Genomic DNA, 72,089 nt, shown 5'->3' on the forward strand with positions numbered 1-72,089 from the left:
CTTGAAACAGCTGATTTTTAATGGAATATTTACGTAGGCGTACAGAGGCCCATTATCAGCAACCATCATTCCTGTGTTAGCTAATCAAAGTTTAGTACCCGCAAAACACCAGTCTCAAAGGCAACAGTGAAGAGGCAACTCCGGGATGCTGGCCTTCTAGGCAGAGTTCCTCTGTCCAGTGTCTGTGTTCTTTGGCCCGTCTTAATCTTTTCTTTTTATTGGCCAGTCTGAGATATGGCTTTTTCTTTGCAAATCTGCCTAGAAGGCCAGTATCCCGGAGTCGCATTGTTGACGTTGAGATTGGTGTTTTGCGGGTACTATTTAATGAAGCTGCCAGTTGAGGACTTGTGAGGAGTCTGTTTCTCAAACTAGACACTCTAATGTACATTCCTCTTGCTCAGTTGTGCACAGGGGCCTCCCACTCCTCTTTCTATTCTGGTTAGAGCCAGTTTGCGCTGTTCTGTGAAGGGAATAGTGCACAGCGTTGTAAGAGATCTTCAGTTTCTTGGCAATTTCTCGCATGGAATAGCCTTCATTTCTCAGAACAAGAATAGACTGATGAGTTTCAGAAGAAAGTTATTTGTTTCTGGCCATTTTGAGCCTGTAATTGAACCCACAAATGCTGATGCTCCAGATACTCAACTAGTCTAAAGAAGGCCAGTTTTATTTCTTCTTTAATCAGGACAACAGTTTTCAGCTGTGCAAACATAATTGCAAAATGGTTTTCTAATGATCAATTAGCCTTTTAAAATGATCAACTCGGATTAGCTAACACAACGTGACATTGGAACACAGGAGTGATGGTTGCTGATAATGGGCCTCTGCCCGCCTATGTAGATAATCCATAAAAAATCTGCAGTTTCCAGCTACAATAGTCAATTACAACATTAAATACATACACTGTATTTCTGATCAATTTAATGTTATTTTAATGGACATAAAATGTGCTTTTCATTCAAAAACAAGGACATTTCTAAGTGACCCCAAACTTTTAAACGGTAGTGTACATACTCACACCCCTGAGTCAATACATGTTAGAATCACCTTTGGCAGCGATTACAGCTGTGAGTCTTTCCCGGGTAAGTCTCTAAGAGCTTTGCACACCTGGATTGTACAATATTTGCACATTATTACTTAAAAAACTCTTCAAGCTCTGTGAAGTTGGTTGTTGATCATTGCTACACAGCCATTTTCAAGTCTTGCCATAGATTTTCAAGACGATTTAAATCAAAACTGTAACTAGGCCACTCAGAAACTTTCAATGTCCTGTCTTGGTAAGCAGTGCGTATTTCACCTTGGGTTATAGGTTATTGTCCTGCTGAAAGGTGAATTTGTCTCCTGGTGTCTGTTGGAAAGCAGACTGAATCAGGTTCAGGATTTTGCCTGTGCTTAGCTCTATTCCATTTATTTTTATCCTAAAAAAAACTCTCTAGTCCTTGCCGATGACAAGTATACCCATAACATGATGCAGCCACCACCATGCCAGAAAATATGGAGAGTGGTACTCAGTGATGTGTTGGGTTGGATTTGCCCCAAACATAACGCTTTGTATTCAGGACATAAAGTTAATTTCCATGCCACATTTTTTTGCAGTTTTACTTTAGTGCCTTATTACAAACAGGATGCGTGTTTTGGAATATATTTATTGTGTACAGGCTTCCTTCTTTTCACTCTGTCATTTAGGTTAGCATTGTGGAGTAACTACAATGTTGTTGAGCCATCCTCAGTTTTCTCCTATCAAAGCCATTCAACTCTGTAACTGTTTTAAAATCACCATTGGCCTCATGGTGAAATCCCTGAGCGGTTTCCTTCCTCTCCGGCAACTGAGTTAGGAAGGACGCCTGTATCTGTGTAGTGACTGGGTGCATTGATACACCATGCAAAGTGTCATTAATAACTTCAACATGCTCAAAGGGATATTCAGTGTCTGTTTTTTTACCTATCTATCAATAGGTTCCCTTCTTTGCGAGGTATTGGAAAACCTCCCTGGTCTTTGTGGTTGAATCTGTGTTTGAAATTCACTGCTCGGCTGAGGGACCTTAACAGACAATTGTATGTGTGGGGTACAAAGATGAGGTAGTCATTCAAAAATCCTATTATTGCACACAATACTTGTCCTTTCAATTTATTATGTGACTTGTTAGGCAAATTTGTACTCCTGAACTTATTTAGGCTTGCCATAACAAAGGGGTTGAACACCTATTGACTCAAGACATTTCAGATTTTCATTTTTTATTCATGTGTACAAATTTTTAAAAACATAATTCCACTTTGCCATTATGGGGTATTGTGTGTAGGTCATTGACAAAAAAAATCTAAATTGAATCCATTTTAAATTCAAGCTGTAACACAACAAAATGTGGAAGAAGTATGTCATAAAATGGTTTAATCTGTTGTTGCTGGGGATATTCACAACAACATTTAAATAAAAATTGTATTTCTTCCACTTTATTTTTTCTTCCACTTTATTTTGCATTTATTGTTGCGGAGCCCCTGTAGTACCTCCGGTTGAATACCCTTGCATTAGGCAGGAAAGGGCATTCGGTGTCTTTTGATGGCTGTACATTGTGTCATATGGATGTTTGGAACTCTACTTCTCTCCATTTCCTTTGTTGCATTTGTCCTCTTTTCTCTATAAAAGTATTTTCCCCACCTCTGAATCACCAGTATTGTAGCAGTAATTTGTATGGTTTGAATTTAACTCCCATACCCTCCCTTCATGTCTCCTGCTCGCTGTGTACAGTATAACACAGGTAGAGCAGGTCCTTGCCCAGCTAACTAGCAGCCAAGTCAGATACGGTACCTGTAGTTCAGCTCAGGTGTGCAGGGCCCGTGTTACCATCAGAGAGTCCTTGCTCAGGTGTGCTATAGTGTGCTGAGAGGTTCAGTGGAAGAGCATGGTCAGACATGGTCTTTATGGATCTGTCCTCAGCTGGAGATGATTTCAATGAAGACGAGTCATTGACCCTAAAGATGGACGGGTCATGGCTCATGTATCCATGGCTCAGGTACAGTATCCATTATCCATGCTCAGGTGTGCACATCAGGTGTGCCGGGACTAAGGTCCAGTACAGGTCATAAGCCTTGCCTGACATGGTTATGGTGGACCTATTGGACTCTCAGCAGCAGATGATCTTATTGAAGGAGAGTCATTGCCTCTGATAATATGCAGTCAGGCTCAGGCCATGACTCATGCGTTTTATTCATACTCAGGTATGCCGGGCCCAAGGCCCAGTACAGTTTAGGTGCATGGCCTTTAGCCTGACATGGTCATGCTGGACCAACTCTGTTCTCAGCAGCTGAGGATCTTGATGAAGGCGCGTCTGAACTCAATATTGAAGGTGGTGTAGATGACGGGGTTAAGGGCGCTGTTGACGTAGCCCAGCCAGGTGAAGGCGCTGTAGAGCTCCGGGGGAATACGACACGTCCTGCAGTGGGTGTTCAGGATGTGGGTCACGAAGAACGGCAGCCAGCAGATCAGGAACACTCCTGGAAGATGGAGAGACAGAGAGAGGGATGAGAGAGAGAGGGAGGGAAGGGGAGGGAGAGATGGAGCGATGGAGAGAGAGAAAGGGAGAGAGAGAGAGAGAGAGAGAGAGAGAGAGAGAGAGAGAGAGAGAGAAGGGGGAGAGAGAGGGATGGAGAGAGAGAGAGAAGGGGGGAGGGAGAGAGAGAGGGAGGGACGGGGGAGGTAGAGATGGAAGGATGGAGAGAGAGAGAGGGAGGGAAGGAAGGAAGGGGGAGGGAGAGATGGAGCGATGGAGAGAAATCGATGGAGAGAGCAAGAGGGATGGAGAAAGAGGGGGAGGGATGAGGAGATATGGATGGGGAAGAGGGAGAGCATGATGGAGGGAGAGAGAGAGAGAGAGAGAAAGGGATGGAGAGAGAGGGGGGGACAGAATGAGAGATCGAGCGAGACAGCGAAAAGCGAGATAAAGAGGAGGGAGTGAAAAAGTAAAAGAGTGAGTCAGAATTATGACTTCAAACACCTTCATTCCTCATGAACCTGTACAGTGTGTGGTGTATACATTAGCCTTACGGATAGCTAATGCACACTACAGCAGCCACAGAGAGCAAGCCTGGTCTACAGGGTTAATGGGTTTAACTTATGCTCCTATACAAACATCCTCCAGCAAGTTAACACACAGCAACTTCAACACACTGACAGAATTCCAAGTAGACCCATACCCCCATAGACACTTTATGTACAGATGTAGGATCTTAATTTGACTGGTTTCGTTGAAGGAGTAAAATAATCCTGCAGCAGGAGGATTTGATTATTATCATAAAAGTGATCATTTCTAATGGGAAACTAGTTTTGATAGGCTACAGTAGGCTATGGTTTAGAGTCCGATTGCATTTCGGATACACTTGTACGTCATAGTGGAGAGACCAATATCTCTCTTGTGTCATTAAAGATGTGTTATAAAGGTTTCGTATCATTTCTGCCAGTAGTTTTGAAAGTAGCCCTCACGAGCCAAAACGTCTCCCCGAAAATTGTAAACAATTTCATATGATATACTGTATTAAATCCTGCAAAAAATATACAGTGCCTTCAGAAAGTGATCTTACCTGTGGACTTCTTCCATATTTTGATGTGTTACAGCCTGAATTCAAAACGGATAAAAAAAATAATAAAATACATCTCACCCATCTACACACAATACCCCATAGCGACAAAGTGAAAACATGTTTTTTACATTTTTGCTAATTTACGAAAATGAAATACAGAAATATCTCATTTACATAAGTAATCACACCCCTGTGTCAATACATGTTAGAATCACCTTTAGCAGCGATTACAGCTGTGAGTCTTTCTGGGTAAGTCTCTAAGAGCTTTGCACACCTGGATTGTACAATATTTGTACAATATTATTCCTTAAAATTCTTTAAGCTCTGTCAAGTTAGTTGTTAATCATTGCTAGACAGCCATTTTAAAATATTGCCATAGATCTTCAAGCCAATTTAAGTCAAAACTGGAAATAGACCACTAAGGAACATTCAATGTAGATTTGGCCTTGTGTTTCAGGTTATTGTCCTGCTGAAAGGTGAATTCATATCCCAGTGTCTGTTGGAAAGCAGACTGAACCAGGTTTTCCTTCAGGATTTTGCCTGTGCTTAGCTCTTTTCTGTTTATTTTTATCATAAACTGCCTAGTCCTTGCCGATGACAAGCACATCTATAACATGATGCAGCCACCACCATGCCTGAAAATATGAAGAGTGGTAATCAGTGATGTGTTGTATTGGATTTGGCCCAAACATAACGCTGTGTATTAAGGACATACATTTGCCACATTTTTTGCATTATTACTTTAGTGCCTTATTGCAAACAGAAAGCATGTTTTGGAATATTTTTATTCTGTACAAGCTTCCTTCTTTTCACTTTGTCATTTCGGTTAGTATTGTGGAGTAACTACAATGTTGTTGATCCATCCTCAGATTTCTCATATCACAGCCATTAGACTTTAACTGTTTTAAAGTCACCATTCGCCTTGTGGTGAAATCCTTGAGCGGTTTCCTTCCTCTCTGGCAACTGAGTTAGGAAGGACAACTGTATCTTTGTGGTGATTGGGTGTATTGATACACCATCCAAAGTATAATTAATAACTTCAACTTTAACTTCAGGAGGTTGGTGGCACCTTAATTGGAGAGGACAGGATTGTGGTAATGAATGGAGCAGAATAGGTGGAAAGGTATCAAATACATCAAACACATGGTTTCCATTTGTTTGATGCCATTTCATTTGCTCCTTTCCAGCCATTATTATGAGCCGTCCTGCCCTCAGCAGCCTCCACTGACTTCAACATGCTCATTGGATATTCAATGTCTGTGTTTGAAATTCGCTGCTCGAAAGAGAGACCTTACAGATAATTATTTGAGTGGGGTACAGTGATGAGGTAGTCATTTAAAAATCATGTTAAACACTATTATTGCACACAGAGTCCATGCAACTTATTATGTGCCTTGTTATGCACATTTCTACTCCTGAAATTATTTAGGTTTGCCATATCAAAGGGGTTGAATACTTATTGACTCAAGACATTTCAGCTTTTCATTTTTAATGAATTTGTAAAACTTTTGAAAAACACAATTCCACTTTGACATGATGGAGTATTGCGTGTAGCCCAGTGACGCAAAGTCTCAATTTAATAAATGTTAAATGCAGGCCGTAAGACAACAACATGTGGAAAAAGTCAAGAGGTGTGAACACTTTCTGAAGGCGCTGTATGTTATGAATTCCAATTCATACATTAACTTACGAATTTGTAAGTGCTTAAGATTTAGTTCAATTGCTATAAGCTATATAAAACAATGGTTGTTGATGTGTATGGCTGCATTTAAGATACTGTACATTTGAATGTCGCAGTAGTAGGACCTACAGTAGGACCTAGTAGTAGGAAATGTATTCTGTCTGGTGCTTTAGTGATTAAGCGAGCGATAGAGAAAGAGAACTGCAGAGTTTCAGTGAATTTATGTAAATCACGGGCTCATTTGACGAAGCAGAAAAATTCTCACCAACAACAGAGTGATCAAATTAAGATACCGCGGGCTAGGTGTCGATTTGGAATTCAGAAAGTGTCTCCCCCACAGTTCAAAGTCGTCCAAGTCATGTGACATGGCTGACCGATCCAATTCTCTCTAGGCCAGAGAAGCTAGGGAGTGTGTCAGGCTGAGGACATCTGCTCTCTGTGTGTGTGTGTGTGTGTGTGTGTGTGGTATGTGTGCGTACGTGACTCTTCTGTCTAATTAAGCAGACACCTCTGATTAGCTTCAGTCTTACTCAGTAGGGCTTGGACTCGCCAACATGCCAGCTCTCACAATGAACAGCCTGGACCAATGGCGGCTAACAAAATCCGCTAATCATTACAGTGTGTATGTTTGTGTGTGTATGTGTGTTCGGTGCATGCGTGTGTGCAGGTGTGTATACATGCGTCTGTGTGTGTGCGCTTGCGTGTGTGTGAAAGAAAAATAGAATGGTAAGGTGCTATTGCAGGTGTTTCACCTCATAGAGTGGATATCTATCTTTAGATCCACCCACCCCATTTACATATCTATCTTTAGATCCACCCACCCTATTTACATATCTATCTTTAGATCCACCCATCCAATTTACATTTCAGCTTTACCATGGTCTGTTCTGATTTAATAAAGTCTCACTAGAACTGCAGACAAACTAGTGCTAGGCACCCAGTAGTGAAGGTAATCAATTGTAACTGATATCCTACATAGGCAATACAAAGGTATTGTATGGCTCTGCAGACATTGTTCTATTATTCTGCAGAGTAAAATGGTGTTATAATGGCGGGAATAGATCTGGGAGGGAGAGTGATTCTGACCTCTGACCCCCATGTCCATAACCCCAGTATTCTACAACAGTATTCACAGTCTATCATCCCCAGCTTCTGATTGGCCCATTTGACTCCTTTGTCTCTCCTCTCCTTTCCACTCTTCCCCATGTGGTCCATATGTTCTCAATCAAATCACGTGGTAGAGTTCATAGAGATGAATGAATAATACACATGGTGATAGTCCTAATAGAGAGAGTACTACTTCTTACCAAGAACAATGGCCAGCATCTGCGTAGCCTTCTTCTCCCTGTTCTGCATGCTCCTGATTCCATGTTGTTGTTGTTGTTGGCCAGCCAGGGACTGGGAGCAGCGGGCGGGGCGGAGGGCCGTGTGAATGCGTCCATTGGACAACTCCTTGACCTCACAGCTCCTCCTCACGGGTCTACGCGCTCTCTCTTTGGCCAACTCCTCCTCTTCTTCGGCGTGGTCCTGCTCGTGCTCGGTGCGGCCACAGGAGGCGTGGCTGATGCTGCAGTAGTTCTGGATGTCCACTGGGGGCAGCAGAGTGTTCTCCACGGGGGCAGTCCGGGTACGCTTACGCCTCAGGCACACCGACAGGAGGCGAGTTTTAGGGGGCACTGCCGGTTCCACACTCTCCTGGAAGGAACACAGTCAGTCATATCTGAAGGTGCTGACCAATGACCCTACTGTTGATCTGGTCCAAAAACAACCCCTTGTCTGATTCCAGAGGGAGGGGATGGGGGTATGCAGATTAAGGTCTGCAATACTGTTTGCTTTCATATTTCCCCTCTAATCAGGGACATTTTCAGACCTGGGACACCAGGTGACAGGATTCCCTGACACTTACTCCTGATTCAACACGTGTCTGTCCCTGATCTCCACCCCTTACTTTCAGAGACCCCGGCCCTTCCTAGTTCCCTGCTCCTTCCTTCCTGTTTCTCATGTTTCCGCCTGTCAGTCTGAACACACGTCTAACAGCCGAGCCTCACAGACCTGTTCTCAGGAGGAAATTAAAGCTTGTCATTTTCTCCATCTTTGAAGTAATTTGTGGATTATGCGCCAGTTGGTGTGACAAATAAAGTGTGAAACTTTAAGATTGGGATCGGAGTTTAGAGGCAGTAGGCGAGGAGAGGAGCTTCATAATTCAGATTTTCAGCTCCCTCGCAGCCCTGGGGCTAAGACAAAGTAATGACACACACACACACACACACACACACACACACACACACACACACACACACACACACACACACACACACACACACACACACACAATGCTAAAAAGAGAACAGACACTCACTGCCAAGAATATCTGATTATGCCACCTGATTCATTGAGAGTCAGTGAGTTATTTAGATTCTGTTTAAACCAACAACAGTGCAGCTTGAATACCCATCCAAAAACTCAGGTTGTCTATCTATCTGCCTCGAAGCTGTCTATCTCACATACACTCTTATTATTAGTGGTGACTCAAGAAACCCTGGAGATCCTCAAGGAACCCATGGAGTTCCTAAAGGAGCCATTGCTAGTTGCTAGTCAATTGTTCATATTTGCACCTTCGGTTGGTCAAAAGGCCAATTAGTGAAAAAAATCAGAATTGGGCTGCCTGTGTAAACATACCCTCAGTTCTTCAAGAGTTTATTGAAATCCCAAAGTTGGAATAGTTAACACTTTATTACTATATATAATCAGCGATTTTAATATTATTAATATTATATTACAATACGTAATATGCATAAATATTCAAGGAAAATATGTACAAACTTAACATGATGAACAGGAATGACATTTACTCTAACATTTGGCCAAAAATAACTATTTGAAAGCCATGCCTTCTGATAGGCTGCCACCTCTACAAAATATTATTAAAAAGGTAAAAAATTGAACCCCTCCCATCACAAAAAGGTTCCAGTTTGAACCTTTACACAGGGATTCCTCTTTTCAGAGAGGTTCCCGAGGAACCTTTTTGAACTGGAAAGGTTCCCTGTGTGGCAATTTTTAGAACCCCAAAAGGTTCTTCCAGGCTCCTTTACTTCTAAAAGTGTACTTTACTCTCTCATACTTTCCAACATAAACAAAAACCTACATGCAGACCGCATAAAGACATACACGCATGGAATCAGATATACACACACACACGCACTCAGACACACACATATACACACACACATATCACATATACACACTACTCTTACCACTTTGATCCTGATGGGAGACAGGTCTCTCTTCTCCTTGGGGGTTTCCTCCTGCAGACACGTCTCCTGGGAGAGGTGGATGAAGGGAGAGAGAGAGGGATGAATGGAGCAAGAGAGGGATGAATGTAGCGAGAGAGGGATGAAGGAAGAGAGAGAGGGATGAAGGGAGAGAGAGAGGGATGAATGGAGCGAGAGAGAGATGAATGGAGCGAGAGAGGGATGAAGGGAGAGAGAGAGGGATGAAGGGAGAGAGAGGGATGAATGGAGCAAGAGAGGGATGAAGGGAGAGAGGGATGAAGGGAGAGAGAGGGATGAATGGAGCGAGAGAGGGATGAATGGAGAGAGAGAGGGATGAATGGCACGAGAGAGGGATGAAGGGAGAGAGAGAGGAATGAAGGGAGAGAGAGAGGGATGAAGGGAGAGAGAGAGGGATGAATGGAGCAAGAGAGGGATGAAGAGAGAGAGAGAGGGATGAAGGGAGAGAGAGAGGGATGAATGGAGCGAGAGAGGGATGAATGGAGTGAGAGAGGGATGAAGGGAGAGAGAGGGATGAAGGGAGAGAGAGAGGGATGAATGGAGCGAGAGAGGGATGAATGGAGTGAGAGAGGGATGAAGGGAGAGAGAGAGGGATGAAGGGAGAGAGAGAGGGATGAATGAAGCAAGAGAGAGATGAATGGAGCGAGAGAGGGATGAATGGAGCGAGAGAGGGATGAATGGCGAGAGAGAGGGATGAATGGCGCGAGAGAGGGATGAATGGAGCGAGAGAGGGATGAATGGAGCGAGAGAGGGATGAAGGGAGAGAGAGAGATGAATGGAGCAAGAGAGGGATGAAGGGAGAGAGGGATGAAGGGAGAGAGAGGGATGAAAAGAGAGAGGGGGATGAATGGAGTGAGAAAGGGATGAAGGGAGAGAGAGAGGGATGAAGGGAGAGAGAGGGATGAAGGGAGAGAGATAGGGATGAATGGAGCGAGAGAGGGATGAATGGAGAGAGAGAGGGATGAATGGCGCGAGAGAGGGATGAATGGCGCGAGAGAGGGATGAATGGAGCGAGAGAGGGATGAATGGAGAGAGAGAGGGATGAAGGGATAGAGAGAGGGATGAATGGAGCGAGAGAGGGATGAAGAGAGAGAGAGAGGGATGAAGGGAGAGAGAGGGATGAAGGGAGAGAGAGAGGGATGAATGGAGTGAGAGAGGGATGAAGGGAGAGAGAGAGGGATGAAGGGAGAGAGAGAGGGATGAATGGAGCGAGAGAGGGATGAATGGAGCGAGAGAGGGATGAATGGAGCGAGAGAGGGATGAATGGAGCGAGAGAGGGATGAAGGGAGAGAGAGAGGGATGAAGGGAGTGAGAGAGGGATGAAGGGAGCGAGAGAGGGAGTGATGAAGGGCGCGAGAGAGGGATGAATGGAGCGAGAGACGGAGGGATGAAGGGAGCGAGAGAGGGATGAATGGAGCGAGAGAGGGATGAATGGAGAGAGAGAGGGATGAATGGAGTGAGAGAGGGATGAATGGAGCGAGAGAGGGATGAATGGAGAGAGAGAGGGATGAAGGGAGCGAGAGAGGGATGAATGGAGCGAGAGAGGGATGAATGGAGCGAGAGAGGGATGAAGGGAGAGAGAGGGATGAATGGAGCGAGAGAGGGATGAATGGAGCGAGAGAGGGATGAATGGAGCGAGAGAGGGATGAATGCAGCGAGAGAGCGATGAAGGGAGAGAGAGAGGGATGAAGGGAGAGAGAGGGATGAATGGAGCGAGAGAGGGATGAATGGAGCGAGAGAGGGATGAATGGAGCGAGAGAGGGATGAAGGGAGAGAGAGGGATGAATGGAGCGAGAGAGGGACGAATGGAGCGAGAGAGGGATGAATAGAGCGAGAGAAAGATGAAGAGAAAGAGAGAGGGATGAAGGGAGAGAGAGAGGGATGAATGGAGCGAGAGAGGGATGAATGGAGCGAGAGAGGGATGAATGGAGCGAGAGAGGGATGAATGGAGCGAGAGAGGGATGAAGAGAGAGAGAGGGATGAAGGGAGAGAGAGAGGGATGAAGGGAGAGAGAGAGGGATGAATGGAGCGAGAGAGGGATGAATGGCGCGAGAGAGGGATGGAGAGAGGGATATACGTGATGACTGACTCAACTTCCAACATGTAAGGGACAGTTTGAAATTTAACCTCATAGAATTAACTCAAAAAAAATGTACGACCACAAATAATAATCCTAGCAACCCTGTGTTATCGTGGATATCGACTTTGCCACTTCAGCATGCTTTTGTGGCATAGTCGATGCCACGAAGGGATACGGGCCAGGAGGTTGAGGGTTCGCCCACCACCAAGGATGAGTTCAATCTCCCTGCCTGTTTCATTAGTCCTACACTACAATCAGAGCCAGACAATGATCAGCTAGGGGGACATCAGATTATCACAATTATGATGCCATATTTAGAATTATATAAACAACTCATTTTCCACCAACAGGTTTCTGTGCCAATGCACCACACAAGCAATAAACAAAGCATACCGACTTCAGCTGCTTCAATATCATGGTATGCGTTTTCAATACCACGATAGACTACGTCAATCTCGACAAACAGAAAATACATCCCTCCCTACCTTGTAGGCCTACCCAGTAACCGAGGTCTGTTTCCATTTATCAAATGCCCGCTGCACAGTTTGGATTGATTTTATTTGCCAGTTACAAAATATATACATACTGTATATATACTGAGAATTGGGAAAGTATTCAGACCCCTTAACTGAGCACTCTGGAGCAGGTTTTCATCAAGGATCTCTCTGTACTTTGCTCTGTTCCTCTTTCCCTCAATCCTGACTAGTCTCCCAGTCCCTGCCACTGAAAAACATCCCCACAGCATGATGCTGCCACCACCATGCTTCGCCGTAGGAATGGTGCCAGGTTTCCTCCAGACGTGACGCTTGGCATTCAGGCCAAAGAGTTCAATCTTGGTTTCATCAGACCAGAGAATCTTGTTTCTCATGGTCGGAGAGTCCTTTAGGTGCCTTTTGGCAAATTCCTAGTGGGCTTTCATGTGCCTTTTACTGAGGAGTGGTTTCCTTCTGGCTACTCTACCATAAAGGCCTGATTGGTGGAGTGCCGCATAGATGGTTGTCCTTCTGGAAGGTTCTCCCATCTCCACAGAGGAACTCTGGAGCTCTGTCAGAGTGTCCATCGGGTTCTTGGTCACCTCCCTGACCGAGGCCCTTCTCCCCTGATTGCTCAGTTTGACCGGGCGACCAACTTAAGGAAGAGTCTTGGTGGTTCCAAATTTCTTCCATTTAAGAATGATGGAGGACACTGCGTTCTTTGGGACCTTCAATGCTGCAAAAACGTTTTGGTACCCTTCCCCAGATCTCTGCCTCGACACAATCCTGTCTCGGAGCTCTACGGACAATTCCTTCAACCTCATGGCCTGGTTTTTGCTCTGACATGCACTGTCAACTGTGGGACCTTATATAGACAGGTGTGAGCCTTTCCAAATCATGTCCAATCAATTGAATTTAACACCGGTGGACACCAATCAAGTTGTAGAAACATCTCAAGGATGATCCATGGAAACAGGATGCACCTGAGCTCAAATTCGAGTCTCATAGCAAATGTTCTGAATACTTATGTAAATAAGGTATTTTCACTGCAGCCTAGAGTAGAATTTTGTACTCACTTAAAAACAATAATGCAATTATTAATTGGATTGTGGTGTTGTAGGCTAGTTTTGTTAGGAGAATTGTATTGTCCCTAAACAAGATCAATAGGGGAGCTTTTTCAGCTGTGTGTCTTATGTCTTCACTGTTCTTTCATGCGCAATGATGCAACTGGCCTCGCCACTGCCTATCAGCTATTCCTATTTGTTCTTGTGGATTCATACTGAAAATGTATGCAGCTTTGAATGCTTTTATCTGTGGTATGATTGCTAGTTAGCCTATTGCAGATCTGGACAAATGATCCACCAACTCCTATTGTCACTATGAATGGTGGATAGAGGGCAGGATAGACAGACTGCTAGACCATATTGACCTGTAGTATTGTAAAAGTTAGCACACAGAAAATCATAGTGCATAAAGGAAGTACCAAAACACCTTGATATAGTGGAGGTGCATGTAAGCAGATGAGGAAACTTGGCTATATGGAGAAATTATATACCGTAATTTCCGGACTATTAAGCGCACCTGAATATAAGCCGCACCCACTGAATTTATACAAAAATATTATTTTGAACATAAATAAGCCGCACATGTCTATAAGCCGCAGGTGCCTACCGGTACATTGAAACAAATGAACTTTACACAGGCTTTAACGAAACACGGCTTGTAACAAAAAATTATAATTAGCAGTAAGCTTTAGTTGTCTTTTTGCACTGAGTCAATTCCTCACGCTGCTGTTTCCAACGTCTTATCATCGACTCATTAAGACCAAGCTCCCGTGCAGCAGCTCTATTTCCTTTTCCAAAAGCCAGATCAATCGCCTTCAACTTGAAAGCTGCATCATATGCATTTCTCCGTGTCTTTGCCATGATGAGGGTGACAAAATGACTACCGTAATCAGAATTATGAAATTTGAGAGCGCTCGATTTAATCTAAACAGTAAACAAAAAAGTTGTTTGACCTTAACCCGTTCGGCAATTTCATTGGTCTAATGAAAGCTTCATGCCGCCAAAAAACTGAGCACGTCACAGAATGTGTTTTTTTGGCAAAAAAAATTGAAAGCGGGAAAAATCCATATATTAGCTGTTTAAGCCGCATGGTTCAAAGCCTGGGAAAAAAGTTGGGGCTTATAGACCGGAATTTACGGTAGTAAACCTGCAAAAGAGCGAATGTTAACAAGGGAAAAAAACGCACTACCATCCTCTATACCCAATGAAACAATACACAACCCTCACCAAAGTAAAACAAAAGTTAGTCAACCCTCCCCTATTTTGGACCCCACCCCCCCGCCCCAGTAAATTTCAAACTGTCCCTAAACACACGAGGCAAAACGGAGGGAGGGCGAGGAGGGAGAGAGGATTGGCAGTGTCAAGGTGTTGGGTGCGTACTGGTAGCGAAGTCAGGTGCAGGAGAGCAGAGAGTTGTGAACAGGCGCACACTTTATTGAGGCAGGAGAAAACAGCAGACAGACGCAACTGCGTCAAAACCTCCAGCCACAATAGCAAAAGTGCAGGGCGCAAAACACAGTCACAAAAGCTAATGATATCAAATAAACATACTACGTGCAATAACATGGATCATAAACACCAGCCTGGTGCATAACCTCAAACACGTAACACGAAACAATTTCACATAAAGACATGGAGGGGAACAGAGGAATAAATACATGCAGTGTGATTGGGAATGTAAACCAGGTGTGCAGGCAACAAGACAAAACAAATGGAACAATGAAAAATGGAGCGGTGATGGCTAGAAAGCTGGTGACGTCGACCGCCGAACGCCCCTCGAACAAGAAGAGGAGCCGACTTCGGCGGAAGTCGTGACAGTACCCCCCCCTTGACGCGCGGCTCCAGCGGTGCACCGACACCGGCCTCAGGGACGACCCGGAGGGCGAGGCGCAGGGCGATCCGGCCGGCGACGGTGGAACTCCCGCAGCAGTTCAGGGTCCAACACATCCGCCACCGGAACCCAGCACCACTCCTCCGGGCAGCACCCCTCCCACTCCACGAGGTACTGAAGGCCCCCCGCCCGACGCCTCGAATCCAGGATGGATCGAACGGAGTACGCCGGGGCCCCCTCAATGTCCAGCGGGGGCGAAGGAACCTCCCGTACCTCAGATTCCTGGAGTGGACCAACCACCACCGGCCTGAGGAGAGACACATGGAACGAGGGGTTAATGCGGTTATTGGGGGGAAGTTTAACCTGTAACACACCTCGTTCACTCTCCTCAGGACTTTGAATGGCCCCACAAACTGCGGGCCCAGCTTACGGCAGGGCAGGCGGTTTCGGGTCGAGAGCCAGACCCGGTCCCAAGGTGCGAACACCGGGGCCTCACTGTGGTGACGGGCGCAGCACGGCGCACTGAAGGTGGACATGGGTGGCGTCCCATGTTTCCTCCGTGCGCCGGAACCAGTCGTCCACCGCAGGAGCCTCGGTCTGACTCTGATGCCAAGGAGCCAGAACCGGCTGATACCCCAATACACACTGGAAGGTGTTGAGGTTAGTGGAGGAGTGGAGGAGCGAGTTCTGGGCCATCTCTGCCCAGGGCACGAACGCTGCCCACTCCCCCGGCCAGTCCTGGCAATAGGACCTCAGAAACCAACCCACATCCTGGTTTACTCTGGAACCCAGGGCCAACTGCACCAGCATATGGTCTCACAAGGGGTCTGAGGATCTCATCTCGGTACCTAATGGCAGTCAGGCTACCTCTGGCGAGCACATGGAGGGCTGTGCGGCCCCCCAAAGAAATGCCACCCCACACCATGACTGACCCACCGCCAAACCGGTCATGCTGGAGGATGGTGCAGGCAGCAGAACGTTCTCCACGGCGTCTCCAGACTCTGTCACGTCTGTCACATGTGCTCAGTGTGAACCTGCTTTCATCTGTGAAGAGCACAGTGCGCCAGTGGCGAATTTGCCAATCTTGGTGTTCTCTGGCAAATGCCAAACGTCCTGCACGGTGTTGGGCTGTAAGCACAACCCCCACCTGTGGACATCGGGCCCTCATACCACCCTCATGGAGTCTGTTTCTGACTGTTTGAGCAGACACATGCACATTTGTGGCCTGCTGGAGGTCATTTTTCAGGGCACTGGCAGTGCTCCTCCTGCTCCTCCTTGCACAAAGGCGGATGTAGCGGTCCTGCCGCTGGGTTGTTGCCCTCCTACAGCCTCCTCCATGTCTCCTGATGTACTGGCCTGTCTCCTGGTAGCGCCTCCATGCTCTGGACACTACGCTGACAGACACAGCAAACCTTCTTGCCACAGCTCGCATTGATGTGCCATCCTAGATGAGCTGCACTACCTGAGCCACTTGTGTGGGTTGTAGACTCCGTCTCATGCTACCACTAGAGTGAAAGCACCGCCAGCATTCAAAAGTGACCAAAACATCAGCCAGGAAGCATAGGAACTGAGAAGTGGTCTGTGGTCTCCACCTGCAGAACCACTCCTTTATTGCGGGTGTCTTGCTTATTGCCTATAATTTCCACCTGTTGTCTATTCCATTTGCACAACAGCATGTGAAATTTATTGTCAATCAGTGTTGCTTCCTAAGTGGACAGTTTGATTTCACAGAAGTGTGATTGACTTGGAGTTACATTGTGTTGTTTAAGTGTTCCCTTTATTTTTTTGAGCAGTATAGTAGCTGTTAACTAAACCACGTAGCACAGGGCCCTCGAACACCTTAAACCAGATTCCTCAAGTTTTTAACGTCTTTGCCTGCTGTGTTGCAGATAATCTTGCTCTAATCTCTGATTGACTCTACTGAAATTGGATGGGGAGAAAAAAATGCATTCCATTTATATCAAAATAAAAATAAATCAGGGCAGCATTGAAAGCTTTTCTCTCCATATCACATTTTTCTCCAGTTAGCTGGAACTAAATCCTGTTCCAACATTCCCAAACAGCACCGTTAGTTCCCTCATCCCAGATGTCTCCTGGGACGTGATCCGACTACACAAACATCTCGTAATGGTTGTGATCAAACCTGGGCTCAATGACTGGAAATGATGCCGCAACCCGCCACTCAAATGAAGGGACTGATCTTATAACCAGCCCCAATGTCACTGATTCAATTCTCTTTATTTGACTTCCCCTCCAGATGGTGTTGCTTGGTATTTACTAAGACATTATGTGGTAATAATTGGCACCCTTTGGAACTAAATACAACGTAATGCCTCCTATTTTAATGAATCCCAATTAAACAAAACAGTAATTAGTTTATAATTACCATGTAATTACCATTTATTTGACATTGTGATTTCTAAGTTGGTAAAGAGCGGACTATAACATAAACTATCCTTCCACCTGCTACTGTCACATTATGGGCATGACCTTACAGTCACCTCTAGTGTCATGGAAATGACCCTGAAACCTGCCTGAACGTGAATGTAATGATCAAAGGAACTCCAACAAGCCCACGGATCCTCAGATCCCACATTATTATATCATCATCCCTCCTCCTGCAACCACGGCAAGCCTAATAGCTGGATGACCTCCTCTCTACATCAGATCTCTCCAACATCTCTGTTTTCGTGCACGCTCTGTATGATGGTGGTAGACATTTCATTGTGGTTGTGTCACATGACAGATGCCACTTGTGACATTGGCTATTCATGAGTGAAATGTTGATGTGAGCGTGTAGTGCTTTTTCATTCATTTATCTATGTGAGTCCCATTGAGATTGCCATCTCTTCTGTAAGGAAATCCTTACACACCTATGTGCAGATGTAATGAGAGTATGCACTCACTTCAATGTACATTTGCACTATCACTGTGGGACCATTTGGATGTGTTCTCACCACTGAGGGCAGGGCCGAACCTGGCTGAACTTTTCCACTTCTGGCCTGGCGGAAGGCGATCCTCTTCCTCCTTTTTCGTAGGAAGACGTAGATGCGGACGTACACCAGCAGGGTGACAGTGAAGGGCAGGTAGAAGGACACCACCGACGAGTAGATCACAAAGTCAGGGTTGGAGATGGAGCACACCGTCGGGTCGTCTGAGGAAGAAGAAAACAACCATTCTGAGAACACGACCATGGTCTAATTACTAAACACTTATAGTACGCCTCTACCTGATCTGAGCTGAACATCTAGTCCAGTGGTTCCCAAGCTGTGGGTCGGGACCCACCTGTGGGTCGCAGCAAGGTTTCATTTAAAAAACTCCAGAACATTCATTACGCACACTCGTCCCCTACTTCCCACTGATTAGTACTTGTATAAGTGTGCCCTTTGGTTTCCATTGGGCTGTACATTACTGTTACAATGTCTGTTGGTGCGTGTGAGTACCTGTGCTGTGTGTTTGGGCTTTCGTGCCCTTGTGGATTGCGCAGATGATTACGGATCTCGTACCGTGTGTTAATCATTGTGCGCGTGTGTTATTTATTCGAGGTACTCCTCGCTCTTTTGTTTTGGGTTTCTACCCTGTGTTTTCTTACGTGTTTGTTTGGTCTTCATCCCCGTGCCGTAATTTGAGTTTAATAAAAAAAAATATTACGCATTCTTGCGCCTGTCTCCCGAATCTCTTCATACCAGCGTGGCATAATAATGGACCATTGAGGAAGACAGCGGGAATGGTCCATCCGATATTGTTACAATGTCCGTTGGTGCGTGTGAGTACCTGTGCTGTGTGTTTTGGGCTTTCGTGCCCTTGTGGATTGCGCAGATGATTACGGATCTCGTACCGTATGTTAATCATTGTGCGCGTGTGTTATTTATTCGAGGTTCTCCTCGCTCTTTTGTTTGGGTTTCAACCCTTTGTTTTTGTATAGTGTTTGTTTCGTCTTCGTTCCCGTGCCTTTACACGGCACGCCGTAATTTGGGTACAATAAAAAACTCTATGACCCATTCCTGCGTCTGTCTCCCGAATCATTTATACCAGTGTTACAGGGATGGAAAAACGCTTTCAGTCTAAACTTAAACAATTTAAACCAAATAGAAAATATATAGAAAAGATAATGGACCTACAGTACCAATCAAAAGTTTAGAACACCTACTCATTTAAGGGTTTTCATTTATTTTTACTATTTTCTACATTGTAGAATAATAGTGAAGACATCAAAATTATAAAATAACACATATGGAATCATGTAGTAACCAGAAAACCATTAAACAGGTCAAAATATATTTTATATTTGAGATTCTTCAAAGTAGCACCCTTTGCCTTGATGACAGCTTTGCACACACTTGGCATTCTCTCAACCAGCTTCACCTGGAATGCTTTTCCAACAGTCTTGAAGGAGTTCCCACATATGCTGAGCACTTGTTGGCTGTTTTTCCTTCACTCTGCAGTCCAACTCATCCCAAATCATCTCAATTGGGTTGAGGTCAGGTGATTGTGCAGGCCAGGTCATCTGATGCAGCGCTCCATCACCCTCCATCTTGGTCAAATAGCCCTTACACAGCCTGGAGGTGTGTTGGGTCATTGTCCAGTTGAAAAACAAATGATAGTCCCAATAAGCGCAAACCAGATGGGATGGTGTATTGCTGCAGAATGCTGTGGTAGCCATGCTGGTTGTGTGCCTTGAATTCTAAATAAATCACAGTGCCACCAGCAAAGCACCCCCACACAATCATACCTCCTCCTCCAAGCTTCACGGTGCGAACCACACATGCAGAGATCATCCGTTCACCTACTCTGCGTCTCACAAAGACATGGCTGTTAGAACCAAAAATCGCAAATTTAGATTCATCAGAACGAAGGACAGATTTCCAGTGGTCTAAAGTCCATTGCTCATGTTTCTTGGCCCATGCAAGTCTCTTCTTATTATTGGTGTCCTTTAGTAGTGGTTTATTTGCAGCAATTCGATCATGAACGCCTGATTCATGCAGTCTCCTCTGAACAGTTGATGTTGAGATGTGTCTGTTACTTGAACTCTGTGAAGCATTTATTTGGGCTGCAATCTGAGGTGCAGTTAAGTAATGAATTTATCCTCTGCAGCAGAGGTAACTCTGGGTCTTCCTTTCCTGTGGCGGTCCTCATGAGAGACAGTTTCATCATAGCGCTTGATGGTTTTTACGACTGCACTTGAAGAAACGTTCAAAGTTCTTGACATTTTCCGAATTGACTGACCTTCTTGTCTTCAAGTAATGATGTATTGTCGTTTCTCTTTGCTTATTTGTGCTGTTCTTTCCATAATATGGACTTGATCTTTTACCAAATAGGGCTATCTTCTGTATACCACCCCTACCTTATCACAACACAACTGATTGGCTCAAACGCATTAAGAAGGAAAGAAATTACACAAATTAACTTTTAATAAGGCACACCTGTTAAATGAAATGCATTCCAGGTGACTACCTCATGAAAATTATTGAGAAAATGCCAAGAGTGTGCAAAGCTGGCATCAAGGGAAAGAGTGGCTATTTTGAAGAATCTCAAATATAAAATATATTTTGATTTGTTTAACACTTTTTTGGTTCCTACATGATTACATATGTGTTATTTCATAGTTCTGATGTCTTCAATATTATTCTACAATGTAGAAAATAGTAATATTAAAGAAAAACCCTTGAATGAGTAGGTGTGTCCAAACTTTTGAATGGTACTGTATATGAAGCAACTTTTTATAGAGGGGAGAGTTGCGATAGCATATGATTTTCCTTTCTATTTTGTATATATGGACATGAAGTTTATGCCAATCAATGCCAAGGGGATACGAAACCGGTTGAAGAAGAAAGCTTTATTTTTAAGGACTGCAACGCAGATCTTATATTCGTTCAAGAAACACATTCATGCAAAGAGGACTATAATTTTGGGAAAAATGTAATCAAATAAAATGTGTCACATGCGCCGAATACAACAAGTGTAGACCTTACAGTGAAATGCTTACTTACAAGCCCTTAACCAACAATGCAGTTTAATTATTTTTAAAAAAAATTGTACCTAAAAAAAAATACGAATAAGAAATATAGATCAATAAAAATCAGCGGGCAGTGACATTTTGTTGTCCACGGGACTAATCATGCAGCTGGGGTTGCAATTTTAGCACACAATTTCAAAGGGACATTTTTGTTTACTCAGATGGACACCAATGGACATTGGCTAGTAGCGGTCATCAACCACATGGACAGATTCTGTGTGTTGTGTAATGTGTATGGATCCTGTTCTAGTCCTCCAAATCACTTACTTCTTCTGAGAAAATATCCATCCAGTCAGATTATAGTTGGTGGGGATTTTAATATGGTTTATTATAATGAGACTGATAGATTACCCCATAGACCTAACATTGGTGTGAACAAATTGGTGAATTTCTGAAAAAGCCTGGACTTAATTGACATATGGAGAGAAACAACACACACTGAGTAATAGAGATCATTCACTACAATCAAGAACTGACTCACTGGCTAGGGAGGCAGTTTTCCAGGGGTATAGAGGCTCACTGGATAGTGGTTAATTTCAAACTCTGTAGGTGCGAGGGGGTGTGGGTGTGTCTCACCTGTACTCACGTGTCTCACCTGATGTGTTAAATCCGAACAGCAGGGGGCAGGATACAGCAAAGGCCAGGATCCACACAGTCGCGATCATGACCGAGACCCGCTTCCTGGAGCTGTGTGTGGTGTTGTAGAGGACAGGCATCACCACCGCTGTGTACCTGGAGATGGATCACACAGACAGACGGGTTATACCAACTAACCCTAACTGTATCCCTGGAAATGGATCAGTCACCACAAACAGACTGGTTATGCTAACTAACCCTAACCCTGGAAATTGATCAGTCAGGTTATACTGATCTGTGACAAGATCTCTCACTCTGAGAGAGAAAGTTTGTGTTTGAGAGAGAGAGAGAGAGAGAGAGAGAGAGAGAGAGAGAGAGAATTTATAAAAGGGAGAGGCCAATTAAGTTAGAAAAATTAGAAGTTAATTAACAGAAAGAGAAAGAAGCAAATGAAATTCCAATGAGCATGATATCAAGTTCCACAATGGAACAGCAAATGAAGCATTTCTATATTGAAATTGTTTCACAATTACTCAATTTGGCTATTCAGCAATAAGGCCAGGAAAGCTTGATAAAATTCATAAACCTTGTGTTGTATGCCAAGAATAAATAATGGCTGGTGGCATTGTCATGCTGGAGGGTCATGTCAGGATGAGCCTGCAGGAAGGGTACCACATGAGGGAGGAGAATGTCTTCCCTGTAACGCACAGCGTTGAGATTGCCTGCAATGACTTCAGAACACTTCAGATCACTTCAGAACACTTCAGATCACTTCAGATCACTTCAGAACACTTCAGAACACTTCAGATCACTTCAGATCACTTCAGAACACTTCAGAACACTTCAGATCACTTCAAAACACTTCAGAACACTTCAGATCACTTCAGAACACTTCAGAACACTTCAGAACACTTCAGATCACTTCAAAACACTTCAGAACACTTCAGATCACTTCAGATCACTTCAGAACACTTCAGAACACTTCAGAACACTTCAGATCACTTCAGAACACTTCAGAACACTTCAGAACACTTCAGATCACTTCAGAACACTTCAGATCACTTCAAAACACTTCAGAACACTTCAGATCACTTCAGAACACTTCAGATCACTTCAGATCACTTCAGAACACTTCAGAACACTTCAGAACACTTCAGATCACTTCAGATCACTTCAGAACACTTCAGATCACTTCAGAACACTTCAGAACACTTCAGATCACTTCAGAACACTTCAGGTCACTTCAGAACACTTCAGAACACTTCGGCGTTGAACTCAGAAAATGTGAAACGTAATGAAAAAAATTTGTGTTTCTCATGAGCCAAACCGTATGAGTCAGTCCAACCCCTGGACCTGCATCATCACATTATCAATCACTTTCTATCTATTTTTGATATATTTATCCTAATATATTGTATTACAATTTTTTGCGATTGCTTACACACTTGTTGCGGAATTTGGCTCATTGTGTCAAAACTCTACACACAAGCCAAATAAGACACAACACTTGGAGATAAACATCTCACTTCTATGTCAAAATGAAACTCTGCAATCAAAACCTAGCAATCCTTTTTCAAAATGGCATTTTTGCAACAAAATAATACACACATGCACCATTTAAATTACTCTTTCAAAGCAGCAACAACACATTGATGTACTCTATACAAAACACTTCTGTCTTTAGTACTTTGTATACCTTTTTAATTTTCTCATACAGGGTTCTGTGAAAGATTGTCCAGTACAGTACATCTACTCACATTTCAATGAACACAAAAATAGAAAGGCTTCAGAAAAAAATGTATACATCTTATTTTTTTGCCATTGCAGGTTATTACAAAAAAAAATTACAGTACAGTAATCAATACAATATGTTACTGTAAACTCACGGAAACAATAATTATTAGCGTAAAATTACAGTGCAATGGTAAACAAAAAATATTATTGTAAGGGATTGTAAGGGATGGGGTGGATGGCTTATGGATCCTGCCTTCTTTTAGGGTCTGGCCACATCACCTCATCCACATCACAAGCAATGTCAACCCTGGCTAGGCAACAGGGAAAATATCGCCTTGCCCCATATCCAACCTTGGACTGACCCCAACTCAATGTCTCTGCATGCCTCTTCCGTTGCTTGCAGAAGTGCAAGTGGTTGTGCATGTGGTTGGCGGTCATACACTTTCCAACTCCAAGCCAAAAATAATTCCTCAATCGGATTGAGAAATGGGGAGTAAGGGGGCAAGTATACAACTGTGAAGTTATTGTGGTTGGTGAACCAGTCCCTGACCAGAGCAGCCCGTTGGAAACCAACATTATCCCAGATGACCACAAACCTGGGCTGCTCTGGTCCCTCCTGTACAACTGCATTATGTAGTGCATCCAGAAATATGATTATGTTTGCAGTATTGTAGGGACCTAGGGTGGCATGGTGATGGAGAACTCCTTGCAGACTAATGGAGGCACACAAGGTGATATTTCCCCCCACGTTGCCCAGGGACATTCACAACGGCTCTTTGTCCTATAAAATTTCGGCCCCGACGCCTGGTTTAAGCTAGATTGAATCCAGCTTCATCAATGAAAATAAACTCATGAGGCTGTGCAGCTGCATCAAAGTCCAGGACTCTCTGTAACAGAACATGCATACACTGTCCCGTGAATATGGTGTAACTCAAAACACAGGACTACAATGTCTACATTTTCACACAAGGATGGGGGTGGGATGTGTCAGACACATTCAGTCAAAACTACAAGCTACAGGCAAGGCAGGTGCCTTGTTCACTGGGGAGCATAGACCTAACATTGTAGGACATACATTGTATTGTACTGTGATGCAGAATGATGTGCAACGATTACATACGTGCAGTCTAGTGTAGAAAGTTGAAGACATACCTGTTCTCCAGTCTAAATGTCCGTATTATGGATGCTACTGTGAAGTGATTCAGGTTGGGCTGGACTCTCTGCCCAGCCTCCCTCATCGTCAGGCCATGATTTATGACATGGTCCACCAAAGTGGCCCTAATGTCATCGGAAATATGTCTGCGTCTATTGCCTGGTCCCCTTCTTTGTTCTTGTCCTCCTACTCCTCTCTCTCTTTCTCTTCCTCTACCTCTTCCTCTTCCTCTCGCTTTCACTGCCTCCATGTTTGGAAAGTTCTCACAAAAGAGGTGATCTTACCTGAGGTCTATTTGTAGTGCTAAGGCTCAGACTAATTGGTGTTCAATTACTGTATAAATGTTTTTATGTGTGTGTGTGTGGGTGTTGCTAATTTCAGGTATGTTTTGCATTTTGAATAGAAGTGTTTTCCCAATGATTGCAAGAAATGTCATTCTTGATGGAAAGTGTCTAATGTAAGAAACAATGTGTAGTGTTTTGCAAGTGTTTTGCAGAATTGTAAACAAAGTGCAATCAAAGTGCAAAGTGTGTTGCAGAATTGCAAACAAAGTGGAAAGCAGAAAATGTGTTTGTACTTTTGGTGCCTTTGTTTACAGTTTTTTCCAACTGCTTACACACAAAATCTTTTCATGTCACACGATTTTTGAAACCTCTCACTCAAAGTGCAAAACTACACACCAAATATCCAAAGCCATAAGCTATTTCTCAGCCTTTGACTCAGTTGTCAATTGCATAAAACACTTTTTTCAAAACACTACACACAATTCTCTACCTAAAACACAAAAATCTAACAGGAAGTGACTTGCTTTCCTTTTCCAAACACAACCAACCAAAATGCTACACTTATTCACCAGGTCACACACACAAAAGGACAGAGGGCAATTACCAATGTCCCTGGACAGCATGGGGGTAATATAACTATGTGTGCTGCCGTCACTCAAAACGGGGTCCTCCATCACAATGCCACACTGGGTCTGTACAACACCGGCCATATGCTCACTTTTCTGGATGCAATTTACACAATGCTTGTCCCTGATCCAGATCAGGAGCCTGCTAGATTTGTGGTTTTATGGGACAATGTTAGTTTTCACCAGGCTGTTCTGGTCCAAAACTGGTTTGCCACCCATCAACAATTTGTAGTTTTGTACCTACCCCCATATTCACCTTTTCTAAATCCCATAGAGGAATTCTTCTCAGCCTGGCGCTGGAAAGTGTATGATTGCCAACCCTATGCCCGCATGCCGCTTCTCCAGGAAATGGAGGACGCATGTGGGGACATAGAGGTTGCCTCTGTCCAAGGTTGGATACGCCATGCTAGGAGATACTTCCCTCGATGTTTGACAAGAGAAAACGTATCTTGTGATGTGGACGAAGTATTGTGGCCAGACCCAGCCCGGAGAAGAGATGAAGCGTAGCTTAGCACTGGTGACTGCCCCCCCCCCCCCCCCCCCCCCCCCCACCAATTCCTGGACTGCCCCCCCGGGACCCCACACACACAATTGTGTTCTTTACTGTATTCTAAAGAATATACTTTTGGTTTACATATGTTTATGGTTTTGTTGTATGCTACTGTATACAACAGTAATGTTTGGCCTAATAAATATTTTCTGTTTCTACATTGCATTGGTGTTTACAGTGTACTTGTTACCCCTCTCAGCAGATTACTTTCACTGTAGAACATTGTATTGACATGTAGATATAAGCCTATGAAAGACCAAAGAGCTTTAGATTTAGAACAACAGTGTTTACATGGTATATCCAAAAATGTACTATTATGAAAGCAGTGTTTGCCAAGCAGTCAGGTCTTTAATATAACAATATAACAAGCCATACCGTGGGGAGCTGGGCCCAGTCAGGTCTTTAATACAACAATATAACAAGCCATACCGTGGGGTGCTGGGCCCAGTCAGGTCTCTGATACAACAATATAACAAGCCATACCGTGGGGTGCTGGGCCCAGTCAGGTCTTTAATACAACAATATAACAAGCCATACCGTGGGGTGCTGGGCCCAGTCAGGTCTTTAATACAACAATATAACAAGCCATACCGTGGGGAGCTGGGCCCAGTCAGGTCTTTAATACAACAATATAACAAGCCATACCGTGGGGTGCTGGGCCCAGTCAGGTCTTTAATACAACAATATAACAAGCCATACCGTGGGGTGCTGGGCCCAGTCAGGTCTTTAATACAACAATATAACAAGCCATACCGTGGGGTGCTGGGCCCAGTCAGGTCTTTAATACAACAATATAACAAGCCATACCGTGGGGAGCTGGGCCCAGTCAGGTCTTTAATACAACAATATAACAAGCCATACCGTGGGGTGCTGGGCCCAGTCAGGTCTCTGATACAACAATATAACAAGCCATACCGTGGGGTGCTGGGCCCAGTCAGGTCTCTGACACAACAATATAACAAGCCATACCGTGGGGTGCTGGACCCAGTCAGGTCTCTGATACAACAATATAACAAGCCATACCGTGGGGTGCTGGGCCCAGTCAGGTCTCTGACACAACAATATAACAAGCCATACCGTGGGGTGCTGGGCCCAGTCAGGTCTTTAATACAACAATATAACAAGCCATACCGTGGGGTGCTGGACCCAGTCAGGTCTCTGATACAACAATATAACAAGCCATACCGTGGGGTGCTGGGCCCAGTCAGGTCTTTAATACAACAATATAACAAGCCATACCGTGGGGAGCTGGGCCCAGTCAGGTCTTTAATACAACAATATAACAAGCCATACCGTGGGGTGCTGGGCCCAGTCAGGTCTTTAATACAACAATATAACAAGCCATACCGTGGGGTGCTGGGCCCAGTCAGGACTTTAATACAACAATATAACAAGCCATACCGTGGGGTGCTGGACCCAGTCAGGTCTTTAATACAACAATATAACAAGCCATACCGTGGGGTGCTGGACCCAGTCAGGTCTCTGATACAACAATATAACAAGCCATACCGTGGGGAGCTGGGCCCAGTCAGGTCTCTGATACAACAATATAATGGATCTTTCAGAGCGGATCTTTCAGAGCGACATTCATTAATGTCGTCATAGAATGGATGTTTCGTTGGTCTTCGCGTTCGATGATATTAATTATTAGTCTGCAGCTAAGTAAATTATATCAAAGACTTGTTCTTATTCTGTCGGTCTCGATAGTCTAAAAGTTAACCACGTGGTGTAGTTCACTTTCAGTATAGGAATTGGATGGTCAAACCTACTGGCCAACTCACTAATGGAGTGGAGGCCTGGTCTAAATAAATGTAAATCAGGGTATAGTTTTATAGTGAACATGTCACATGACTCCTGGTCCTGTCTGTGTCCCTGGGGGTGCGTGCCGATGACTGAGTTAAGCTTGGTACAGAAATACAGTTCTCTCACATTAACATCAGTACATAGCATCTCAATGTATTACAAATAGCTTTATCCTTATTAATACATTTTATACAACCATTATGATGCAAGTCTCATCGCTGAGGCTATTATATAAACAGTTTTATGGTAATATGGCTTTATTGTCTCTTCTGAGTATCACAAAATTGTACCAAGCGGACCAGTTCGTAGCTGGATTCTTCACCAATCTTTCATACCTTCTCCAGAACACAAATGTCGCTTGGCTCCCCAATTCTGTGAGTTGGAAGAATTTCCTGTGTCTCTCTATGGGCCATGTGGCAGGAGATTCTCCTCTTAGTTTTACAACCCTTTCACACAGAGCCTGGGTTGGGGGGAAGGTAGGTTGGGGGATGGTACAAAGGGGAGGGGGTCAACTGTCCTCCCTGTACTCAAAGAGGCCAACGTCATGACAATTGTAACAGGTTGTAACCAAGCCCTGGTCTTCAGCATGGAAACAGAAGAGGAATACCTGGTGTGGTAGTCTCAGTTACTGTAGGACTACTCTAAATCATCTTGGCTCTGACACACACACACACACACACACACACACACAAACACAAGCTTTGCAGGTCCATGAACCTATCTAAACACCTCTCACACCCCAGTAACCTGTGGATCATGAGAGAACCTTCATAAATCAGCAGAACATTTATAACCTATTGATTGAGACTTTATGCATTATCCTGTAATACTTTGTTTGAAGTGAGACACCTTCGGTCATTCATAACTAGGGCTGTTGTGGTGACCGTATTACCGCCACACCCGCGGTCATGAGTCATGAAGGCAGTTAAATTCCATGTGACCGTTCAGTCACGTAATTAGGCTTCTCCAAGCTCTGATGCTGCTGCTGGTCATTAGTAGCCTACCAAACTTGCTAACTGCCTGGTACTCAGCACTCTATTGTCCCTCTAATCACTCTGACATCAATGCAAATGTAATCGAAAATCTGATCAAGCACTTCATGAGGGCCCATGAGCTAATGTTGCGCAACATTTCTATAGGCTATGCAACAGCATGAGAAAACAGAGTGATGGCCTCTACTAAAAATAGGACGATCCCATCATATAGGCCTACTATATTTATTTCTCAACTTTCCTAATATTAAGCACATTGCTTATATTTACAACAGGAGTATAGCCTACCTGGCTGGCATGAAAATTAACCACGGGAAAAGCTTCTCCATTCGCTATTTAAGTGCATAGATGACATGTATTTTTGCCCACTGCCCCTATTTTGATACAGGTGCATGATAATAATGGTCCATATTAAATAAAATAAAAATTCACACATATTATTTAGTATATGTAAGGACTAAAGATTAAATCAAGAATAATCTGATGGGTGACAATATTAGCCTATCACCTGTGAATTATATATTATCACCTGTGAATGATGCCCAGCATAAGAAACAATTATTTTTTTCTTCGACTTTTTCTAATTATAGTCGCACGCCTCATTGTAGGCCTAGCCCATAGGCTATATGTTTTGACAAGGTTTTTATCACAACTAAGGTGGCCAAATAACTTCTTAAAATTAAGCACCTAACTGGCATACATAAGCAGCGCCTAAATTTCAGGTTTGGGGAAGACAATTTTCACCATACAAATGCACCTTTATAATAAAAATATTACATGCATAATTGCATTTGCAATCACTTTGGAATATTTTTTTCTCGCACAGAATAGAATAGGTTGACTTTTGTACTATGGAGGATAGTAGATTGACATAGGCTAGTGCTTTTGCTGTTCGTTAGGCCTACTCATCATGTTGGCTGATGAAATGTGGACAGTTTTTCCAATATCTTCAATATGCACCTCGGAATTGGATAAGGACAAGCGCAGATGCTTCCCCGATGTCTGTCTTCACTTGTAGCCTGTGAGAAACACCCGATCACTGATGGAGAGCCATGTGAGTGAGAGGTACATCGGAGCGCATGGAGAAGGGCACAATGGCCACTGGCCGCAAAAGGCATGTTTTTTTAGGGTGCATTACGGCCACACAAAGGGGATGCCGCCGTGAAATTCTAGATATTATCAAGTGCTTGTCAAATTGTGAATGAGTGAAGGATATAGTGTGTACTTTTTTCAAATCATCATTAGAGTCTCATCATGCAGCCTTACAATGTATTACACATCAAAACATATAGCCCAACATTTGTAGAACAACTAAAGTTATATTAACAACTCTAAATTAAGCATATAGGAGTACCTATTTCTTTGTTAACCACACAACACAGAATAGCCACGTGTTCGCAGTCCAAATTGTTTGGAGAAAATATCCTTTCTATTTTATTCAGCTTTGTTCAATTCTATTCTTCATATTATAAAATAATGCCCTGGAATTCTAAGCAAATCTTGTCTGCTAAATTAACTAGTGTAGCCAACAGCCATTTGGCATAGCAAGATCAGGACCTAACATAAGGACAACTCAGAGTATGCTATTCTGTTCTTCTGAAATAGACTACATTTTCTTTATATCATGCTTCTTTAGACCTGTCTAAAATAAATAATGGATTTATTGTGAAAGTGTAAGCTAAATTACATTGATTTATTATACTTTTTAAAATGTAGATGTTCAGTATTAGCTTGTAGTCTATGTGTGGAAGCCAGGAGATGCTAAATGGGTTTATGTTAATTAATAGTCAATTACTGTGAGACCGACAGTTATTTGCTTGACATTCACCGGCTGATGGAATTTTGTGACCGCCACAGCCCTATTCATAACACGTCTATAAAGACTCTACATCGCATGACGCTGTACTTGCTTTAAAGGCAGACCGCTTTGATAATTTATAACACATTCATAAATGCCTTATATCATATGACGCTGTACTTATTATAAATTCAGACCTTTATTCATTCATAACACATACATAAAGGCTAAATGTATTAGGGAATTATCACTAACTGCTAAAACAAATAAACATTAAAGACAAGTTTAAACCATACATTTCCTCTTATTTTTACAGTTTTAAAACAATGCAAATACATTCTTTAAAAAAGTCCAGAAATGCAATTACTAAACATTACACAGGGCAGTGAATAGTATATCTTGTTCCTGAGCTGGCGGACAAATGGTTCTTGCCTCTGCTGGAGGTACTGCATGTTGGTTCCAACCTAACAACAAATAAAGTTAGAAGATCTGTTAGGAAATGCATTTGTCACACCATCTGGGTAAGGGAATTTTTGTTAGTAAATGCATTTGTCACACCATCTGGGTAAGGGTAGCAGGTCTGTTAGGAAATGCATTTGTCACACCATCTGGGTAAGGGTAGCAGGTCTGTTAGGAAATACATTTGTCTCACCATCTGGGTAAGGGTAGCAGGTCTGTTAGGAAATACATTTGTCTCACCATCTGGGTAAGGGTAGCAGGTCTGTTAGGAAATACATTTGTCTCACCATCTGGGTAAGGGTAGCAGGTCTGTTAGGAAATACATTTGTCTCACCATCTGGGTAAGGGAATTTTTGTTAGTAAATGCATTTGTCACACCATCTGGGTAAGGGTAGGAGGTCTGTTAGGAAATACATTTGTCTCAACATCTGGGTTAGGGTAGCAGGTCTGTTAGGAAATGCATTTGTCTCACCATCTGGGTAAGGGTAGCAGGTCTGTTAGGAAATGCATTTGTCTCACCATCTGGGTAAGGGTAGGAGGTCTGTTAGGAAATGCATTTGTCTCACCATCTGGGTAAGGGTAGGAGGTCTGTTAGGAAATACATTTGTCTCACCATCTGGGTAAGGGTAGGAGGTCTGTTAGGAAATACATTTGTCTCACCATCTGTGTTAGGGTAGCAGGTCTGTTAGGAAATACATTTGTCTCACCATCTGGGTAAGGGTAGCAGGTCTGTTAGGAAATACATTTGTCTCACCATCTGGGTTAGGGTAGCAGGTCTGTTAGGAAATACATTTGTCTCACCATCTGGTTAAGGGTAGCAGGTCTGTTAGGAAATACATTTGTCTCACCATCTGGGTTAGGGTAGAAGGTCTGTTAGGAAATACATTTGTCTCACCATCTGGGTAAGGGTAGCAGGTCTGTTAGGAAATGCATTTGTCTCACCATCTGGGTAAGGGTAGCAGGTCTGTTAGGAAATACATTTGTCTCACCATCTGGGTTAGGGTAGCAGGTCTGTTAGGAAATACATTTGTCTCACCATCTGGGTAAGGGTAGCAGGTCTGTTAGGAAATACATTTGTCTCACCATCTGGGTTAGGGTAGCAGGTCTGTTAGGAAATACATTTGTCTCACCATCTGGTTACGGGTAGCAGGTCTGTTAGGAAATACATTTGTCTCACCATCTGGGTTAGGGTAGCAGATCTGTTAGGAAATACATTTGTCTCACCATCTGGGTAAGGGTAGCAGGTCTGTTAGGAAATGCATTTGTCTCACCATCTGGGTTAGGGTAGCAGGTCTGTTAGGAAATACATTTGTCTCACCATCTGGGTTAGGGCATTTCTGTGATGCATAATAAATACTCTAAATGAGGAGATGGGAAACTTAATGTGATTCGTATTATTATATTCCTCTTTAATTTACAAATCTCATGACTTGACTATGAGACGTGGCTGTATCTAGGGAGATTTGTATTTAGCTGAGCCTGCTAGCAAGCTAAATGTTGTATTGGTATAGCTAACTAGCTAGCGTATGCTGCTAACATAGCTAGAAATGCTATTTAGTCACAAATTATTTGAAATAACGATTGAGGTAGCTATCTATATATATCAAATATAAAATTTGCTCTACAGAAACACCACATGAATGAAAGGGTAACTACTCTCAAAAGTTTATTTGATTTTTCCCAGACCTCAAAAGTTCTCCTGATGTGTTTTATGCATTGCTGTGAACACAGAAAATCCAATTTAGTTGTTTTCTATTAAAAACGTGTGAAAAAAACTGGGGGGGGGGGGGAAACGAGAAACAAAATGGAGGGAAATACGAAACTTGGAAAAATGAAATAGAAAAAACGGAATTTTGGGGAAAAAACGAATTAGGCAAAAAATAAAAACAGATTTTAAAAGGCCCATGACTGCACTTTAGAGTGTGTGTCATCACACAGCACAGCATTTTGGGTAAAGTTGAGGTCAGGTCCAGTATTGTCTATGCACCCAAGGGGGAAAGAGGTTGGGCCATCCTAGAAATGTTTTAGATTAATATAATATAAAATAATATATGCCATTTAGCAGACGCTTTCATGCAAAGCGACTTACAGCCATGCGTGCATATATTTATACGTATGGGGGGTCCACTATCCTGGTGTTGCAATGCTCTACCTATGACAAGGTTATAAATGCTTTGTGAAGCCTCAATTAAATATGCTTTATGAAGACTTTATTAAACAGTGCTTATGCCACCCTTTTATTAAGCACAAGTTTGTCATATTTTACAAAGTGGGTTATGTCACATTTGACATTGGTGTTGTCACACAGTTACGCCACATTTATAAACCCTTAATAGAGCATGGCATATGGTTATAGATGATTTGTGACACATTTATGCAGTGTTTATGAAGGCTTTATGAAGCTTTTAAGCTGCATGTCATTTAAAGTGGGACCGTATTGGTAAAAGCACTCTATCAAAAACATATATGCCCCAGGTGTTTCTGGAAAACACAGATGATAATAATACAGATGTGGTGTTTGCTTGGGAGAGCAGTGATACATCATTGGGACAGCTAATGTAATTGCATCCATACAGTGTAGCACACATGCTGTAAACTGGACCTTTAAACAGATCAGCTCGCTCTCTCTCTTTATCGCTCTCTCTCTCGCTCTCTCATACACACACACAGGCAAACACATACATACTTGCGTGTGTGTCTACAGACACACGCGCACACACGTATGTGCGCACACACACACACACACACACACACACACACACACACACACACACACACACTTCACACCCAGGTGAAGGGCTTAATGAATCACCTGTCAGGGTAAGCTGCTAATTAGTGACTCTCAGTATAAAGATGTACATATACAGAGAGTAACCATATGCTTTCACTCTCCACACACACACAGTGTTCTGCCCCCTGTGTTCCTATTTCTTTGATGGTTAAAAGCACATTGTGCCCAATGGTCGTTTTGGTTCAACCCCCAAAGAGCTATTAAATATTAACTTGTACATGAGTTGGAAAACTAAGCAAATAAATAATGTACATGCCCAATGCACATCAACAGTAAACATGGCAAGTAGTTTACAACATTATACAACATGCTAACCTAGAGGGTACAGGCACATCCCTCCAGCACAAATATGTAAGGCTCACTTGGAGAAAGTAGACCTGCTCTCTGAACCTGACAACTCCACAGGGCATCAAGCCAACTAGTACAGTATCAAGCCAACTAGTACTGTACAGTACAAGCAGTACTGTATATAAAGTCTACCACACACACACACACGCACACAGAGCATCTTACCTGTCAATGCTGATAGCACACAGGTTGAGAATGCTGGCGGTACACATCATGACATCCAAGGTGACAAAGATGTTACAGTACATCCTGCTGAAGAGCCACGCCCCTCCGACCACCTGGACAGGTAATGCATGGTCATATGACACACACATTCACACAGCTTCATCATGATCATCATTATCCATATCAATCATCATTATTCATAATCAACAACATATCAAATAAATTATTCTCTGTCTCTTTTGCTCCCTCTCTCTCTCTCTCTCCCCTCTCTCTTTCTCTGTCCAATTATGCCACCCACGTTCAAACCCTTGAAAGTACAATTACACACTCCCAGTTCCAGCCTGACTCACCCAGATAGATAGCGCTGCTCAGACAGGCCTTCCCTTAGGTGCTATAATACGTGATAACAACTGTCTGACAGAGATAAATGTGTTCTGAGCTGCAGCGCCTGACATATTCCGCCCACCCCCCATCCACATGTACCCTTCCTATCCTCTAATGCAGGTATTCCCAAACTGGGGTACGCGAACCCCCAGGGGTACGCGCAATTCCGCAATACACTACCAGTCAAAGGTTTTAGAACACCTACTCATTCAAGGGTTTTTCTTTATTTTTACTATTTCTACATTGTAGAATAATAGTGAAGACATCAAAACTATGAATTAACACATATGGAATCATGTAGTAACAAAAAAAAGTGTTAAACAAATCAAGATATATTTTATATTTGAGATTCTTCAAATAGCCACCCTTTGCCTTGACAGATTTGCACCCGCTTGGCATTCTCTCAACCAGCTTCATGAGGTAGTCACCTGGAATGCATTTCAATTAACAGGTGTGCTTTCTTAAAAGTTAATTTGTGGAATTGCTTTACTTCTTAATGCGTTTGAGCCAATCAGTTGTGTTGTGACAAGGTGGGGGGTATACAGAAGACTGCCCTATTTGGTAAAAGACCAAGTCCATATTATAGCAAGAACAGCTCAAATAAGCAAAGAGAAACGACAGTCCATCATTACTTTAAGACAAGAAGGTTAGTCAAGACAGAACATTTCAAGAACTTTGAAAGTTTGTTCAAGTTCAGTCGCAAAAACCATCAAGTGATATGATGAAACTGGCTCTAATGAGGACCGCCACAGGAATGGAAGACCCAGAGTTACCTCTGCTGCAGAGGATAAATTCCTTAGAGTTACCAGCCTCAGAAATTGCAGCCCAAATAAATGCTTCACGGAGTTCAAGTAACAGACACATCTCAACATCAACTGTTCTGAGGAGACTGTGTGAATTTTTATTTCACCTTTATTTAACCAGGTAGGCAAGTTGAGAACAAGTTCTCATTTACAATTGCGACCTGGCCAAGGTAAAGCAAGCAGTTTGACACATACAACAACACAGAGTTATATATGGAGTAAAACAAACATACAGTCAACAATATAGTAGAAAAATAAGTCTATATACAAAGTGAGCAAATGAGGTGAGATAAGGGAGGTAAAGGCAAAAAAAGCCATGGTGGCGAAGTAAATACAATATAGCAAGTAAAACACTGGAATGGTAGATTTGCAGTGGAAGAAAGTGCAAAGTAGAAATAGAAATAATGGGGTGCAAAGGAGCAAAATAAATAAATACAGTAGGGGAAGAGGTAGTTGTTTGGGCTAAATTATAGATGGGCTATGTACAGGTGTAGTAATCTGTGAGCTGCTCTGACAGCTGGTGCTTAAAGCTAGTGAGGGAGATAAGTGTTTCCAGTTTTAGATACTTTTGTAGTTCGTTCCAGTCATTGGCAGCAGAGAACTGGAAGGAGAGGCGGCCGAAGGAGGAATTGGCTTTGGGGGTGACCAGAGAGATATACCTGCTGGAGCGTGTGCTACAGGTGGGTGCTGCTATGGTGACCAGAGAGCTGAGATAAGGGGGAACTTTACCTAGCAGGGTCTTCTAGATGACCTGGAGCTAGTGGGATTGGCGACGAGTATGAAGCGAGGGCCAGCCAACGAGAGCATACAGGTCGCAGTGGTGGGAAGTATATGGGGCTTTGGTGACAAAACGGATGGCACTGTGATAGACTGCATCCAATTTATTGAGTAGGGTATTGGAGGCTATTTTGTAAATGACAATCGCCGAAGTCGAGGATCGGTAGGATGGTCAGTTTTACGAGGGTGTGTTTGGCAGCATGAGTGAAAGATGCTGATGATGCGAAATAGGAAGAGAGATGTTTGATGTGAGTCTGGAAGGAGAGTTTACAGTCTAACCAGACACCTAGGTATTTGTAGTTGTCTACATATTCTAAGTCAGAACCGTCCAGAGTAGTGATGCTGGACCGGCGGGCAGGTGCAGGCAGCGATCGTTTGAAGAGCATGCATTTAGTTTTACTTGTATTTAAGAGCAGTTGGAGGCCACGGAAGGAGAGTTGTATGGCATTGAAACTCGTCTGGAGGGTAGTTAACACACAGTTAACACAGAATCAGTCCTTCATGGTCGAATTGGTGCTAAGAAACCACGACTAAAGGACACCAATAAGAAGAAGAGACTTGCTTGGGCCAGGAAACACGAGCAATGGACATTAAACCAGTAGAAATTTGTCCTTTGGTCTGAAGTCCAAATTTGAGATTTTTTGTCCCAACCGCTGTGTCTTCGTGAGACATGGTGTGGGTGAACGGATGAAATCTGCATGTGTATTTCCCACCGTGAAGCATGGAGAAGGAGGTGTGATGGTGTGGGGGTGCTTTGCAGGTGACACTTTCTGTGAATTATTTAGAATTCAAGGCACACTTAACCAGTATGAGTACCACAGCATTCTGCAGCAATACACCATCCCATCTGGTTTGGGCTTAATGGGACTATCATGTGTTTTTCAACAGGACAATGACCCAACACACCTCCAGGCTGTGTAAGGGCTATTTTACCAAGAAGGAGAGTGATGGAGAGCTGCATCAGATGACCTGGCCTCCACAATCCCCCCACCTCAACCAAATTGAGATGGTTTGGGATGAGACCGACCGCAGAGTGAAGGAAAGCAGCCAACAAGTGCTCAGAATATGTGGGAACTCCATCAAGACTGTTGGAAAAGCATTCCAGGTGAAGCTTGATGAGAGAATGCCAAGAGTGTGCAAACCTGTCATCAAGTCAAAGGGTGGATATTTGAAGAATCTCAAATATAAAATATATTTTGATTTGTTTAACACTTTTTTGGTTTCTACATGATTCCATGTGTTATTGCAAAGTTTTGATGTCTTCACTATTATTATACATTGTAGGTAATAGTAAAAATAAACAAAAACCCTTGAATGAGTAGGTGTTCTAAAACTTTTGACCGGTAGTGTGTGTGTATATATATATATATATATATATATATATATATATATATACACACACACACACACACACACACACTACCGGTCAAAAGTTTTAGAACACCTACTCATTCAAGGGTTTTTGTTTATTTTTACTATTACCCATGAAAGGGACAACTCACTCAGGTGCTTTGCTATATCACATTTGACATTGTCCGTAAGCTTGATGGAAAGATCTGTGTGTTGTCCTTGTTGATGCAGACAGAAAAGAGATCCAACTTCTTAGTCATAGCCTCAATTTTGTCCCGCACATTGAATATAGTTGCAGAGAGTCCCTGTAATCCTAGATTCAGATCATTCAGGCGAGAGAAAAAACATCGCCCAGATAGGCCAGTCGTGTGAGAAACTCGTCATCAAGCAGTAAGTTAGATACTGAGGTAATTATGAGTCAAGACTCTCTATAGGCCAGGCTTGTGTCTGCTTCTCAATATGACACTGTTGATTGTCATGGAACCCAAACAGCTGTCACTGTGCACTATTTTCACTTAACTCTCATAATGTATATTTTCTCAACTCCACATGGTTGAGGTTATAGAGAAATCTGACCCTGGTTCAGACCTTAGGTGCAACGTTGTGAGTTGAGTTTGCAATAGCACCCTGTGCCTCTCACCCAACCCTGAATGGAATCATGACCAACGATCATCCCTCACAACCTCCCTCCTGACCAATTCAAAATGAACGCATCAACACTAACTTCCTCCAGTCCCCCAAGCCAAGAATTACATCTAATGGACGAAACACTGACTATACCTCTCTAAATTCATTTCAGTAACACTCCTCACAGGGGACAATTATGTGGAGCATATAGAAGAGACAAAATTCTTAGAAGCAATAGGCATCAATATCTTCCAGCCACTCACAGTCACTGAATGTATCACCACACCCCCTCACACCCTATAAAGGACAAACTCAAAGTAATAACATGACCATCTCCCTGCCCTATCCTTCCTCCATCTCCCTGCCCTATCCTTCCTCCATCTCCCTGCCCTATCCTTCCTCCATCTCCCTGCCCTATCCTTCCTCCATCTCCCTGCCCTATCCTTCCTCCATCTCCCTGCCCTATCTTTCCTCCATCTCTCACATGTACAGTGCATTCGGAAAGTATTCAGACCCCTTCCCTTATTCCACATTTTGTTACGTTACAGCCTTATTCTAAAATGGACTAAATGATTTTTCGCCCTCATCAATCTACACACAATACCACATAATGACAAAGCGAAAATAGGTTTAAAAAATAAATAAAAAAATACCTAATTTACATTTAAATTGAGCTCAGGTATATCCTGTTTCCATTAATCGTCCTTGATATGTTTCTACAACTTGATTGGAGTCCACCTGTGGTAAGATAAATTGATTGGACATGATCTGGAAAGATAAATATACGTCTACAGTGGGGGAAAAAAGTATTTGATCCCCTGCTGATTTTGTACGTTTGCCCACTGACAAAGAAAGGATCAGTCTATAATTTTAATGGTAGGTTTATTTGAACAGTGAGAGACAGAATAACAACAAAGAAATCCAGAAAATTGCATGTCAAAAATGTTATAAATTGATTTGCATTTTAATGAGGGAAATAAGTATTTGACCCCCTCTCAATCAGAAAGATTTCTGGCTCCCAGGTGTCTTTTATACAGGTAACGAGCTGAGATAAGGAGCACACTCTTAAAGGGAGTGCTCCTAACCGCAGCTTGTTACCTGTATAAAAGACACCTGTCCACAGAAGCAATCAATCAATCAGATTCCAAACTCTCCAACATGGCCAAGACCAAAGAGCTCTCCAAGGATGTCAGGGACAAGATTGTAGACCTACACAAGGCTGGAATGGGCTACAAGACCATCGCCAAGCAGCTTGATGAGAAGGTGACAACATTTGGTGCGATTATTCGCAAATGGAAGAAACACAAAAGAACTGTCAATCTCCCTCGGCCTGGGGCTCCATGCAAGATCTCACCTCGTGGAGTTGAAATGATCATGAGAACGGTGAGGAATCAGCCCAGAACTACATGGGAGGATCTTGTCAATGATCTCAAGGCAGCTGGGACCATAGTTACCAAGAAAACAATTGGTAACACACTACGCCGTGAAGGACTGAAATCCTGCAGCGCCCGCAAGGTCCCCCTGCTCAAGAAAGCATATACATGCCCGTCTGAAGTTTGCCAATGAACATCTGAATGATTCAGAGGACAACTGGGTGAAAGTGTTGTTATCAGATGAGACCAAAATTGGGCTCTTTGGCATCAACTCAACACGCCGTGTTTGGAGGAGGAGGAATGCTGCCTATGACCCCAAGAACACCATCCCCACCATCAAACATGGAGGTGGAAACATTATGCTTTGGGGGTGTTTTTCTGCTAACGGGACAGGACAACTTCACCGCATCAAAGGGACGATGGACGGGGCCATGTACCTTCAAATGTTGGGTGAGAACCTCCTTCCCTCAGCCAGGGCATTGAAAATGGGTCGTGGATAGGTATTCCAGCATGACAATGACCCAAAACACACGGCCAAGGCAACAAAGGAGTGGCTCAAGAAGAAGCACATTAAGGTCCTGGAGTGGCCTAGCCAGTCTCCAGACCTTAATCCCATAGAAAATCTGTGGAGGGAGCTGAAGGTTCGAGTTGCCAAACGTCAGCCTCGAAACCTTAATGACTTGGAGAAGATCTGCAAAGAGGAGTGGGACAAAATCCCTCCTGAGATGTGTGCAAACCTGGTGGCCAATTAGAAGAAACGTCTGACCTCTGTGATTGCCAACAAGTGTTTTGCCACCAAGTACTAAGTCATGTTTTGCAGAGGGGTCAAATACTTATTTCCCTCATTAAAATGCAAATCATTTTCTAACATTTTTTACATGCGTTTTTCTGGATTTTTTTGTTGTTATTCTGTCTCTCACTGTTCAAATAAACCTACTATTAAAATGATAGACTGATCATTTCTTTGTAAGTGGGCAAACGTACAAAATCAGCAGGGGATCAAATACTTTTTTCCCCCACTGTATATAAAGTTGACAGTATATGTCCGAGCAAATACCAAGCCACGAGGTCAAAAGAATTGTCCGTAGAGCTCCGAGACAGGATTGTGTCAAGAAAGAGTACCAGAAATGTCTGCAGCATTGAAGGTCCCTAAGAACACAGTGACCTCTATCATTCTTAACCTCTTGACGCACCTTAAGGCCAGGGGGCGCTATTGCGGATTTTGAAAAAAATACGTGCCCATATTAAACGGCCTCCTACACAAACTCAGAAGCTAGGATATGCATATAATTAGCAGATTTGGATAGAAAACACTAAAGTTTCTAAAACTGGTTGAATGTTGTCTGTGAGTATAACAGAACTCATATGGCAGTCAAAACCCTGAGACAAATCCTAACAGGAAGTTGAAATCTGATTTGTGGAATCACTTTCAAGCCTTTGCCTATGAAACACACCGTGAGTTAGGATTCATGTAGCACTTCCTAAGGCTTCCACTAGATGTCAACAGTCTTTACAAAGTGGTTTGAGTCTTCTCCGGTAAAAACTGACCGAACGAGATTCCTGGAAAGTTTGTCATAGGGGGAGGGCCATTACTACTATGATGCGCGTGCCCGTGGGTACTCTCTCGTTCCGAAACGTTTTGTAAGACAATGCAATCGTCCGCCTTGAATATTATTGAAGTTCTGATTGAAAAAGGCCCTAAAGATTTGTTATACAATGTTTGACATGTTTGAACGAACGTAAATAAAAAAAAATTGCACATTCGTGACGACAAGTCCAGCGCTTCGTACATTTTGAGTAGCCTTCGGAACGCGCTAAAAAGAAGGAGCTATTGGGACATAAATTATTAACTTTTTCGAACATAACTACATTTGTTGTGGACCTGGGATGCCTGGAAGTGCCTTCTGATGGAGATAATCAAAGGTAAGTGAATATTTACAATAGTATATTTGATTTTAGATGAGTCCAAGATGGCGCTAACCTGTATCGCCTAGCCTATTTTTCTGAGCATAGCACCTCGTTTATTGCAAAGTGTGATTTCCCAGTAAAGTTATTTTTAAATCTGGCAATGCAGTTGCATTCACGAGATGTTAATCTACAATTCTTTGAATGACAATATTATATTTTACCAATGTTTTCGAATAGTAATTTTGTAAATTGTAGCGCTGATTCACCGGAAGCATTTCAGGGAAAATATTTTCTGAACATCATGCGCCGATGTAAAATGCTGTTTTTATATATAAATATGAACTTTATCGAACAAAAGAATGCATGTATTGTGTAACATGATGTCCTAGGAGTGTCATCTGATGAAGATTGTCAAAGGTTAGTGTTTTGGTTATTTGTGATGCATGTGGTTGGTCGGAAAATGGCGGTGTGGCTATTGTGTCGATGTACTCTCCTAACATAATGTGATGTTTTGCTTCTGCTGTAAAGCCTTTTTGAAATCGGACAACGTGGTTCGATTCAGGAGAAGTGTATCTATAAAATGGTGTAAAATAGTCCTATGTTTGAGAAACAGAAATTATTAGATTTGGTTATGAATATGGCGCTCTGATTTTTCGCTGGATGTTGATCCCGAATACGGGATTTAATGGGAAGAAGTTTGGAATCACCAAGACTCTTCCTGGAGCTGGCCACCCGGCCAAACTGTGCAATCGGGGGAGAAGAGCCTTGGTCAGGGAGGTAACCAAGAACCCGATGGTCACTCTGACAGAGCTCCAGAGTTCCAATGTGGAGATGGGAGAAACTTCCAGAAGGACAACCATCTCTGCAGCACTCTACCAATCAGGCCTTTATGGTAGAGTGGGCAAACAGAAGCCACTCCTCAGTAAAAGGCACATAACAGTCCGCTTGGAGCTTGCCAAAAACCACCTAAAGGACTCAGACCATGAGAAACAAGATTCTCTGGTCTGATGAAATCAATATTGAACTCTTTGGCCTGAATCCTTAGTGTCACATCTGGAGGAAACCTGACACCATCCCTATGGTGAAGCATGGTGGGGGAAGTATCATGCTGTGGGGATGTTTTTCAGAGGCAGGGACTAGGAGACTAGTCAGGATCGAGGGAAACATGAACAGAGCAAAGTACAGAGAGATCCTTAATGAAAACTTGCTACAGAGCACTCAGGACCTCAGACTGGGGCGAAGTTTCACCTTCCAACAGGACAACGACCCTAAGCATACAGCACACAGAGACCTGAAAATAGCTGTGCAGTGACGCTCCCCATCCAACGAGACCAAAAGGATCTGCAGAGAAGAATGTGAGAAACTCCCCAAATACAGGTGTGCCAAGCTTGTAGCGTCATACTCAAGAAGACTCGAGGCTGTAATCGCTACCAAAGGTGCTTCAACAAAGTACTGAGTAAAGGGTCTGAATACTTATGTAAATGTCATATTTCCGGGTTTTTTATTACAAATTTGCAAATATTTAAAAAACCTGTTTTTGCTTTGTCATTATGGGGTATTGTGTGCAGATTGATGAGGGGGAAAACAATTTAATCCATTTTAGAATAAGGCTGTAACATAACAAAATGTGGAAAAAGTCAAGGAGTCTGAATACTTTCAGAATGCACTGTATTTTCATTGAAAAGAATGACAACTCAAAGTGAACACATCCCCTCCCCCTCATCTCAATCCCAAAGCCATCCAGTGTCACAAACTGTCTCTTTCACTAGTTTATATAACATGAGCAGGTCTGAGGAGTGTTTCTAACCCTGGGATCTGACCAAGAAAAACATCCCAGCCCTAAACATTCCCAACAGACAGATATTGTTATGCTGGCCAACTCCTATGGTCCTATGGCCATTGTCACGCCAATTACAATAGGAGTTGGCAAGACCACCACCATCCCTGGTCCGAACCTACTTTACCTCCTGATACCCTCCCTCCCCAACATATCCCTGGTCCCCCCACAGAGGTCGACCCTCACCTCCAAATACCCTCCCTCCCCAACTTATCCCTGTCACCCCCACCCAGTGGACCCTCACCTCCAGGTATACGGCCCAGGGCATGACCAGCGAGGCCACCAGCAGGTCAGCTACAGCCAGGCTCACCACCAGGTAGTTGGTGGTGGTCTGTAGGGACCTCTCCCGCACCACAGCCAGACACACCAGCACGTTGCCAAACACGATGGCCAGGATGAGTAGGGAGTACAGCATGGCGTAGTAGTTACGCTCTGTATCCTCCTCCCAACCACCAGAGGAATTCCGCTGGAGGAGGAGGTCTTCCGGAACCTGTTCCGAGTCATTCCAGAAGAAGCGTTCAGAGCCGCTAAACATCGCCATGGAGACGTCCCGGTGACATGAGAGAAGGGCTGGGTGAGAGACCTGCATGGGAGAGAGGGACACAGCTTGAGCTGATATCTATCACATGACAACCACTTAGACAAAGAACCGTCCATACTGTACATGTGATATAAGATGTTATCCTCATAGGGAAACCCTGAATCACATGCACATCTAATCTGATACATCCCCATGACCAAGATCAATATACAATATTGCACCCTTCCTATCCTCTGGGTTCCAGTGAGACACTCTACATCAGGCTCCCTCTTCCAGACATGACCATACTGTATGGTTCAGAGCTGTCTGCTCTCTGCATATCATCACTAATGTGACCTCTATGTACAAGACAGACAGGACCAGCATCTGTGTCTGCAGCGTGACGTACTGGATGTATGTGGGATGTATCTAATGATGGCGTGTTTTAGCCTTAATACTAATAAGTGGACAAATTAAGTTGAGGACATATTATTAGAATCGGATGATCTACTTTGCATTGAATAATTGGCACTTGGCCAAAGCAGTAAGTTAGCTACTGAGGTAATTATGAGTCAAGACTCTCTATAGGCCAGGCTTGTGTCTGCTTCTCACTATGACACTGTTGATTGTCATGGAACCCAAACAGCTGTCACTGTGCACTATTTTCCCTTAATTCTCATAATGAAATCTGACCCTGGTTCAGGCCTTAGGTGCAACGTTGTGAGTTGAGTTTGCAATAACACCCTGTGCCTCTCACCCAACCCTGAATGGAATCATGACCAACGATCATCCCTCACAACCTCCCTCCTGACCAATTCAAAATGAACACATTAACATCAGAGGTTTTACAGCTTAAGGTCATAGATGTGAATCTGAGGAAGGCTGCTAGAGGTTAATGTTTTCTGCTGGAGCCCTGCAACAGAGAGCCCTGCAACAGAGAGCCCTGCAACAGAGAGCCCTGCAACAGAGAGCCCTGCAACAGAGAGCCCTGCAACAGAGAGCCCTGCAACAGAGAGCACTGCAGCAGAGAGCACTGCAACAGAGAGCACTGCAACAGAGAGCACTGCAACAGAGAGCACTGAAACAGAGAGCACTGAAACAGAGAGCACAGCAATTCAAACCAGGGACTGCAGTGACACCTCTTGCACTGAGATGCAGTGCCTTAGACCGCTGCACCACTTGGGAGCCCATAGGGTGCACTGCAACAGAGAACACTGCTGCAAAGAGCACTGAAACAGAGCACTGAAACAGAGAGAACTACAGCAGACCCATCACAGTAAATAGCTGTGGATTATTGCTTGTATTAAATGGCTACAATGCTAAATTGAAACATGTTAATATAATGCAGTCATGTCATTGATTATTGCCTTTGTCCTGTTACGGTAAACCCTCTCCATCAGAGAGCGCTAATAACTCCCTCTCTCTTTCTCTCTGTGTCATAAAGTTCGTCGTCTGAGGAGGAGAAATCATCGGACCAATATGCAGCGGTGAAATTGCTCATCTTCTTATTTATTACTCATACAAACAACGAAAAACAGTCCTGTAAGGTGCTCAGACTATACACGGAAACAACTACCCACAAAACCCATGAAGAAAAAAACCCTACTTAAATATGATCTCTAATCAGAGGCAACGAGGATCAGCTGCCTCCAATTAGAGATCAACCCAAACATACACAACATAGAAATAGAATAACTAGAAAGGAAAACAGAAATAGATAACATAAATCAAACCCAAAATCACAAAACAAACACCCCCCTGCCACACCCTGACCATACTATAATAACAAAATAACCTCTTTACTGGTCAGGACGTGACACTCTGGCTATGGTCCCTGTCATCATCCCTCCCTATCTCCATCCCTTCACCCACTTCTCTCCATCAATTCCCCCTACCCTTCTATTCATGGCTGGACTCCAGGTATCAGCAACATGGTAATGCCTACACCTGTGCAGTCCAAATCCCCGCTCCATGCATAACGTACCTTTGTTATGCAATGGTTGACACTTGTACCTGGCCCTGTGGTATCTAGATTAAGCTAACCTACAAATACCTTTCAGCTACATTAATTTAACCTATCCAGACCTTTCAGATCCGCAGGGGGAGTGTCCAAGGGCCACTCCTCTCACCTTCTCTTTCCTCCCCTCCTTTCCTCCCCTCCTTTCCTCCCCTCCTTTCACATTCCCTCTTCCCCTCCTGCTTTATTGTCCCACAGAGCTCCCACTACTCCCCACAATACTAACCTGGTTGTCCCAGACTCCCTCCTGTGTCTCCTCCTCTCTACAGCTGTAATGATGCACTCAGCTCTATTCTCAATCCCTCTCTATTCCCTAAACATTTACTCTATATCTATGTCGTGTCTTTGGCTATGCCGGATTAAGTGATATGACATGCTAACTTATAAAATTATTTCTCTGTAATTAATATTACCTGATTAAACTAATCATGTAAATGTAATTAACTAGAAAGTCGGGGCACCACAGAAGAACGTTTATAGAGCTGTTATCTTCTGAATAAACTCTTAAAATACTTAGTAATATTTTACATCGATAGCAGTCAATCTTATCTTATTTTCAATCTCATCATGAAAGTTATAAATTCTTGGTTATCTTCACGAACCCTGGCTAACAAGTTGAATCAGCAATACAAAATTGGGTTTAATTATTTATTTACTAAATACCTAACTAATCACACAGAATTACAAATACACAGAATTCATATGATGTCATACAGAAAACGTCCTGGTGGACTGAGCCTGTATCATTGCTGGTTACACAAAGGAAAAGGGGGTTGGGCTTGAATGAAAGAGCGGGAAGATTTAGGAACACAGAAACAGCAGCTATGCTATCGTAAATACATTATCTTATGCATTCTAAATTACCGCCCATTTGGAAAAGGAAAATGCAATAAATATTTACTCTGAGCTGCGCTTCGGTAGATTGGTCGTAGATGCTCGCCGTGGTTGGCCAACAGATCTTCCTGTTGTGTAGTGGAAGAATGTCAATGGTGGTGGTATCTTCGTCTGGTTGTTAGACTGGATCCGTCGTCCGTCCTTTCCTAGCCCACGTTAGCAGCGGCTAACTCAACGGCTAGGAAGTATCACTTCAGTAGTGAATAAGCTCAAAGTTCATACCAGTTCATACCATAGCTCACGCCGAGGTTGGCTTAGTTCTGTTCTTGATATGGTTTAGTTAACATGTCTGTCCTTATAACGTCGAGGCTGCAGACCTCTCGTACTGGAACCCGGAATGTCTTTTCGTCAAAGACTTATATAGTGGAGAGGGGAAAGGAGGGGTTTCATCGTTTATAACCCCATGTCTCTTCACAGGGTTGGCCACTGATCAGCAGGGCACTTTCCCTATGAAAACCCAATTCTCTCATTTGGAAGCTAAAATTACATTTAATCTCCTAACAAACAATTTCAATATCAAACATTTCAATTGCATAACAATTCCATGTGACTCTGATAACTAGAGGGTGTATACTTTCTCCGGTACAGTTTATGTTGTCCTGCCATCAATCATAATGTCTCAGATAACAATGAACTGACATACATACTCATTACGTTATCAAGCATATTTCCAACTGGTTTTATTAACAAAAGATGGTTCCTTTCCCCATTTGTTTGATGTTCCCAGACTCTCTATATTTAACACAGGCTATTCCAGTCCTTCAGTAGGGTCAGAGAGAGAGGGGAAGGGAGAAGGTATTTATGGGGGGGTCATAAACCTTACCCACAGGCCAACGTCATGACATCTATGTTCTACTTCCTGATGCTACACATGCATGAACAATACCGTCAGAAAGTATTCACACCCCTTAACTCCACATTTTGTTGTGTTACTGCAATATGCCTGTGTGTAGCTGGTGTAGAGGAGTCAGGCGCAGGACAGCAGATATGAGTAATAAACGTAATTTACTCAAGGAATCAATAATACAACGCAATAATCTAGCCCACAATAACGGACCGTATTACATACAAACAATCACTCACAAACATGGGGGAACAGGGGGTTAAATAATGAATAAGTAATTGGGGGATTGAAACCAGGTGTGTAAGACGAGGACAAAACAAATGGAAAATGAAAAGTGGATCGGCGATGGCTAGAAGGCCGGTGACGTCGACCGCCGAACGAACAAGGTGAGGCACCGACTTCGGCGGAAGTCGTGACAGTTACAGCCTGAATTCAAAATTGATTAAAATTGTTTTTTTTATCTCACCCATCTACACACGATACCCCATAATGACAAAGTGAAAACATGTTTTTGTGCAAATGTATTGAAAATGAAATACAGAAATATCTAATTTACAAACAGTACCAGTCAAAAGTTTGGACATACCCACTCATTCAAGGGTTTTTTTATTTTTTTAAATTATTTTCTACATTGTAGAATAATAGTGAAGACATCAAAACTATGAAATAACACATGGAATCATCTAGCAACTAAAAAAGTGTTCAATAAATAAAAGTCAATTTAATATTTTAGATTCTTCAAAGTAGCCACCCTTTGCATTTGTAGTGAATACTCAGGGAGAAAAGGTGTAGATTCACACGCAGGGCGCGGCAGGTGTTTATTCCGCAGAAGGCAGGAATCGTGGTCACAGGCAGGCAATGGTCATACACAGGTAGGAAAACAGGCAGGTGAATCAAAACTTGGACTGAAGGCTATAACTGGTTCTCACAAACGGGCTAGGAAAAAGTTTAGTAGAGTCAAAATGAACAATACCTCAAAGGCACAAACAGAATGAACTGAACTAAATAAGGAGCTGATGAGACCAGGTGAGTAACTAACACAGGTGAAATCAATGAACAAAAATGAAAGACAGGGCTACATTCTAGAATACAAAGAAACAGGGCTAAGTCCAAGAAGACAACGAAACAGAACTCAAAGTTGACTAAAAAAATAAATACAGAACCTTAGCCTTGATGACAGCCTCGCACACTCTTGGCATTCTCTCAACCAGCTTCACCTGGAATGCTTTTCCAACAGTCTTGAAGGAGTTCCCACATATGCTGAGAACTTGTTGGCTGCTTTTCCTTCACTCTGCGGTCCAACTCATCCCAAACCATCTCAATTGGGTTGAGGTCGGTTGATTGTGGAGGCCAGGTCATCTGATGCAGCACTCCATCACTCTCCTTCTTGGTCAAATAGCCCTTACACAACCTGAATGTGTGTTGGGTCATTGTCCTGTTCAAAAACAAATGATAATCCCACTAAGCGCAAACCAGATGGGATAACGTATCGCTGCAGAATGCTCTGGTAGCCATGCTGGTTAAGTGTGCCTTGAATTCTAAATAAAATCACAAACAGTGTCACCACCAAAGCACCCCACACCATCACACCTCCTCCTCCATGCTTCACGGTGGCAACATCACATCGGAGATCATACGTTCACCTACTCTGCGTCTCACAAAGGCATGGAGGTTGGAACCAAAAGTCTCAAATTTGGACTCATCAGACCAAAGGACAGTTTTCCACCGGTCTAATGTCCATTGCTTGTGTTTCTTGGCCCAAGCGAGTCTCTTCTTATTATTGGTGTCCTTTAGTAGTGGTTTCTTTGCAGCAAGTCGACCATGAAGGCCTGATTCACACAGTCTCCTCTGAACAATTGATGTTGAGATGTGTCTGTTACTTGAACACTGTGAAGCATTTATTTGGGCTGCAATTTCTGAGGCTGGTAACTCCAATGAACTTATCCTTTGCATCAGAGGTAACTCTGGGTCTTCCTTTCCTGTGGTGGACGTCATAAGAGCCAGTTTCATTCTAGCGCTTGATGGTTTTTTCTGTTTACCACCCCTACTATGTCACAACACAACTGATTGGCCCAAACACATTAAGAAGGAAAGAAATTCCACAAATTTACTTTTAACAAGGCACACCTGTTAATTGAAATGCATTTCAGGTGACTACCTCATGAAGCTGTTTGAGAGAATGCCAAGAGTGTGCAAAGTTGGCAAAGGGTGGCTATTTTGAAGAATCTCAAATATAAAATATATCTTGATTTCTTTAACACTTTTTTGCTTACTACATAATTCCATATGTGTTATTTCATAGTTTTGATGTCTTCACTATTATTCTACAATGTAGAAAATAGTAAAAATCAAGAAAAACGCTAGAATGAGTAGATCTGTCCAAACTTGTGACTGGTACTGTAAGTGTTCACACCCCTGAGACAATAATTTGTAGAAGCACCTTTGGTGGCGATTACAACTGTGAGCCTTTTTGGGTAAGTCACTTAGAGCTTTGCACACCTTGATTGTACAATATTTTCTAATTGAATTTTTTTTCTTTCTTCAAGCTCCGTCAAGTTGATTGTTGATCATTGCTAGACAATCATAGATTTTCAAGCTAATTTAAGTCAGAACTGTAACTAGGCCACTCAGGAATATTCCAGGTCATCTTGGAAAGCAACTCCAGCGTACATTTGGCCTTGTGTTTTGGGTTATTGTCCTGCTGAAAGATTAATTTGTCTCCCAGTGTCTGTTGGAAAGAAAATAAACCAGGTTTTCCTCTAGGATTTTGCCTGTGCTTATAGCTGTGTTCCATTTCTTTTTATCCTGAAAAACTCCCTAGTCCTTGCCGATGATAAGCATATCCATAACATGACGCAGCCACCACCATGCTTGAAAATATGAACAGAGGTACGAAGTGATGTGTTGTGTTGGATTTGTCTCAAACATAACACTATGTATTCAGGACCAAAAGTAAAAGTCTTTACCACATTTTTTGCAGTATTTCTTAAGTCCCTTGTTGCAAACAGGATGCATGTGGAATATTTGTATTCTATACAGGCTTCCTTCTTTTCAATATGTAATACATTTACATTTTAGTCATTTAGCAGACGCTCTTATCCAGAGCGACTTACAGTAGTGAATGCATACATTTCATAAATTTTCTTCTCCATACTGGTCCCCCGTGGGAATCGAACCCACAACCCTGGCATTGCAAACACGTTGCAAAGACCATGCTCTACCGACTGAGCCACACGGGACCAATTTAGGTAATTTAGGTTAGTATTGTGGAGTAACTACAATGCTGTTGATCCATCCTAATTTTTGTCAAATAACAACCATTAAACTCTGTAATTGTTTTAAAATCACCATTAGCCTCATGATAATGGTGGTGGATGGTGTATCAATACACTCAGTTACTACAAAGTCACAGGCGTCCTTCCTAACTAGTAGCCGGAGAGGAAGGAAACCCCTCTCCGGCTACTAGTTAGGAAGAACGCCTGTAACTTTGTAGTAACTGAGTGTATTGATACACCATCCAAAGCCGAATTAATAACTTCACCATGCTCCAAGAGATACTCAGCATCTGTTGCTTGTTTTTTTACACATCTACCAATCGGTGCCCTTCTTTGCAAGGCATTGAAAAACCTTCCTGGTGTTTGTGGTTGAATCTGTGTTTGAAATTCAGTACTCAATTGAGGGACCTTACAGATAACTGTATGTGTGGGGTACAGAGATGGGGTATTTATTAAAAAAGAATGTTAACCACTGTTATTGAACACGGAATGAGTCCATGCAATTCATTATGTGATTTGTTTAGCAAATTTTTACTCCTGAACTTATTTAGGCTTGCCACAACAAGGAGGCTGAATACTTACTTATTGACTCAAGAACTTTCTGTTTTAATTTTTCTATTCATTTCAAAAAGATTCTAAAAACAAAATTCCACTTTGACATTATGGGGTATTGTGTGTAGATCAGTGACAAACAATCTCATTGAATCAATTTTAATAACACAACAAAATGTGGAAAAATTAAAGGCGTGTGAACACTTTCCGAAGGCACTGTATATTCTTAATTCTCTCATGCTCTATCTTCTCTCTATCCCTGTTTAGTCCTTGACCCTGTCTAGTCCTTGACCCTGTCTAGTCCTTGATCCTGTCAAGTCCTCCTGTCTAGTCCTTGATCCTGTCTAGTCCTTGACCCTGTCTAGTCCTTGACCCTGTCTAGTCCTTGACCCTGTCTAGTCCTGGATCCTGTCCAGTCCTCCTGTCTAGTCCTTGATCCTGTCTAGTCCTTGATCCTGTCTAGTCCTTGACCCTGTCTAGTCCTTGACCCTGTCTAGTCCTGGATCCTGTCCAGTCCTCCTGTCTAGTCCTTGATCCTGTCTAGTCCTTGATCCTGTCTAGTCCTTGACCCTGTCTAGTCCTTGTCCCGGTCTAGTCCTGGATCCTGTCCAGTCCTCCTGTCTAGTCCTTGACCCAGTCTATTCCTTGACCATGTCTAGTCCTGGATCGTGTCAAGTCCTTGACCCTGTCTAGTCCCCCTGTCTAGTCCTTGACCCTGTCTAGTCCTGGATCCTGTCCAGTCCTCCTGTCTAGTCCTTGATCCTGTCTAGTCCTTGATCCTGTCTAGTGATTGATCCTGTCTAGTCCTGGATCCTGTCTAGTCCTGGATCCTGTCTAGTCCCCCTGTCTAGTCCTTGACCCTTTCTAGTCCTTGACTCGGTCTAGTCCTTGATCCTGTCTAGTCATTGATCCTATGCAGGGATAGAACAGACCCAAACAGAGTCTACAGGGAGAGATATCTTCCATCTGCATGGAGACATGATGAATTAAGAGTGACCATGGTGACTGGTGCTGCACACTTGCTGCCCTCGGATAATAAACACCACTATCACTGGAACCGGGAACGACAATGCAGCGTGGGTCTGCATGCGTTGAAGACAGTCTCTTTCACACACACACACACACACACACACACACACACACACACACACACACACACACACACACACACACACACACACACACATACACAAACACATACACACACACACACACACACACACACACACACACACATGTACGTGCTTTGGAACAGGCAGTGCTTGTTTGTCCTGTTGATGGCTCGGGTTGTGCTGAAGGTGCCAATGTACTTGAACATGAAACAAACCCCCCACCTCCCTCAGACAGCCCCCACACACCACCAAAACAAACTACCAAAACACACATTTACATAAATGTTTTCACATCAGAAAAATAACTGGACTGACATCAAATGTATTAATCTATGAATGCATTGCTAATAGGCATTCTATATGTAAGCTGGTAATTAAAAATAACGGTGCTACTATTTATCCAGATAGCCTATCACAATTATCACTGAAATGTGCAGTTATTATATCTAATCACTTTGGCTGTCCAAATCAATTTGGAGGTGCTATCATACACATGCGGTTCCGATAAATCCTCCCTGCTGTCAGGAGATCCTCATTTGCATGCGGAAGCCTCTTATGCACTCCTCATAGGAGAAATTAAAGTCGAACACATAAAATTCCGCGCGAAAGGTTGCCTACCTACACCTTCGATATCTCTCTTGAGATTGGGGTCAGTCCCTGTCACCTAAACCACAATTACATGTGACAAGCCAACATGCATGGCCAAAGGATATGGCCAAATGGACCATACTTAATAAAACATGGGTAATAGTCGGCATAAAGTGAAAACATCACTGAAAGTCATACATCAAGCAGGCTGGGCTAGAATAAATAAACACCTAAATAAATGCTGGATGTAAAACGGTTAAATGCATCAGAATAAGACTCGGCAGGCGACAATAACAGTTCCAACTTGTATTTAAACCTGTCATGTTAATGATGTGTGCGCCACAAACAGACAGTCCTACCTGTTAGCCTGTTTCAGCGCAGGATGCATGAGGTGCCATCGTGGAATCCGTCCGTTGGAAGGTAAAAGTTGTCTGGTCTGTTTTTATCCACTCTAACTGCACCCAGAGCTGTGGGGCGCCCATTGTCCACACGCTCTGAGTCAGAGCCGCCAAACTCATTAATGCACAAGACTAGAGATACTCACGTACTCCGTTTTTCCCCTTCCTTGAGTTATTCTAGCAAAGCCACTGGTTCACCTGACTTGAGTTGCGCTGAAGCATCTCGGAACGTGATAGAGCCATCTAGCCTCGATGAAAATGAGCTTCAAGTGTGACGATTACACTATGCGTGGTGGTGGTTCATCTACCTTGTCATACAAGGCCTATATGTTCAAGCAGATTTACAATTGATATACGTTTTGTTTGGCTAGTGGGAGTGAAGAGAAAAACTATACATTTACAAAGGCCTATGGGCATAAACCAAAGTGGCCTACATTCATAATTCTCGGTCAAATGCCCGTGTAGAATTAGATGGAAAAGGTATGACATAGCCTAGCCTACATCAGGATGCAGGTCCGAATTTCCAATTACCGAGACCCAGTTGTTTTTTTAAGGGAAGAGCCATTGAGGACGATAAAATATAGTGACGAGCTCGGAAGATATTTATTACACCGCGCGACGCCGGTGGTGCTGCCCATTAACGAGCAGGTCTTAAAATATACCCTTCTGAGACAGACTCAGACCAATAACAACGTGTAGTCGACAAGGTGAGAAGTTGGTTGTGCGTGAGCTATAAGTTGTTATGGTATTTTAATATTTTAAAAGAAAATCACCCTCCAGGGTGCAGATTCATTTAAAACACCCAAATAAATATTCAGCAGTAACGGGGCGGAGTGGGAATCCGTTTCATATTAGGATGAAGCTGACTAAGTAATAACTTAAACTCGTCATTCCTTACGACAAATTACAAATCGGTGAGTTAATTTATAGTAGTATAATTGTCCATGTGTTCTTGAGGATTATTGCCCATTTGACCATGATTATCATAGGAAAACAATTTGCGCCTGTGCGTCTCTGTTTCTAGTGCATCCATACCTTTCTTACATACCGGAATGGAGTGAATACTTCGTGTAGTTTTTTTAGGTGCCAGGTCGCAAAAAATAAGTTAATGAAGTCATCATTTCTCAAACAAAGTTTGTACCGACAGATCTAGTCTATTATTAGATTATAGATTATGCATAAAATACATCCTCCAATTGCAACGTCTGCCTATACCCACACATATTGCCTCAAATAAATGGTGTATGTTTAATAACCTCAAATAGCAAATTATGCATACCTAATTTCAAAACAAACTATCATCACTGTCAATCGTGAATAATTCTTTACTTTTCACAGGTGAGATGTCCGAACTGCGTCTGCATGTCAATCATATGATCTCAATCAGTTTCTCTTTTGTATTTTGTTTCAATCAAAGCATTTCTTTCTTAATGGCGTGCGCTTGTTGAGTTTTGGCCACATGAGAAAATGTAAATGTCAGCTAACCATCCTATAATCTCACTAGAAATTAGTAGGTGTTTTTGGTGTAACAGTATCGGTATAGGCCTACTATGCTATTATATTCGGTTCGGTTCTGTAATATACAATCAGTGGCGATTTTAGCATGTAAATCATGGTGGGGCAAAATAATACATACATTTTACTATAACGGTGACAGACGGTGCACACAAACTATTTGGGCCTACATAAAGCTGTCCCAACAGCAGAGTCCCAACAGCAGTCCCAACACCTTACCACTGCTACACCTGGCTATCAGCGGAGCCTTGTCTGGCAGCAAAACAGTTCATTCTGCCTCATTTACTGCCTTTTAAAAAGACATAGCTGATATGTCTGACTTGCTTAAACAAATGTGGTTTCTACTGACAGTTGAGAAGCACAAACTATGTCATATAAGAGGACGACAAGCGGATAAACGTACGTAGTCAATATAACTATTTGTTCACTCACCTTGTTGTGCTGTGCTCACTTGAACAGGAAGGTGGCGCAGCGGTCCTTAGTGGGGATATTTTGTCATCAAATTTTGTCATCAAAGTCTGGCGTTCTCTGGATTAATGCTGCTTTCAAGACAACTGGGAACTCAGAAAAAGAAGTTCATGAAGATATCAGTGATCTTGAGGTCGTAGCTCTAGAAAGAGGCCCGAGTTCCGGATTTACAATTCCGAGTTGGATGAAAGTTCAAAACTTATTTTCCCAGTCGTAGCTCTTTTTCCAGAGTTCCCAGTTGTCTTGAACTCACAAAAGTCCATCTTTGCAGTTCCGAGTTAACAGTTGTTTTGAGCGTGGCACAAATCATGCTTCATTGACAGCATGGCCAATCTTGAATGTTTATCATTTTAAACTAGGAAAAGAGACCCTTAATCTTTGACTTGGGACCACATAGCCACCACTGAATAGCAGGCTAATGATTGCTTTTCAATGCTTGAAGTTGGCCACTAATTCCCTCCAAACTACTCATTGTAGAATTTACGATTTCCAACTTGTTGTTTAATGTTTATGTCCAATGGCCAATGAGCACCAATACGTTTTATCTATAATTTCTCATCATTATTTCTCTTCATATGGCAAGGATTAAAAAGGATTTGCCAGTAGATTGTCGACTAGCTAAGATTTTGAAAGTATGATGTTGACATGAACAGTCCAATCATGTCACGCCCTGGCCATAGAGAGGGTTTTGTTCTCTATTTTGGTTAGGCCAGGGTGTGACTAGGGTGGGCGTTTTATGTTCCTTTTTCTATGTTTTTGTATTTCTTTGTTTTGGGCCGAGTATGGTTCCTAATCAGAGGCAGCTGTCTATCGTTGTCTCTGATTAGGAATCATACTTAGGCAGCCTTTTCCCACCTGTGCTTTGTGGGATCTTGTGTTTGTGTAGCTGCCTGTGAGCAGCCCAGAACGTCACACTTCGTTTTCTTCTGTATTGTTTTGGTGAGTGCCATATTTATTAAACATGTGGAACTCTAACCACACTGCGCCTTGGTCTACTCCTTTAGACGATCGTGACAGAAGATCCCACCAACAGAAGACCAAGCAGCGTGGTTTGGAGCATCGGGGGTAAGGATGGACATGGGTGTTGGAACGTCAACTCTGCGAGGACAAGGAAGGGAGCTATGGGAACCTGAGAGGCAGCCCCAAAAAAGAGGGGGGCACACGGGTAGTTGGGGGGCACACGGGTAGTTTGGCTGGGCCAAGGGTTAGCCCTAAGCCAACTCCCCGCGCTTATTATGGGGAGTGTTTGGCCTGGAGAGCGCCGTGCTATGCGGAAGTGCGCACAGTCTCGCCCATCCGCACGCACAGACCGGTGGGGTCGATACCAGCCCCCCGCAAGTGCCATGCTAGAGTGGGCATCGAGCCAGGACGGGTTGTGCAGGCCGTGCACTCCAGACCTCCAGTGCGTCTGCAGGACCCGGTCTATCATGTGCTTGCTCCCAGAGCCAGGCCTCCTGCATGTCTCCCCTGCCTGGTGAGTCCTGTGCCTGCACACAGAGCCAGGCCTCCTGCATGTCTCCCCAGCCTGGTGAGTCCTGTGCCTGCTCCCAGAGCCAGGCCTCCTGCATGTCTCCCCAGTCTGGTGAGTCCTGTGCCTGCTCCCAGAGCCAGGCCTCCTGCATGTCTCCCCAGCCTGGTGCGTCCTGTGCCTGCTCCCAGAGCCAGGCCTCCTGCATGTCTCCCCAGCCTGGTGCGTCCTGTGCCTGCTCCCAGAGCCAGGCCTCCTGCATATCTCCCCAGCCTGGTGAGTCCTGTGCCAGAGTCGCCCGCCTGTCCGGAGCTGCCAGAGTCGCCCGCCTGTCCGGAGCTGCCAGAGTCGCCCGCCTGTCCGGAGCTGCCAGAGTCGCCCGCCTGTCAGGAGCTGCCAGAGTCGCCCGCCTGTCCGGAGCTGCCAGAGTCGCCCGCCTGTCCGGAGCTGCCAGAGTCGCCCGCCTGTCCGGGGCCCGCTGTGAGGGTCCCCAGTCCGGGGTCGGCGGCGAGGGTCCCCACTCCAGAGGCGCCACCTAAGGGGGCCAAGCCGAAGATGGAGCGGGGTCCACGTCCCGCATCAGAGCCGCCGCCGTAAGGAAGGCCCACCCGGACCCTCCCCTTTAGAGTCAGGTTTTGCGGCCGGAGTCCGCACCTTTGGGGGGGCGTACTGTCACGCCCTGGCCATAGAGGGTTTTGTTCTCTATTTTGGTTAGGCCAGGGTGTGACTAGGGTGGGCGTTCTATGTTCCTTTGTCTATGTTTTTGTATTTCTTTGTTTTGGGCCGAGTATGGTTCCTAATCAGAGGCAGCTGTCTATCGTTGTCTCTGATTAGGAATCATACTTAGGCAGCCTTTTCCCACCTGTGCTTTGTGGGATCTTGTTTTTGTGTAGCTGCCTGTGAGCAGCCCAGAACGTCATGCTTCGTTTTCTTCTGTATTGTTTTGGTGAGTTTTATATTTATTAAACATGTGGAACTCTAACCACGCTGCGCCTTGGTTTACTCCTTTAGACGATCGTGACAAATCAAAGCTACTGTAGATCTGACTTTAGTGAGTTCAAGACAACTGGGAACTCTGGGAAAATGAGCTACGACTGGGAAAATACATTTTGAACTTGCTTGGATGGGAACTTCTAATGTAACTCTATGGAAGCAGCCAAGGGGCTTGAATTTTCTAGCTCTGCCCTAAGACTTGGCGGTGACGTAGTGTCCCCATGAATGACAGAACACTGAGCCAATCACGGCACAATGCAATTTTCTGCTGGCTTGCCCCACCACCACAGAAAGCACTGAGCTAGGCTGAAACACCTGCATTTTGGAGCTTCCTTACTCAAGAAATCAAAAAATAAACCATGTTTGTATGCAGCTTTATTAACTCAATGATATAACTTTTTTTTTTACATTGTTTGCAATCTAATATGTAACACGTATTAATGGCAAAATAACATGCAAAACAGGCATGTGTTTTTTTTGCAAAAAATGTGGGGCTCAAAATGATGGGTCGCTACTTTGTATAATGCTAATTAGTCATTATGTGATCGTGCAGGACATTGATTCACCTTCAGAAATACTTTTCCTGAAATATTTTTTATCGGCTCTGTGTGTTCTCAAATTGAAAAAGCGCTGCAGGTGCACTACACCCCTGCCTACCATAACCATACATTTATGATAATACCTGATCCATATAGGCAACGGTGTCACGTATACTCCCTCTCCGGCCTCTAGGTCATCAGGCTGCTGATTATCCCGCACACCTATCGCCATCGTCTCATCACACTCACCTGGACTCCATCACCTCCTTGATTATCTTCCCTATATCTGTCCCTCCCCTTGGTTCTTTCCTCAGGTGTTATTGACTCTGTTTTCATGTCGGTGCGTTGTTTGTGCTTTGTGTTCATTGTTTCTTTTATTTATTGAAACACTCACTCCCTGAACTTTCTTCCCGACTCTCAGTGCACTCGTTACAGAATAACACCTCACCTAAGGGAAGCATCAGGGAGTGGTTTTTTTCGTACATTTTTTGTGTCAGAGTAATGACGTTGTGTCCGGGAACTGCTACAGGGTCTCATGCCTCAACCAGATCGCCAGGCTTCCCTGCCTCAGTTGGCTCGTCAGGTTCTTATGCCTCAGTTGGATCGCCAGGCTCCTCTGCCTCAGCCGGCTCGTTGGGCTTTTATGCCTCCGCCGGACCGCCAGGCTTTCATGCCTCTGCCGGATCGCCAGGCTCCCCTGCTTCCACCGGCTCGTCAGGTTCTCATGCCTCAGCCGGATCCCCAGCCTCCCCTGCCTCAACCGATCTGTCAGGTTCCCGCACCCCAGCTGGTGTGACAGGTACTCGCACCTTAGCAGGGGTGACCGGTCCGCTCCTGATCCCCGGGTTTGTCCCCTTTGATGGCGTTCTGCAGCTGGAGCCGCGTGTCAGGGAGGGGATACTGTAACGTGTACTCCCTCTCTGGCCTCTAGGTCATCAGGCTGCTGATTATCCCGCACACCTATCGCCATCGTCTCATCACACTCACCTGGACTCCATCACCTCCTTGATTATCTTCCCTATATCTGTCCCTCCCCTTGGTTCTTTCCTCAGGGGTTATTAACTCTGTTTTCATGTCGGTGCGTTGTTTGTGCTTTGTGTTCATTGTTTCCGTTTCGTGTTCATTGTTTCCTTTATTTATTAGAACACTCACTCCTTGAACTTGCTTCCCGACTCTCAGCGCAGTTACAAACGGCGAAAAACGTACTATAATGCTAATGGTTGATCTTGTCTGGGAACACGAGAGAGAAGTGGTCAACCCATTAATATGACCAGACAGTCCCCGTGTGTAAAGGCCACGGTCTGTTCAGGTCATACAGAACAAAGTACCTAGCAACAGTATTACTTTATGGAGCAGATAACTCACCCAAAACCGCTTTTATCATAAGTATGTCAAATGTTTCCATGGCTCGTACAGTCAATGATCTCAATCGAAACGGATTCCTTAATACACACCATCTGTCCAGTAAATCTCGCTATGCATTGTAAGAAATCAGCAGGCTTCAAACACAAATAAATGGGCATGGGAAAGATTGGCAGAATCTAATTATTTTCTGAGGCCGTTTGTCTTGCTCCAGATGTATTCTTCTATAGCCTCCTGCTGCACACCAGTGGTCTATGAGGGGGAGGCAATGTGAGAGAAACAGGAGCAAAGGAAAGAGGAGAGAGATAATTGGAAAAGGCATTTTAGGGTCTAGAGCCATACACACACCTGGAAAGAGATAGTATTGATATTTGCACCAGGAGAGGCTGGTGAGGTGTGGACAGCTCATAATAATGGATGGAATGGTATACAACATGTGGAAAACCAGGTGTTTGATGTGTTTGATACCATTCCATTCATTCTGTTCCAGCCATTACTGAGCCTGTCCTCCCCATTTAAAGTGCCACCAGCCACCACTGATTTGCACCTTATTAAAATCCAAGACATGTACTGTAGACTATCAGCTCCCGATGCAAAGAGAGAGAAAGAGAGGCAGAGAGAGAGAGGATCTCCTCAAACATTGTGTTATAGACTCTGTGGAACTGTGGACCATTGTAGCAGTTCTGTGTCAACTAGCACTTGTACAGATTAGCAGGGGACTGTGTGGGAATGAAAGGCTCAATCCACAGAAGAACTGTCGCCAGCCTCTATCCTGACCCCCTTCCAGCGGGGACAGACTACTACCATGCCCTTGAAATGGTGGTTTATGACCTCCCTATACACCCTGTTCCAGCCCTCCAGTAAAAATCACACACTCTCACACTCACTCTCTTTTTCAGCAGTGTAGTTAGTAAACATTATAAAGGGAGGGGGTCATGCTTTCTACTGTACTGGCATTGGCTGGCAGACATGAAATTAGATGGGGGAGAGAGATAGAGCTGGGAGCAGCTTTCCTACTGAATGAGGGATGCAGAGACCTTGAGCTGACCCTGTGTTTGGCAGCTGTTTAGATATCTGGCTGTTACTCACAGGCTCCATGCCTGTCAACATAATGTACGTTTGAACAGCATCAATGGCCGTAAAACACTCACCTCAGGGACCATCATAAACAGCAACAATATCATTCATTATGAGGAACATTGTTATTAGTGGAGATGATAAAGTAACTGCCCAGTGTTTCCAGATTTCTATCAAATATGAGCTATAATTAATTACAATATGAGTGAAATACTTTTCCCTGCAAAAAAGGGTAATTAAGTATGTTAAAAAGCAGCTTTTCAATGTTGGAATGGTGTGGGCGTACCCCAACAACAGAATGGTGTGTATACCGGTCATTAAAAATATTCAAGCGAGTAGACCGCTGATTGGCCAGCTAAGCCAATGAGGCAGGATGACATTTTTCTATGTATCTCTGTTTGAGATACAAGTCTGAGGTGGGGTTTTGAAGTGTAGCACTTAAAAATTGTCTGTCCTCGGTTGCAACAGTCACTACCGAGTTCCAAACTGCCTCTGCAAGCAATATCAGCACAATATCTGTTTGTTGAGAGCTTCAGGAAATGGTTTTCCATGGCTGAGCAGCCGCACACAAACCTTAAATCACCATGCATAATGCAAAGCGTCGGCTGGAGTGGTGTACATTTTGCCGCCTTTGGACTCTGGAGCAGTGGAAATCCGTTCTTTAGAGTGAAGAATCACGCTTCACCATCTGGCAGTCCGACGGACGAATGTGGGTTTGCCGGATGCCCGGAGAACGCTACCTGCCCGAATGTATTGTGCCAACTGTAAAGTTTGGTGGAGGAGGAATAATGGTCTGGGGTCGTTTTTCATGCTTCAGGCTAGTCCCCTTAGTTTCAGTGAAGGGAAATCTTAATGCTACAGCATTTAATGACATTCTAGACGATTTTGTGCTTCCAACTCTGTGGCAAAAGTTGGGGAAGGCCCTTTCCTGTTTCAACGTGACAATGCCCCTGTGCACAAAGCAAGGTCCTTACAGAAATGGTTTGTTGAGATCGGTGTGGAAGAACTTGACTGGCCTGCACAGAGACCTGACCTCAACCCCATCAAACGCCTTTGGGATGAATTGGAACGACGACTGTGAGCCAGGCCTAATCACCCAACATCAATGCCCGACCTCCCTAAATGCTCTTGTGGCTGAATGGAAGCAAGTCCCTACAGCAATGTTCCAATATCTAGTGGAAAGCCTTCCCAGAAGATTGGAGGCTGTTATAGCAGCAAAGGAGGGAGGACCAAGTCCATATTAATGCTCATGATTTTGGAATGAAATGTTTGACGAGCAGGTGTCCACATACTTTTGGCCATGTAGTGTGCTAAAAGTTGTGGGCTACGTAAAACACTGCTGCTCTCTTGTGGCTGAACAGGTGAATTGCAAACAGTTTCACTTTATTGTTTTGATGATGGTAGGTGCACACTAACTTTGTGCACCTGCGCCATTGTTAATTGTTTATGTTGTGTATCAAGTGTAAAAAGCCTATAATAAAAAAAATAGTAATACAACCATATAAATAATTAATTAAAAGTCTCATGATCATGTCTATCACAGGTCTGTGAAACCAGAGTGCATTTCAACCAAATATTTCACTTCTATTTCAGCCGAAATGAGGTATGGATACTGAAAAACCAATTTCAAGTAAGTGAATTTCATAGATAACTGAGGTCAATCATTCAGGAACAGTAATGGAATACTCAAAATAATATTTCTGTGTAGATGTGTGTTCCCATATGTCTTTTGGTTTTCTGGTACTGTACTGTACAGACTTGAGGAGTTATAGGGGGCTATATCAGAACTCAGATTTAGGCTTCATGTTATGGATGTGAAACGACTCACTTTCCCTCATGTGCGGCCCAATCACTGTACCCCCCTCACCCTTGGTAGGTCCGAGCCCTAGGAGAGAGTGGAGGAGGAGAGAGGGAGGGGGAGATAAAAATGGAGGTGAGAGAGGGAGGAGAGGGAGAGGGGGATCTTTCAGGTGTCTTTCAGTGTGTATATGAGAATATGTCCACATTAATGTACCCCATTAAGGTAAAGCAGATAAGTTGAGGTGTGTTATACATGTTGAAGCCCACGTGTCGAACGATGGCCAGAGCTGAACATAACCCTAACCCTTAACCTTAACCCTAACATTAACCGTAACCCTAACCCCAAACACCTCAACCTGAACACTAACCCTAATTCTAAACCTAACCCTAAATTTAACCCTTAAACTAAACCCCAAGCCTAAAATAGTATTTTTCCTTAAAAGGACTAGTGAAATGTCCCAACTTGTATGAATTGTCAAATCAAATCAAATTTGTCACATGCGCCGAATACAACCGTGAAGCATTACAGTGAAATGCTTACTTACAAGCCCTCAACCAATAATGCTTGAAGAAGTTAAGAAGTTTTTTTTTAAATAGAAAATAAAAGTAACAAATAATTAAAAAGCAGCAGTAAAATAACAATAGCGATGCTATATACAGGTGGTACAGAGTCAACATGCGAGGTAATTGAGGTAGTATGTACATGTCGGTAGAGTTAAAGTGACTATGCATAGATAATAAACAGAGAGTAGCAGCAGTGTAAAAGAGGGGTGTGGGTAGCCCATTGATTAGCTGTTCAGGAGTCTTATGGCTTGGGGGTAGAAGCTGTTAAGAAGCCTTTTGGACCTAGACTTGGCGCTCCGGTGCCGCTTGCCATGCGGTAGCAGAGAGAATAGTCCATGACTAGGGTGGCTGGAGTCTTTGACAATTTTTAAGGCCTTCCTCTGACACTGCCTGGTATAGAGGTCCTGGATGGAAGGAAGCTTGGCCCAGTGATGTACTGGGCCGTGCGCATTACCCTCTGTAGTGCCGTGCGGTCGGAGGCTGATCAGTTGCCATACCAGGCGGTGATGCAATCAGTCAATATGCCTTCGATGGTGTAGCTGTAGAACCTTTTGTGGATCTGAGGACCCATGCCAAATCTTTTCAGTCTCCTGAGGGGGAATAGGCTTTGTCGTGCTCTCTTCACGACTGTCTTAGTGTGTTTGGACCATGATAGTTTGTTGGTGATGTGGACACCAAGGAACTTGAAGCTCTCAACCTGCTCCACTGCAGCCCCATCGACGAGAATGGGGGCGTGCTCGGTCCTCCTTTTCCTGTAGTCCACAATCATCTCCTTTGTCTTGATCAGGTTGAGGGAAAGGTTGTTGTCCTGGCACCACACGGCCAGGTCACTGACCTCCTCCGTATAGGCTGTGTCATCGTTACTGGTGATCAGGCCTGCCACTGTTGATGATGGTGTTGGAGTCATGCCTGGCCATGCAGTCTTGAGTGAACAGGGAGTACAGGAGGGGACTGAGCACGCACCCCTGAGGGCCCCCCGTGTTGAGGATCAGTGTAGCGGATGTTTCGTTACCTACCCTTACCACCTGGGGGCGGCCCGTCAGGAAGTCCAGGATCCAGTTGCAGAGGGGGGTGTTTAGTCCCAGGGTCCTTAGCTTAGTGATGAGCTTTGAGGGCACTATGGTGTTGAACGCTGAGCTATAGTCAATGAATAGCATTCTCACATACAGTAGGTGTTCCTTTTGTCCAGGTGTGAAAGGGCAGTGTTGAGTGCAATAGAGATTGCATCATCTATGGATATGTTGGGGTGGTATACAAATTGGAGTGGGTCTAGGGTTTCTGGGATAATGGCGTTGATGTGAGCCATGACCAGCCTTTCAAAGCACTTCATGGCTACAGATGTGAGTGCTACGGGTCGGTAGTCATTTAGGCAGATTACCTTAGTGTTCTTGGGCACAGGGACTATGGTGGTCTACTTGAAACATGTTACTATTACAGACTCAGTCAGGGACAGGTTGAAAATGTCAGTGAAGACACTTGCCAGTTGGTCAGCGCATGCTCTGAGTACACGTCCTGGTAATCTGTCTGGCCCTGAGGCCTTGTGAATATTGACCTGTTTACAGGTTTTACATCGGCTATGGAGAGCGTGATCACACAGTCATTCGGAACTGCTGATGCACTCATACAGGCTTCAGTGTAACTTGCCTCGGAACGAGCATAGAAGTAATTTAGCTTGTCTGGTAGGCTCGTGTCACTGGGCAGCTCTCGGCTGTGCTTCCCTTTGTAGTGTGTAATAGTTTGCAAGCCCTGCCACATCCTACGAGCATTGGAGCCGGTGTAGTACAATTAAATTTTAGTCCTGTATTGACGCTTTGCCTGTTTGATGGTTTGTCGGAGGACATAGCGGGATTCCTTATAAGCTTCCGGGTTAGAGTCCCGCTCCTTGAAAGCGGCAGCTCTACCCTTTAGCTCAGTGCAGATGTTGCCTGTAATCCATGGCTTCTGGTAGGGGTATGTATGCACAGTCACTGTGGGGACGACGTCATTGATGCACTTATTGATGAAGCCAGTGACTGATGTGGTGTACTCATCAATGCCATCGGATGAATCACGGAACATATTCTAGTCTGTGCTAGAAAAACAGTTAAAACAGTTCTGTAGCTTAGCATCTGCTTCATCTGATGACTTTCTTATTGACTGAGTCACTGGTGCTTCCTGCTTTAGTTTTTGCTTGTAAGCAGGAATCAGGAGGATTATGGTCAGATTTTCCAAATGGATGGCGAGGGAGAGCTTTTTATGTGTCTCTGTGTGTGGAGTAAAGATGGTCTAGAGTTTTTTTCCTCTGGTTGCACATTTAACATGCTGGTAGAAATTAGGTAAAACGGATTTGAGTTCCCCTGCATTAAAGTCCCCGGCCACTAGTAGCGCCACCTCTGTATGAGCGTTTTTCTGTTTGTTTATGGCCGTATACAGCTCATTGAGTGAGGTCTTAGTGCCAGCATTGGTTTGTGGTGGTATATAGACAGCTACAAAAAATACAAATGAAAACTCTTGGTAAATTGTGTGGTCTACAGCTTATCATGAGATACTCTACCTCAGGTGAGCAAAACCTTGAGACTTTCTTAGATTTTGTTTGCCAGCTGTTGTTTACAAATATACATAGACCGCCACACCTTGTCTTACCAGATGCTGCTGTTCTATCCTGCCGAAAAAGCTTAAAACCCGCCAGCTGTATGTTATTCATGGCGTCGTTCAATCCACCACTCGGTGAAATATAAGATATTACAGTTTTTAATGTCCCGTTGGTAGGATATACGTGACCATAGTTTGTCTATTTTATTATCGATTGATTGTACGATGGCTAATAGGACCGATAGTAAAGGTAGATTACCCTCTCGGCGACGGATACTTACAAGGCACCGAACTTCGTCCCCGATATCGCCGTCTCTTTCTACTACGAATAACGGGGATGAGGGCCTTGTCGGTCGTCTGAAGTAAATCCTTCCCGTCCTACTCGTTAAAAAAAAAGTATTCATCCAGTACGGGATGAGTAATCACTGTCCTGATATCTAGAAGCTCTTTTCGGTCTTAAGACACGGTAGCAGAAACATTACGTACAAAGTAAGTTATAAATAACGTAAAGAAACATACACAATAGCACAATTGGTTACGGGATCATAAAACGGCAGCCATCTCCTTCGGCGCCATGCTCTCCTTGTTTAACTATCCTTGTGAGCACTTCTGGTCCCCAAAAGGATAGTAAAAACAAAAACACACACTTTCACACACACATACAAAGACACACACACACACACACACACACACACAGTCCATTTTGATGGAAGGTGCTGGTGACCTTTGTTTAAGTCAGTTATAACAATTAGGCTAACCAGCCAATCTTCATCAGCCTATGTTATAATTTCTGCTATTCCAGGTGAGCATTTAAAACCAAGAGAATGTTATGGAGCATTGTCACGGTTGTCGTAAGAACGGGACCAAGGTGCAGTGGATGTTGAGTTCCACATATTTATTCCAAAGTGAAACTTTAAGCAAAAGCAAATAAATCAATAAACGAACAACGAAACGTGACTACGTGGTGCACATGCACAAACACAAAACAATATCCCACAAACACAGGTGGGAAAAATAGCTACTTAAATATGATCCCCAATTAGAGGCAACGATTACCAGCTGCCTCTAATTGGGAACCAAACCAAAACACCAACATAGAAATGTTAAACTAGAACACCCCCTCGTCACGCCCTAACCTACTACACCATAGAGAAACAAGGGCTCTCTATGGTCAGGGCGTGACAAGCATGTTATGGAGCCATATGGAGAATGTTATGGAGCATGTTATAGAGCCATATGGAGAATGTTATGGAGCATGTTATGGAGCCATATGGAGAATGTTATGGAGCCATATGGAGAATGTTATGGAGCATGTTATAGAGCCATATGGAGAATGTTATGGAGCATGTTATGGAGCATGTTATGGAGCATGTTATGGAGCATGTTATGGAGCCATATCGAGAATGTTATGGAGCATGTTATGGAGCATGTTATGGAGCCATATCGAGAATGTTATGGAGCATGTTATGGAGAATGTTATGGCGCATGTTATGGAGCTTGTTATGGAGCATGTTATGGAGCCATATCGAGAATGTTATGCAGCATGTTATGGAGAATGTTATGGAGCATGTTATGGAGCATGTTATAGAGCCATATCAAGAATGTTATGGAGCATGTTATGGAGCCATGTCGAGAATGTTATGGAGCCATATCGAGAATGTTATGGAGCATCTTATGGAGAATGTTATGGAGCATGTTATGGAGAATGTTATGGAGCATGTTATGGAGCATGTTATGGAGCATGTTATAGAGCCATATGGAGAATGTTGTGGAGCCATATCGAGAATGTTATGGAGCCATATCGAGAATGTTATGGAGCATGTTATGGAGCATGTTATGGAGCATGTTATAGAGCCATATGGAGAATGTTGTGGAGCCATATCGAGAATGTTATGGAGCCATATCGAGAATGTTATGGAGCATGTTATGGAGAATGTTATGGAGCATGTTATGGAGCATGTTATGGAGCATGTTATAGAACCATATGGAGCATGTTATGGAGCATGTTATAGAGCCATATGGAGAATGTTATGGAGCCATATCAAGAATGTTATGGGAGCATGTTATGGAGCATGTTATGGAGCATGTTATGGAGCATGTTATAGAGCCATATCGAGAATGTTATGGAGCATGTTATGGAGCATGTTATGGAGCATGTTATGGAGCATGTTATAGAGCCATATGGAGAATGTTATGGAGCATGTTATGGAGCCATATGGAGAATGTTATGGAGCATGTTATGGAGCATGTTATGGAGCCATATGGAGAATGTTATGGAGCATGTTATGGAGCATGTTATGGAGCCATATGGAGAATGTTATGGAGCCATATCGAGAATGTTATGGAGCCATATCGAGAATGTTATGGAGCATGTTATGGAGAATGTTATGGAGCATGTTATGGAGAATGTTATGGAGCATGTTATGGAGCATGTTATAGAACCATATGGAGCATGTTATGGAGCATGTTATAGAGCCATATGGAGAATGTTATGGAGCCATATCAAGAATGTTATGGGAGCATGTTATGGAGAATGTTATGGAGCATGTTATGGAGCATGTTATGGAGCATGTTATGGAGCATGTTATAGAGCCATATCGAGAATGTTATGGAGCATGTTATGGAGCATGTTATGGAGAATGTTATGGAGCATGTTATAGAACCATATGGAGCATGTTATGGAGCATGTTATAGAGCCATATGGAGAATGTTATGGAGCATGTTATGGAGCCATATGGAGAATGTTATGGAGCATGTTATGGAGCATGTTATGGAGCCATATGGAGAATGTTATGGAGCATGTTATGGAGCATGTTATGGAGCATGTTATGGAGCCATATGGAGAATGTTATGGAGCATGTTATGGAGCATGTTATGGAGCCATATGGAGAATGTTATGGAGCATGTTATGGAGCATGTTATAGAGCCATATGGAGAATGTTATGGAGCATGTTATAGAGCCATATGGAGAATGTTATGGAGCATGTTATGGAGCATGTTATAGAGCCATATGGAGAATGTTATGGAGCATGTTATGGAGCAAATTAGGGACCAGTACTTTGATCAAGGTCACATCAAAAGATTTTTCACCTTGTCGGCTTAGGTATTCCAACCAGTGACCTTTCTAACCTCTAGGCTGCCTGGCGCCCCTAGTATAAATGGTATATGGTGAGATGGTGGAGGCCAGATGGCAGTGCGATCTCTGTATTAGCAGCATAGAAGCCTTCCCTGTAGCTCAGTTGGTAGAGCATGGTGTTTGCAACGCATGGTGTTTGCAACGCCAGGGTTGTGGGTTCGATTCCCACGGGGGGCCAGCACAGAATTTTTTTAAATGAAATGTATGCATTCACTACTGTAAGTCGCTCTGGATAAGAGTGTCTGCTACATGTAAAATGTTATGGAGCATGTTATAGAGCCATATGGAGCATGTTATGGAGCATGCCACCATATGGCTCCAGCAAAAACGTTACAATAAATAGCCTTTCATTAGTTTCCTTTTTCATATTCAAAATGTGCTATAGGCTATATGGTGATAGCACATATGTTAATTATTTAATACAGGGGTCTAAGGCACTGCATCTCAGTGCAAGAAGTGCCACTACAGTCCCTGGTTCGAATCCAGGCTGTATCACATCCAGCCCTGATTGGGAGTCCCATAGGGCGGCGTACAATTGGCCCAACGTCGTCCGGGGTTTGGCCGGGTTAGGCCGTCATTGTAAATAAGAATTTAAATAAGAACTGACTTGCCAAGTTAAATAAAGGTTAAATAAAAAATAAAAAAATTAGAGCAGTCACACTGAACAACAACTAAATTTGTTTCAGGTTGAACAATGATGAACCAAATTGATAGGCCGCAAGAGGACTGGTGACCGTGTCAGGTGGCCGCTTTGCCTACCAGGGTTGGGCGAGGAGGACTCGCTGAATCTGGATGTTGAGTTTATGAATTCAAACCATTGTCCTTTCGTACCGAGCAAACCCCGGCTGCTGGTGTCGGCCACAGTCAGGAATATTCTCCGTAACAGCAGACCGGACATCATGTTGACCTCAGACCGGCTCCCGTCATCAGCAAAGGAACCAGCTACTTTGTATCTTTATTACACAGTAGTTCACGTGAATCTTCACCGCTAGACACAACTATAGAGGAGGGTTGTGTGTTTTTTTATTGGGCACAGGGTTTCCCTGGATTACTTTCACTCTTCTGCTCATATTTTCCCTGTATTTTTTTATTTTTTTACCTTTATTTAACTTGGCAAGTCAGTTAAGAACAAATTCTTATTTACAATGACGGCCTACCAGAAGACAAAAGGCCTCCTGCGAGGACGTGGGCTGGGATTAAAAATAAAAAATGAGATAAAAATATAGGAGAAAACACACATCACGACAAGAGAGACACCACAACACTACAAGCAGCAGCACAGCATGGTAGCAGCACAACATGACAACAACATGGTAGCAGCACAAAACATGGTACAAACATTATTGGGCATAGACAACAGCACAAAGTGTAAGAAGGTAGAGACAACAATACATCACGCAAAGCAGCCACAACTGTCAGTAAGAGTGTCCATGATTGAGTCTGTGAATGAAGAGATGGTGTCACGTCTTGACCAGTAAAGGGGTTATTTGTTATTGTAGTTTGATCAGGACGTGGCAGGGGTGTGTTTGTTTAGAGTGTTTCGGGGTTTGTTGGGCTATGTTCTTTTTTAAGAGGGGTGTTTGTTTAGAGTGTTTCGGGGTTTATTGGGCTATGTTCTAGTATGTCTAGTTGTATGTTTAGTTAATGGGGTTGACCTTCAATTGGAAGCAGCTGCTCCTAGTTGCTTCTAATTGAAGGTCCTATTTAAGAGGGGTGTCTTTCTGTGGGATTTTGTGGGTAGTTGTTCCTTGTATAGCTGTAAGCCTTACAGGACTGTTTATCGTTGTTGTTTTTGTATACGTTTGTTTTGGTTTTCCTTCTTTCTACCTAATAAAAAGAAGATGAGTATACACATTCCCGCTGCATTTTGGTCAAATCCCTACGACAACCATGACAGATGGAGATAAAAGGGTCCAGTTTGAGTGTTTTTTGCAGCTTGTTCCAGTCGCTAGCTGAAGCGAACTGAAAAGAGGAGCGACCCAGGGATGTGTGTGCTTTGGGGACCTTTAACAGAATGTGACTTGCAGAACGGGTGTTGTATGTGGAGGATGAGGGCTGCAGTAGGTATCTCAGATAGGGAGGAGTGAGGCATAAGAGAGTTTTATAAATAAGCATCAACCAGTGGGTCTTGCGACGGGTAAACAGAGATGACCAGTTTACAGAGGAGTATAGAGTGCAGTGATGTGTCTTATAAGGAGCATTGGTGGCAAATCTGACAGCCGAATGATAAAGAACATCTAGCCGCTCGAGAGCACCCTTACCAGCCGATCTATAAATTACGTCTTGGTAATCTAGCATGGGTAGGATGGTCATCTGAATCAGGGTTAGTTTGGCAGCTGTGGTGAAAGAGGAGCTATTACGATAGAGGAAATCAAGTCTAGATGTAACTTTAACCTGCAGCTTTGATATGTGCTGAGAGAAGGACAGTGCACCGTCTAGCCATACTCCCAAGTACTTGTATGAGGTGACTACCTCAATCTCTAAACCCTCAGAGGTAGTAATCACACTGACTCTGACAATTGAACTTGAGGTGAGGAAGTCTGTTTCAGGCCTATCAGAGTTACTCCTATAATCTAACAATATAATGCTTATCTTTATAAAAATATTTGGACAGAAAATTAACAAATTACTGTACTGTCTATAACCGTATAGCAGACGCAGTAGCCTTCTGACATAAAGAAATGCATGTCGGTGTTGTAGCATGCCACCTGCATATCTCTTTCTCTGTCTCTCTGGTGTTAGGCCTTTTATATAGGCTATTTATATATACAGTACTAGTCAAAGGTTTGGACACACCTACTCATTCAAGGGTTTTTCTTTATTTTTACTATTTTCTACATTGTAGAATAATAGTGAAGACATCAACACTATGAAGTAACACATATGGAATCATGTAGTAACCAAAAAAGAGTTAAACAAATCAAAATATGTTTTATATTTGAGATTCTTCAAAGTAGCCACCCTTTGCCTTGATGACAGCTTTGCACACTCTTGGCATTCTCTCAACCAGCTTCACCTGGAATGCTTTTCCAACAGTCTTGAAGGTGTTCC

General features: G+C 43.5%; 1 protein-coding gene across 1 annotated transcript; it reads right to left on the minus strand.

The window, feature by feature from the left end:
- Positions 1–2,363: 2,363 nt before the first annotated feature.
- LOC115151465 (D(3) dopamine receptor-like) lies at positions 2,364–53,690 on the minus strand. Its single transcript, XM_029695429.1, has 8 exons — positions 53,507–53,690; positions 43,590–43,928; positions 34,287–34,399; positions 21,603–21,739; positions 17,949–18,145; positions 9,502–9,573; positions 7,561–7,948; positions 2,364–3,489 (listed from the first exon to the last, which is right to left on the minus strand). Exons 2-8 carry the CDS (start codon positions 43,884–43,886, stop codon positions 3,293–3,295), a joined length of 1,401 nt encoding a protein of 466 aa, XP_029551289.1. The 5' UTR covers positions 43,887–43,928; positions 53,507–53,690; the 3' UTR covers positions 2,364–3,292.
- Between the last annotated feature and the right edge of the window lie 18,399 nt (positions 53,691–72,089).

Source organism: Salmo trutta, chromosome 2 (assembly GCF_901001165.1).
Source record: "Salmo trutta chromosome 2, fSalTru1.1, whole genome shotgun sequence".
NCBI classification, from domain to species: Eukaryota; Metazoa; Chordata; class Actinopteri; order Salmoniformes; family Salmonidae; genus Salmo; species Salmo trutta.

Coding starts and splice junctions, on each gene's coding strand:
- LOC115151465 (XM_029695429.1), bottom strand. CDS start 43,886: ATGGCGATGTTTAGCGGCTCTGAACGCTTCTTCTGGAATGACTCGGAA. Junction 7,949..9,501: donor TCAGGATCAAAGTGGTAAGA/GTAGTGTGTATA, acceptor TGTTCCTTCCAG/GAGAGTGTGGAACCGGCAGT. Junction 3,490..7,560: donor GATGCTGGCCATTGTTCTTG/GTAAGAAGTAGT, acceptor TCCATCTTCCAG/GAGTGTTCCTGATCTGCTGG.